Below are 72,089 nucleotides of genomic sequence, written 5' to 3'. Positions count from 1 at the left end.
AACTGAATCCTATGTAACCAACATACTTCGAAATATGTGTGATAAGTAAAGAATGCTTAAAACTGAATCCCATATAACCAACATACTTCGAAATATGTGTGATGAGTAAAGAATGCTTAAAACTGAATCCCATATAACCAACATACTTCGAAATATGTGTGATGAGTAAAGAATGCTCAAAACTGAATCCCATAAAACCTACATATTTTGAAATATGTGTGATGAGTAAAGAATGCTCAAAACTGAATCCCATAAAACCTGCATATTTTGAAATATGTGTGATGAGTAAAGAATGCTCAAAACTGAATCCCATATAACCAACATACTTCGAAATATGTGTGATGAGTAAAGAATGCTTAAAACTGAATCCCATATAACCTACATATTTCGAAATATGTCTGATGAGTAAAGAATGCTCAAAACTGAATCCCATATAACAAACATACTTCGAAATATGTGTGATGAGTAAAGAATGCTCAAAACTGAATCCCATATAACCAACATATTTCGAAATATGTGTGATGAGTAAAGAATGCTCAAAACTGAATCTCATATAACCAACATATTTCGAAATATGTGTGATGAGTAAAGAATGCTCAACACTGAAACTCATGTAACCAACATATTTCGATATATGTCTGATGAGTAAAGAATGCTCAAAACTGAATCCCATATTATCAACATATTTCGAATTATGTGTGATGAGTAAAGAATGCTCAAAACTGAATCCCATATAACCTACATATTTCGAAATATGTGTGATAAGTAAAGAATGCTCAAAACTGAATCCCATATAACCAACGTATTTCGAAATATGTGTGATAAGTAAAGAATGCTCAAAACTGAATCCCATATAACCAACATATTTCGAAATATGTGTGATAAGTAAAGAATGCTTTAAACTGAATCCCATATAACCAACATACTTCGAAATATGTGTGATGAGTAAAGAATACTTAAAACTGAATCCCATATAACCAACATACTTCGAAATATGTGTGATGAGTAAAGAATGCTTAAAACTGAATCCCATATAACCAACACTTTTTGAAATATGTCTGATAAGTAAAGAATGCTCAAAACTGAATCCCATATAACCAACATACTTCGAAATATGTGTGATAAGTAAAGAATGCTTAAAACTGAATCCCATGTAACCAACATACTTCGAAATATGTTTGATGAGTAAAGAATGCTTAAAACTGAATCCTATGTAACCAACATACTTCGAAATATGTGTGATGAGTAAAGATTGCTTAAAACTGAATCCCATATAACCAACATACTTCGAAATATGTGTGATGAGTAAAGAATGCTTATATTAAACTTAATCCCATATAACCAACATACTTCGAAATATGTGTGATGAGTAAAGAATGCTCAAAACTGAATCCCATAAAACCTACATATTTTGAAATATGTGTGATGAGTAAAGAATGCTCAAAACTGAATCCCATAAAACCTGCATATTTTGAAATATGTGTGATGAGTAAAGAATGCTTAAAACTGAATCCCATAAAACCAACATACTTCGAAATATGTCTGATGAGTAAAGAATGCTTAAAACTGAATCCTATGTAACCAACATACTTCGAAATATGTGTGATGAGTAAAGAATGCTCAAAACTGAATCCTATGTAACCAACATATTTTGAAATATGTTTGATGAGTAAAGATTACTCAAAACTGAATCTCATATAACCAACATATTTCGAAATGTGTCTGATAAGTAAAGAATGCTCGAAACTGAATCTCATATAACGTACATATTTCGAAATATGTCAGATGAGTAAAGAATGCTTAAAACTGAATCCCATATAACCAACATATTTTGAAATATGTGTGATGAGTAAAGAATGCTCAAAACTGAATCCCATTTAACCAACATATTAAAAAATATGCTTAGTATATGAATGCTCATGAAGACTGAATCCCACATAACCTACATATTGAAAAATATGCCGATTATATGGTTGCTCATGAAAACTGGATCCCATATAAACAACGTATTTAGAAATATGTGTGATGAGTAAAGAATGCTCAAAACTGAATCCCATATACCTACATATTTAGAATGATAGCTTATAAACACTGGATCCCAAATAACAAACGAATTCAGAAATATGTCTATATTGAGTTAAGAATGCTCAAATTGATCCCATTCTACCAGGAACGTATATTTGATGAAAAAGAAAAGAAACGCACATTACCCTCATTGTTTGTTTTATTTTATATAGTTTTTGATTTGGTGGGGGGATTGTTTATCAACCATAACCTAAACCATGTGCTTTCTTTTAAACAATAGTCTCAATCATGAGAATTAACATCAAGTTGATGTTTGTTTTCAATTTAACCATTCAAAACACCCGCCATACACAATACGAGAACAATTTACGGTAATTAGAACGATTTACGGTTTTCCAAAATAAACTCCTCTAAATACTCGATTTTGTTTCCCATATAACTCTTGCCGAAAGGAGACACCTTCACTTACCTGTAGTTTAGTTGTGTTAACGAAACGTTTGGATATGCTTCACTGAATATTCGCATAACCCGTATAGCTTTCGCGAGTAAACAAGTTATGTCTCGTAAACCTAGAAGTTTTATAAAGCCGGCATAAAGCCATAATTGATACTTCGCCCACTCAATATTCATATCGTTCAGGTACGGGGTGTATGTTACCATTTATAAATATAATGAATACAGGAAAATAAATTTAACATCAAAATAAAGAGACAGACCAGGATTATTTTATAAGACGTTTATTCACAGACCGCAAGAGAGATTAATTCGCAAGTGTCCTCGAGTATGAAATACTTCCTGATCTTTATTTGACAGCTTAGGCGACAGAGCAATCTTGGTTTTGATATAAATATCCTATTGTAGCTTATGTGGTATTTTAAAGGTACAGAAGAATCAAACCTTTCAGGAACCAAAGATGTTGGATTTATAAACAATATATAGGGAACCTATCCATGCACCAAGAACACACCCTGAATCGACTTCAGCATCGAATTATATTGGCTCTATTTATACGTACGCCCTCTTTGGCTCCTACTACTATTCAGGGTTTATATGGCCTAGAAATAAGAAAAAAATATAGTTCAGATTAAATTTATTTCAGAGTACAAGTCGTATGCTGGCTACAATTTGGTCAAATAATAAACACATTATTGTTTTCTATTTGTTTTTAAATCATGAACTTCACTACAATTTGAAATTTATAAAAACATATCATAGCCACGGACAGTTTCCCATGCTTTGTCAGTGAAAGTAATGATATATCGTATGATACATACAACAATACATCTATCAGTTTGTACATGACATGAAAACCAAAATATGAGTTTAAAGAACTTTGAATATGAAACGTTTGAGTTATTGTTCTTTTCTGTTTCTATTCTCTGAAAAAAGTCATAGACACGTGTGATGTTCTCGTCTGTGCTCCATTTAAGCGGGTTTAATGATGACCATATCCAATCCAAACGTGGACAAAGTAAAAACACTCAATCCAAATGTCGACAAAGTAAAAACAGAGTTTATGCCCAAACATTCTAAAGCCGTAAGAAACATTTCAAAGAAACTGATTTTAGATTTCCAAAACAATTCAATGATGATAAAAAGGTTCGTTCAACCCTCCTTGTTTTTATTCTTCTTGCAAACCTTTAAGTTTGAATGCGACATAAAGGACACCAGCGACAGCGTTTTGTCGCTCCATATTTCCGGTGGACACGGACAGGTTTCCCAGGCGTGGATCCTGCTCCACATAGGCGAAATAGTGGATGAGCTGCTGTTCAAGGGCGAGAATATAGTGCTGCTGGTGGTAGAGCTCGCATTCAACTTCATCATCGCTGTCGTCTGTTTCCTGGAGGGACGCAGATGCAGACAAAGCGAGACGCAACTGAGGCTTGTTAATGGGATCAGCCTTTGGGAGGAGGTCCTTTGTTATCGCACAAAGAACGATCAAACCGTCGTATCCTTCCTTTTCGTAGGAAGTCTTCCATCGTCCGTTGACGCCATCAGCAAGTCGCCATGTGTTAAATTTGAACGGATCAAACGGAACCTTTTTCAGTTTTCTGGCGTGTGTTTTACCAATTACAAACTTTTCAACGGGTCCCCTCTTTTCAGAAAGCTGTTGAAGAATATTTTTCACATGTAGGACGAGTGCCTTAACCGATCTTTTAAAAGTAAATGGTACTTTTTCCCGGTAGCGTTTATCCTTTTCCTTAAAAAGTTTTCTTTTAGACGGTTCACCAGTTTCGTTATGTTTATGTTTCAAAGTTGTCGTGTGTTCTTCAATATCGTCGCCCTCATCGTATAATCGTGCCAAATTTGAAGCATATCCTATTTCCGGATTCCGTTTGTCCAAGAGCTTTTCAAACTCAACTTTAGGCATTGTCGTAAGTTGAAGACTGTCAATATACACACTCTTTTTCGTCTTCCTCTCTGTGCCTTACTTTATTACTTTGAAAACTTCTGTGCTCAAATGTTTCGACCTCTGACCAAAAGTCTGCTTTCCTCTTAAGAAAAATAATTCCTTTCCTTAAGGAAAATGCGCTGAAAAAGTAAATGATATCGCAATGATATGCATGTATTTAAAAGTTTTCCCATAAAAAGACATGGAATCCTGATAACAGCATCATAAATGAAAACATGCTTGAACATGTCAAAGCGGTGGATACGTAATTCAAAAAACTCAATTACTTAGTTTGTAATGACGCACAATGTAACTTTAAGTAAGTTTATAAATATATTCCTTTTTAACACAGTAAATTCTGTATTTCATGCTTTAAACGCACAAACTCATGTGGCGGTTTTGCTTTACGCCATGAAATTGTAAGATCAAAATGCATGTACTCCGTGCGGAAACACAGTAAACATTATTTTCAATGTATTTCTTGAACGTACTCATGCGGCCATTTTGCTATTTCGCTATCAAATTGTAAATAATACAATGCATGTTTATACTGAAACTCAATGCGGAAGATAATAACAGTGAATCAATACACAGGGTAAACAAGGTTAACCTTGAAACGCTGATAAACACTCGTCTTGAATTTTGTGAAAATTTGAGTAACCCACTTGTACTTGTATATTCAGCTAAATACAGTTTATTTTAAGCATATGAAGTAAATTAATTATTAAAATTTATATTTGGATTTAAATTCAGGTAAATACAGTTTATTTTGTGCAAATGAAGTAAATTGATTATCAAAATGTATATTTGGATTTAAATTGAAAACAAATTACCACTATTTATTTTTATAACTTGAATGAATTACTAAATAAGTTAAAGCTTCAGAAAAAAGGGGAAGTTTCTCATTTTGTTTGGGTCGAATTATTTATATGTATATGTACCGTTCTTCGGGTGACTTGCGGTACTTATCAAGCTCATGGAACCAGTGGTGGTGCCCTATCGTTTCTTTATATATCTATTTACTGCATGTTTGTGTTAACAACTTATTCTTTATCATCTTTTCTTAAAGACCGGTGTGATACAAACTTAATTCGTCGTTTGCAGTTTGTTTAAATACAAGGTTAATTAAGAGTAAGATCTAGCTGCTCTAGGGTTGGACGAACCGGAGGAGGAACAATGATATGAGTTTTTTGGAGGCAAGGGGATGGTGTGGGGTGGTAGGTGATGATGAAAGACAAAATCGAAACATTGAGTTTTGGTCCTTTTTCTAGAATTTATTATAATAGGACACATTCAACCACGCATATCTAAATATACCATAAAGGGAAATGACTTAAATAAGCGGCTGAAAATTGATGTGTCTGAAAACTGTTTAAAACATTGTGAGAGGGTAAAAAATGCTACAGGTAAAATTTTAGTATTTACCTGTCGCATTTTATCACATTTGCCTTGAAATTTTTTAATGTAAAACACTAAGTTAATGATTGAAAAAGAATAACTGAGTGAGTGAGGTGGGGTAAGGTGAAGTGAGGAATTAAATTTTGGCTAGGTGTCCAGTCATCATCTCCCGGCCTGTACAAAAAATAACAAAGTAACAGTATGGAGGTGAATAAATAAAGGTGCGGAAGCCGTATGATGGTGATATAGACGGGTCCTAAATGTTACTCTTCATACACACTTAAATGTTCATAAGCATGTATACAGTAGTGTGTGCCAGGGAAGTGGGGCGGCTTTGGTTCATACTTTACTTTGTTGGAGTGTTATAGTACACTTAACGAGTTAGGCCCACTTTCCTCGTTCACTCCGTGGATAGAAAGTCGATGGACGCGGGTTTTCTCCGAGGACAAAACTGTTTTCCTCGTTGAAAACCCGCCAGGTTTTGCCGGGATGCTCGTTAACTGCAGAGTTTGATATAAATGGTAAGGTCTGGATTCGCCCGATTGTATGACCCTGCGGCGGAACTCCGCGTCTGAGGAGATAAGCAAGAAATTATTTTTTTCAGTTCAGAAGTTAATCGTTTTTATCCTTATGTACATTTGGTATTTCGTATAACATGGATGAAATAAAAAAAATATAAAAGAATAGCTACCAAAGGCAACATGTCCGTTTGTCAAAACGGGTGTCCTAAGTGACACTCCACATAAGTGGCTTTGAAAATCAATGACATAAGCTCAATAACAGCGCATGTTCCATGATTTAACTGTAGTGATGTAGATACAAACATAATCCCAAATGCTAAACGTGTTTGCAAATAATCACTTAAACTTGTACTTATTTTATTGTGATATTTCTACTAAACCATTAACATTCATTTACTTCGTTACAAAAGTGGTCGGGTAGGCAAGGTATGATATAAAAATTATAAATACATGATTTAAGAGCAAACTTTCAAAAAAATGTTTAAAGCAATGTGTTTTGCAAAAATCAGTGACATTCGGTTTATGGAAAGGAAACGCTCTTCAAATTATTAATAAGAAGGCTTAAAAACATTATCTGGAATGACTTTAACGAATCAGAGTGATCGGAAACTGGACATATTTTGGCATTTTTACCATTAATTATAGAAATTTATAACATTTTTGAAACGTGTTGTATGGGATCGACGGTATATCCTGTGTATATGACAAATTAAATATGCTCCCATAACCTGAATTGCACGTGCTGCCATTCTTCACAGCTCTGGTATCGGATCCCATGCTGAGCACGACGCACGTTTTTCCTTATGCAATGCACGGGAAATTCGACATTGTCGCGCACAAATTTACACATTCAGCAATATAATTTTCACCAAAAACAATACTTTGTATTTACAATATACTACTTCTGTTTTAGATTAAATATGTATTCAGGAATAAAGGTTCATCAATTACGTTGGCTCTTTGAACTAATGATACTTTCTTAATAAATGAAATGAAATACAAAAAAAAAGAAGAAGAAAATGTTTGTTATATAAAAAAAAACATATCTTTTTATGCCAAATGTCTTAATAAGTTGCGTTTTAGAACAAACATTCTTATTGCAATAACACATTAGGAGATATGCCAAAAATGTATTTGTATTTCAATCATAAATACATATAATAAAAAAGCTGCGGTTTGACTCTTGTTTGGGAACGTTTTGACTAAATTCTTGACGTTTTCACCATATAACGTTTCATCCTGGGACATTTTGAACTGCTACCATCGGCATCACACCAAAATTTATTTCAACTACAGATCAAGTAATTATTCCAAACAAATGAAGCAATTCGATTCTTAACCGTTTAACATTGTGATATCATTATTAAACGATCAATATATTGAATAATGTTGTGTATTTTAAAAAGTCTGTGAATGAAGAGTTTTAATGCCATGACCAAATTCTGACGTTTCGTAACTTGTAACGAGTTATTTGATTGGCTTATCAACGGCCAATCTCAGATGAACCCGAACGGAATGTCCTCATATTCCCACAGCGTGATGTCACGTAGCGTTAATTGAGAATCTGAACTTAATGAGATTGTGATATATGGTATGGTATGTAACTTATTATGTAAGCTCATTATGATTAAGATGGGCTAGACGAGCGCAACGAGTCCTTTTATTATATCCCTATTAATATAATTCTCATATTCTATGAAAAACAAATCATGCTAACGCCGTTTTCAGATCAAAGTACCGTGTGTTGAGGTCTACCTTTTATACATAGCATTTTATCTAAATTTAAATGATTTTTACTGTCAATTGGATTTTTTCGGAAACATTCTAATATATTTTCTAAATGGCCGTCGAATATTTTTCTAAAATTAAAAAAGGATGTTTTCTGGTGCCATTGTTAAGATCATTTTTAAAATGATAACTCCCAAAACCTAAAATCGCATAGGGCATGAAATAATTTCAATATAAAAAAACACACAAGTAAAGTATTTTTTGCAAATAAAACTTATTAAAGTACAGTCAGATTTAAGTTAAACATCCTTTTAACTATATGAGATTGTTTGGCAATTGTTTTACCTTTTAATTGGTATCTCGATCTTACTGAAATAACCTTACTTTGAGATCTTTAGAGATTCGCGCTCCAAGCAATGCAATAAAATGGCTTCTCAAAATGTTAAACGTAAAGGATGAAAGATATATTGAGCTGACATTCACTGATGCTATTATTTTAAGGTGTCTATGGTTGGTCTATTTTCAATCAAAGGGAAATTACCAATTAAGTAATTTGATTTAAATTTGACTCGTTTTGGCAACACGAAAGGCATTTCAGATAAACGGATGAATAAGAAACTATTTCACGTTTCAAGTATTTCAGGAAATGAACGAACATCCTTTTTTGTACGGAAGGCATCAGCACATAGTACAGCAATTTCATTTTTGAAACTTGGTAATATACAAACATCTAAAATATGCACAAATAACATGTTCGTACAAGTTGTATGAATATTTATACGAAAAACTACAGAAACAAGCTCAGTAGCAAAATGTTTAAACCAGGGTTGATGGCACTGAGTAAACGCCAAAGACATGGAACATAAAAGCAAAATATCACAAACAAGAAACATGGAAGAACAACTCCACAATCAGCACATTGCATAAATACTATATATATAAGAACTAGTTATGCTTACTAAGGATTGTTAGGTTCCGCCTTGGAACGGTCAGCTAAACTCTTATACAAAACAGGACTATACAAAAATGTGATTTGTTTATGACGTCATTTCAGGAATGGAAATTCCTACAAATGTCGAGTAAAAGAAGAACAAAATTCTTACTCCTACCTAACCTCCGTCGCCATCGTTAGTTGAACTGTGTCTTAACTTAAATTGCCGTCATTGTTACTTTTAGTACGATAACATTTCCTTTGTTCGTATTTCTTCTCTTTTTTTCAACCCTTTGTTATTTTACTTTTGGTGTGCTGCAGATATTAACATTGTGGAATTGGAATTTTTGATTAATGATAACGATTTTCTTCAGGTCATGTCTGATTCAAACAACACAGCGTTCAAAACAGCCATTAGGAGAGCGTGCAGTAATGTTCTTCCGATGAAACAGCTAAAGGTGTTTGGTGTTGTTTGTTTGGAAAAGGACAAGGAAAAAGAACAGACGCTGAAAATTGACATCAACATAAATAACAACGAAGAGGTCGGCGCAGGTCAATCTCAGCAGAGTGTCGAAAAAAATCACAGGTATGCGACTTATTTGATAAAAGAAAAAACTAAAACCCAATTTACCTGCAAGCAGACCTGTCAGCACCCCAACACGATGTATATACAAGGGAAACCAATGATAAAAAATAAGATAATGCGAAATTTGAAAAGTGGCCGTATCTCCACCAACGCTTAGTAGATTGGAACCAAAGTATTTTATCGTGTGAAACACGCGTACGCATAATTATCTAAATCCACTATACCTCTCATAAGTTATCGCCCATACACCGAGTTTTGCTTTAAATCTGCACTCTCACAGATATACCATTTTTACAACTGTTTCATTTATTGTCTTGGGAAGAGCAAATTTTTGCGTAAATATCTGCAAGCCATTGATATAAAACTGCTGACAAAATTCAGATCGTAGATTTTCATATTTCAGTTCGAAATGTTTCATGGCTTAACCCGTTACTAACGGTTTAGGAAAAACGCATAAAACATCCATTTTTCAACTTAAATATAAAAATCTGCGATCTAAATTTTTGTCAGCAGTCTTATATGACTGGTTTCCATGGATGTTTGCAAAAATTTGCTCGTTCCAAGACAAAAAATAAAAAAAAGTTGTCAAAACCTTCAATTGTGAGAGTGCAACTTTAAACTTTCTTAGCTGAAAAGAGGACATAACTTATTAAGAGTTTGCAATTTATAACGTCAAACTAAATCTGTATTTTAATGTGCGAAACATGTGTACTAAACAATACGTCAACCCTTTCATGCGTGATCGCCCGAACATCGTCCTCTGCCCCCCGTCGACTCAGATTTTTTTGTGGGGATATGACACTCATTTATTCATTTCACTCATTTCATTTGCAAAGGTCTTTTTTAAAGCTAAGCCGTCAATTAACCATGTCTGCTTCGTAAAGTTTCGTTGATGTACGAGTATGTGATTTATTTAATTATATGGTTTGGTTTAGGCTTATTTCGTCTTTTTTTAGTTCACCAGAGCACAAAGTGCTCAAGGTGAGCTATTGTGATCGGTCTTTGTCCGGCGTCCGTCCGTCAGTCAGTCCGTCCGTCAACAATTGCTTAAAAAACTTCTCCTCTGAAACTACCTGGCCAAATTAAATGAAACATCAGTAACAACGTTGAACAAAATGGCTGACTTCCTTGTTTTGCTTTAAAAAATATCTTCTCTGAAACTACCTGTCCAAATTCAATGAAACTTTACAGGAGGTTTCCTTGGGTGACCCTCTACAAAAGTACAACAAGGGGTCACGATTGATCAACAACAACAACGACAACAAAATGGCCAACTTCCTATTTTGCTTTAAAAAAACATTTCCTCTAAAACTACCACTCCAAATTCAATTAAGCTTTACAGAAAGATTCATTGTGTGACCCTCTACAAAAATACACCAACGGTCAAGATTGATCAACAACAACAACAACAACAAAAAAACAACAACAACAAAATGGCCAAAATGTTAAAATCTGATAGTTATGTAAGGTTAGCTCTTGAAACAAGGGCATTAAGTCTTGCTATATCGTCTCCCTTTTAGTTGGAGATTCCACTTTTATTTTAAGTAATAAGGGAATAGATTTTTCCGATATTTGATTATAAGAGCTTAAGGCAGTTTTTTTTATTTTATTGGATGGTGCACTGATTGTTGTTTGTGTAACTATACTAGAAGTTCTTTCAGTGTGCAAGCAATTAAACATAGTTCTTTCAGTGTGCAGGCAATTGAATGAAGTCCTATTTGTGTGCAGGCAATTAAATAAAGTCCTGTCAGTGTGCAGGCAACTGGAAAAAATCTTATCAGTGTGCAGGTATCTGTGCCAAGTGCTGTCAGTGTGCATTCAGTTATCAAGTCCTGTTAGTGTGCAGGCAACTGAATGAAATCCTTTCAGTGTGATGGCAACTGTGACAAGTCCTGTCATTGATTATCCTGGAAACATGTTTGATCAGTATGTTTTTCAATACAACAAATACCAAGCTTTTTTATTACAAAGGTTAAACTCTTTAACTCAGGTGAGCGATTTAGGGCTAATATGGCCCTCTTGTTCCTTTTAACTCTTTTCGTTGCGAATGATCCTTTCGTATGTTGTCACTTAAAACCTCTAGTTATAATGATTCAATTCAGAATTTAAATATAAATATTGTTATCACTTTAGATTAAATAAGATATAACTTTGCCTTGGTTACATAATGGTATTTGCATTTTCAGAGTTAGTGCGGATACTACTGAACTGTCGACGAAAATTTGGATGTTCGCTAAAAGGTTAATCAGTTATACAAATCAGTTGAAAGTGTTTGGTATTATCTACATATCGCATAGAACAACCGAGTATTATATCACTCTTAATCACAGTGTAGGTGATAAGCCTGTCACAACTGGGAGCGTAAAACGCAGTGTCGGTCAAACAATTAAAGAAATCAAAACCGTAACTGAAGACGTTATCCCTCCAAAAGGCAAGAAGCTAACAATGAATGAAGACAAAGAAATGCAAGATAAGTCTCTTTGCACTGGGAGCGTAAAGCGCAATGTCAGTCAAAAAACAGAAGCAGGCAAACAACAACCTGTAACTAAAGACGTTTACCCAACACATATCAAGAAGCCAACACAGAAAGAGTACAAGGGAACACAAGATAAACCTTTCCGCACTGAGAGCGAACAAACAGTGAACAAGCAAGAGAAAAACTGTAACATGGGAAACAGAACATTTATCTCACCTAAGTTTAAAGAGCCAAACAAGAAATTTCGACTTCAGACAGAGCATGGTATAATAGAGGGGTCGGAAGATACTATGCAGTTTGTGCATGTGCATGACGAATCCAAAACTGCTGAGACAGTAAGAAATGAATATGGTGATTATAGCACTACAATCACAACACCGAGTAGACCCGTAGCAGCAACAAATGTAAACATGAAAAGAAAAAGTACGAGCCAGGTTGAACAAGTTGGAGCAACAATCGGTAAAAAAATAAAGCAAGAAAGATCTGGAGAAATGAATAAGGTTAAACTTACGTGTCGGAAGTGCAAAAAGAAGATATTGTACAGCAAGAAATGTATGATAAAACATATTAAAGTATGCGCCAATGTATGTGACCTGGATGCACTAGGATATATCATTAAAGGATAAATAACTGGGCCTTTTTCTTGACAATTTCTGAAAAAAATAATCACACATGCTGAAGAACCTGCATGCATCTTCAGTGGTTTTCTATTGAATTACTAATATTTAAAGTTGCTCACAGTACGTAAACTACTTTTCGTTATTCATGGTAAAAGAGATAAGTTTGCAACACAGCGGTCAAAATGTGCCCAAAACGCCTTTTAGTGTCACCTGCCTTGCCTCTTTGGATTAGCTTGAAACCTTCCTGTTTAAGATCTTCATATACATAAAGCTTTGACGTGTAAATAACCAGACATATATGTACTATTTTATTGTAACGTTTTATGATAAATCTATCTTACTTTTTTGACTGTGACAGTTTCCCAAACCAGTTTCAAGATGTGACAATTATTAAGTATTTCTAGCTTATGTTAAGCTGAGACTAAATGATAACTTTATTCAAAACTTGAATGAAAAACAACAAAAGCATTGTTTTAGAATAATAGTGCTTGACTTAAAACTTATGCAATATTAAAAAAAATAGAATGATATAAGATCCTATATCTTTTGATCAGAGGAATGTAATATTTGTCAAGTCTTATAAGAAGAATATCATTTTGTTCTAGTCTGAAGTCTTTATTCTGCTAATAGACGTTAATATATACCCCTATTTTTTAAAGGCGTAGATAAAATATGCAAAGGTTTATTAAATAAGTTACATCTGATAAAGAGGATCTCAGTTTATACGTTCACAATACAGTTTTAGCTAGTTGACACATTAATGTATAAGTATGATAAGTCGATTCATTTTTATCATGTTACGTTTTTTATATTGTATTTTTAGTGAATAACATACATGTGTGAGAGACATACTAGTTAACTTTTATATAGACTTCATACTTTTGAGCTTTAAGAATATAGTTAAACTAATCTGTTAGTTATAATTCCATTTTTTAGTATATACGGTTGCTAAAGTATATTTATATGTATTAAAAATATCTATTCATTTCAACAATTACTTTGTGTCTGTGTTGTGACTATATATTTATTGTTCTCTAAAATAGTTTGCCAAAACTGTTCTTAATCTAATCTCATTTAATTTCATTAAGGTGACAATAATATATTTAAAGATTATGACATTTTATTCTTAGTATGGTAATGTGTGGAACTAACACACTCGCGATGTGCCCATTGTTTAACGGCCAGTTGTCCTCGTCATTTGTTTCTGAATACTCAGCATATTGACATTTAACTATGCCTGTTCGGCATACTGGACAATTGTTATTTGCAGATGCTGTCATGAGTGCATATAGTAATATTTCCACAGGAAAGGTAAATTACATCCGCAACGCGTTCAAGACAAATCTTGCAATTTCGTCTTTAGATATTTTTATTTATTCTTGGAATGTCTGAATCTCATCAACATTTTCGTTGCGTTTTTTTCATTCACGCTATGATTCATCGCCATACTTTAGTTTTTTCCATCTCCATCAAAATGGATTACAGGTCACTCGCGCGAAATTGAGCGATTTGACATTTCCTCTCCGTCTGTGTATATTAGCTGAAATGCCTTTCCAACCCATATGGTTACCAAACGGCGCTGCTTTCATCGCCGCTTTCTGGCGAATTGATTCGTGTTCATATAAGTTAGAAATGGTTTTTACTTTTTTTTCAAAGTAAAGTCACAAAATACCAAAATAACAAAGCTTGTCTTTTCCTGGTATTTCTGTTACGACATTGCTTGTTGTTTACCCATTTCTTTTTTGTCAACGTACGTTTTGCCTTTACAAATGATCATACGCTGGCATGTCAGATACAATCTGCATGGTCATACATTGGATCGTCACAATTTCAAAGTTATTTAGCCCGCCACCTCAGTGGTAGCAACGAAGTGAATCGCCCACACCTGCAATACATATGAAAATTAAATGAACATTTTGACAATGAAAACGATGTAAAATAAAACGCAACCAAAAGAAACAGACCAATTCCCGAGTACAGTGGCCCGGCGAAACCAAATCCCTGACCTTAACGGGAGTATTGACTGGCGATGATGTTGAATATTATGTGAATGGCTCGTCCTGTAGGTATTGTATACCAAGCAAACGTTGGTTCTATTGAGCATATGCCTAACGAAATTGGTGTTGACTTATTTGACATTTTATTGTGAGTTTTTTTTTCGGAATAAAACTTGAAAAATAATTTCCATTTGATCGGTATTGATTATGCATTTTTTTGTTTGTCCGAGTTAGTACATAAATGGCTAATGTGTCTCTGAAAGTACAAATATCTGTTTGCGATTATTCCATCATTCATTATATCGTTACCGAGAAAATATGCCTTATTTGTTCGAACGGAATGTCAAGGGCATGTTTCTTGACAGCTGCGGTATAACAAAAACTCTTTGAGTCACAGAGTAAAACTGGTGGCAAACAGCTAGTAGTGAAACAAGGGTGATGGTGGAGTAAGCGATTTCATTTTCCACTTATGATGACGGATTCTCGTTACATTTTATCAAAACGAGTACGAGGTATTCCGCGCATAGTTGACTTTTAAATTGATCGAAAACAACCATGAAGAGTCGGCGAAGTACTATGCTGTGTTCAAACGAATGCCAACGGATCTATTCACATACATGAACAGGTTTTTTCCACAAGGGGCCAGTTGCTCAAAACCTCAGTTAAATTTAATAGTACGTTACCTTAGTCATCCGTTAAATCCATAACACACCTTAACGGTCAGTTAAATTTATGTTTTTATAAAAAGTTATTATTTAGACATTTGAGAAACATCGTTTTAAAGTGATACTCTTATTCAAAATCAATACATACACATGTATAACACACATTAATATTTACTGATAAACCTGTAACTTCTCACTAAGTAAAACATTAATCGAAAATATTAGTTACTGATAACAAGATCGTCATCCGTGTATTTAATAGAAGAAAGCGCAACCATATCAAATGATTGGTGATTACTAAAAGATTTGCTGTCTCATTTCTTTTAAATTTAACTTGGTATCTATCAGAAAAACCATTTGTTTCGACATTTATTCATCCTTTTTGAAATATTGAAACAACATTATTAATTGTGGTAAATTTTATCTAGGAGAATGAGTTCATCTTTAAGTTTATGGATCCAGAATGTTTCCTTACATAGGCGGTCTTGATTATTATGAACAACATCTATGGGAAGAAAATAAAAATCTGACAATGAGCAGTCGTTGTCGTGTGATCCAAAATGGATAGCGACAATTGATGGAAGGTTGATTAAACAAATTTTGATATCAAATCTATGTGAATTCATTCTGCGAGACACAAATAGATTAGTTTTGAACATATTGAATATAACATTTTTACATGTTACAAGATATATTAGATCGCTAGAAAAAAACAATTAAATTCAAATGTAAATTATATGTTAAACCTGTGAGGCTACTATGAAATTGTAAACTAACATTGATAGTGTTACAATGTGTACATTTACGTCTTAAACATTTATTGGAGGAACACGGTTTAGTATCGAGAGTACTATTTTTGAGAAAATCCTGCGTATTTTAAGGGCGTCTAGAAGCCATTTCATGTAGAGATTTATTTATCAGAAAAATTCAAAATGTTCCAATATTTATGTTTAATATCACCAATATTTGTTGATGATGTATTAAAACATATTGTAAATGGTATGTCTGATTAAGCATTTGTTTTTTTTGTACAGAATAACGCATCATCCTGTGACATATTTCCATTTGCAATGTATACATTGATGTAGAAAATGCACCTAGATGCATGTAGAATGATAAATGAGAAAGGTTTGACATATTAACATATGCATAGATTCTGCATACCATATATTTATAAAAACGGTACCGTCGTCTGATTAATGATTTAAGATTAACGTATCCATCGAGCGCTACGTACTTTTTAGCCGTATAGACACATCAATATCATAGATTACATGGTGAATAAATTTACTGTCGTATAACCATTTAACCGTGCGTGTTTTGGCTAATTTGACCAAATAATTATTAACGACCTCCAATTTGTGTTTGCAAATCCTAGATTTCGCAAACTCAAGTACCCTTTAAATACGCTGTAATCGAATACTGACCTATAATTTAGTTAGAAGGCTTCATTAAGGTGTGATTTTGGTGTTTTTTGTTTGCGAAATGTTTTTGGAAGTTTGTCTAATTGACCCACCAACTTCGGGCCCCAGCGGGGTTTTTGCATAAAAACACGGGGGTTTTCACACTCCCGCGGGATTTTTCTCCCGTTTTTCAAGAGCTGGGGGAAAATCCCGCGGGGTTTCAATAATACACGATTCAAATTATTTTAGCTCAAAACAACATCTTATATCAAAAGAAACATTATGCTTCGACACCGGAAGTGAAATAACGCGAAACAAAAAAAACCGCTTTTTAGTACGGGGTTTTTCTCCTGCGGGATAAAATTCCTACATTTTAGCAAAAAAATAAATCAATTCAAGCTTTATGTTTTTGAGATTTTATACATTACTTTAATGTAAATACTAATTTGAATGACTATTCTAGAGTCATTTCTTTCATTTGAGAAATCTATTAATTTAATGCATATTTTACGGGAGAAAAACCCAGCAAAAATCAGGAATGCTATTTAACGAAAAAAAAAACACCGACAAAAGCCATTTCAATTTCCAGCGGTTGGATGTTGTTAAGGAAGTGAAGTTGTTTTACATATTTATATTGAATCAATAATATTAAGTTAACATGTGTTTTTAATAAAAAAAAAAACAATCAGATTTTAATAATTAGTTGTTTGTACCGTCGGCATCGTCGATAAACAGCCGTTATAGCCATCAGTGATCTTCCAGTTTATTTATTGTCTACATGATCACTTTCATTTAAGACTTTAAAATTTCATTTAAGAACTACCAAGTGATATATAATTTCGTTTAAATAATGGATAACTAACCCCAAACCCCACTCCCCTTCACTGCCACTTAACATTTTAAAGCTGCACTCTCACAGTTTTAACAGATTTTTTATTTTTTGTCTTCGAATTACCCATTATTGGTATCTTGAAACCAGTGGTTAAAGACTGCTGTCAAAATATATGATAGCAGATTTTTAAATTTCAGTCAGAAAACTTATCTTTTATCTCTATAAACCGTTTCTTACGGTTCAAGAAAAATGCATGAAACATAAAATTTTAACTTATAAAGAAAAAATCTGTGACTATTTTTTTGTCAGCAGTCTTGAATGCACTTTCAGGTTCCATGACAAAAATTAAAGAAGTTGTCAAAACGTTCAATGTGTGAGAGTGCAGCTTTAATAATTATCTATAATTATTTTATTGTCTAGGAAAAATACCATTAATGACTACAATTTTTTTTTTGCTTAACAAAAATCTTTCCCCCATAGACACACACACAAGTGACACAACCCATTTAATACTAATGTAATACTTTTGTAATCTATACCCTATGTCCACAATGTTTTATACTGAATGTTAAAGGGTTGGTAAAACAGTATGGATAAGGGACTGTTCAATATGGGGATTAAACCCATGATAGACAATGCACTAGCATTGTCGCCTACTCAGCCCCGGTGGCTCAGCCCCGGTGGCTGACCCCGGTGGCTGATTCCCACCCAGACATACATTAAAGGGACTTGGACACCAGATGATCCAAAAACAAGATATTCAATATTACCTCAAAACAAGCCTAGCCGAATCAATACCAATTATTATGAGACTGATATTACATCATTTAATGTGTTTAAAAGATTTCATCACTGTCTCTCTCTCTGAGACAAGTAATCTTTAAAAAATAGCACATAATGATTTTCCCGTTTATTAGTATTATCATATCTACTTTAAGCATGTAAAGGTCACATAAACATATATACAGATAAATACATGATTGCTATTTCTAAATTTACTTCGATTTACATGGTAGACAAAGTGAGTTAATTTCGACTTATATGATTACATAAGTAAGATTCAGTGCACTGTACACTGTTGAAACATAACAGCTTGATGATAAATTTTGACAATTTTCACTTTTTCTTGCAATGTAGAATCTTGAGTCCGGTCCCTCTATTATCAGATTCTGTGAAATAATTGCATTCAAACAATTGGAAGAGCTGCATGGTGTACTGAATACAGTAGTTTAATGAATTCCATCCACTAGCTGAATAAAGGATGAACACACATTTTAAAACCACATATCAGAAGTTTTCGGAGAGCATTATGTCAGCAAATTTAAATGCAAAACAGCGTTGGAAAATAAACAAGATTTTTTTTTTACATGTTTTATCAATGATACATGGCGATCATCAACTTATTATAAAAATCAGAATTAAAAAACAACAACATTTAACCATTTATTAAAGCTGCACTCTCACAAATAGAACGTTTGACATTTTTTTTATTTTTTGTCTTGGAGCCATAGTTTTCGAAATTCCATAGAAAACAGTTAAATAAGACTGCTGAAAAATTAGATTGTAGATCTTTATATTTCAGTTCAAAAATTGATGTCTTATGCAATAAAACATTAATTTTCAAACATAAATATGAAAGTCCGCAATTTGATATTTTGGCAGCAATCTTTTATCACTGGTTTACAGATATTTACGCAAAAATGTGCTTTTTCCAAGACAAAAATATAAGAGTTGTAAAAATTGTATATCTGTGAGTGTACAGCTTTAACTGTCCATTTAAAATTGGCCAGTACAAATTTACTTTGATATTAGTAGTATACTGTTATATATTTATAAATCAATATAAAAACAATATTCTAAGATCTAAATTGATAATAACTTTAAAAATGAAAAAAAACGAATGAAGAAACATAAGTTCAAAATATGCAAATAAGCTGCACACTCACAGATTTACGGTTTTGACAGCTGTTCTATTTTTTTGTCTTAAATGAGCAAATTTCTACATTCTTTTTTGCAAATCAGACTGCTGACAAAAGATCAGATCGCAGATTTGTAGATTTCTGTTTGAAAATTAATGTAATGGCATTCAACATCACTTCTTGAACTTAAATAAGAAAGTATGCAGTCTTATGACACTATTGTTCATGCATTTTCGCATAAATTGGCTCTTTCCAAGCCAAAAAATAAAGAAGTTCACTTCAATCTGTGAGAGTGCAGCTTTAAGTCAATCTTAATCTTAGGGTCATACATCATTGACTAAATTCACTCTATTGGTCAGTAATCCGATTAGCTGTACATATTATTCTCTGATTCAATTAGTCTGACCAATATTAACAGCCTAGTTTCAGTCTATCAAATAAATTCAACACAAGTTGTTTAATTCTTCTGAGACTGACAAAGAATTAAAAACCCACATTCATGAAAAATATTTTCGATATATGAAAAAAAACACACAAAAAATAGATTCAAGAATAAAAGAAATATGCATCCTTTAATATATATTGCATATAAACAATTAATTATCTATTATAAAGTTAACCTGAGTTACAATGTTTTATCTATAATTGTTGCCATTTATATTTAATAGTTATATAATTATCATGTCTATCAAACAAACCAAAAAAATGTCATTAAATATTTGAGATAAGCACAGGCTGACACAAGAACTAAATATCTAAGTCACAGTTGACAAGGCAAACAGTTCCTACCATGATATATATATATTTATACACATGTATGTCAATAATTCTCGAAAATTGTTCCACCGCCCCCCCCCCCCTCCCTCCCCCATCGTGAATCTGCAACGCGTTCAGTAAAGATGAAAGATGTTTGCGGCGAACGTTTGCTGTTTGGTTTCCCGCTTAACGTATATGCGCTGCGTTGCAACAGAGATACAAAACAAAACGTTTGCGAGCGTTTTGTAAACGCTCGCCTGACTGAACGCACTGCTGATATCCTGGCCTCAAAACACTCTTTACATATCCCTCTTCCTCCTCTCTTTAAAATGATTGTCTTTTTGCCATTACTCTGTCCTCTCCATTGAAGTTAGCCTGCAATTTTAGAAAGGAAAATTTTAATTTCACACAAAAATGGCACTTGTTTATACCAGCACATTTGGCATATGACAAGAGCACCACCTGCGGGTTCTGAACGCACGTCTGATTATATCCTTTTATTGTAAATTTATTTCATATTGTACATTTGAAAGTGAATATTCCAATGTTTAAAAGTGATAGCTCTGATAGTTTGCTTGTAAGCCGCCTTCTAAGCACATTATTTTATTAAACTTAAAATAATTAGACTATAGTCCACAAATACTAAAATATCCCCCATCCTCCCCATTCCCTTCTAAATGAGTTTGATATATTGAAGGCATAATCCTTTCATTTTCTATGAAGAAGCTTAGTGTCCATTTCTCAAAATCAACCAAAATTCACATTTTTTACCCTAAAAACAGGTGAGACTCAATATCTTTAGGGTATAATGTGAAGAAGGGTATAAGATGTACAAGTTCCCCAAGTTTCAAAGTGACAACTTTGATAGTTTTCATGTAACTGACCTGAACGCAAAACTTAACCCCAAGGCAAGGATAACAATCAAGTGATGACAATTACTGCTTGTCATTTTTTTCAATAATGTATGAATTTAACAGTGTTTATTAAAGGGACTAGACACCAGATGATACAATTACAAAAAAATAGATAACTGTCAAAAACTTACATACAATTGATATACTTGTGTATAACTTTTAATCTTACTTTAATAGCTATATAACATTGCTTAAGACACATAATTTCACAGCTTTTGCACATATTGTCGATATGAAACTTTCTGGGGTGTGTTTACCACATATAATATCCCAGTAAGTTTAAAAAAAGCATCAGTATATTTATCTGTATTCATAAATGGATATAATATAAACTTGGAAAACTTAATTCACTATTTTTACACAATTAAACCCAAATGAGATAGTCAAATGATTGCTCTGTTTATTTTAATCATGTAAAATTATTTATTATATACCCATCATTTATCCACACGTAATACATATCACAAAATACAGTAGTCTGTATTCCACTCTAGTGCACTATATACAGCCGTTTTCAACTCTTGTGACGTCAAGTCATAACAACTTTACAAGTGTCATTGCGTGATGTTAAAATGATGTCATAAAACAAAATAATGTGTCCTTAAAGGGACTGTGTCACAGATTTGCACAAAAAAGTTTTTTCTGTAACGAATCTCAGGACAATTATCTAATAGAATGTGTTACGCTTTGATGTCATAATTGTAAAAAAAGTACCAAAATGTAAAAAAAAAGATTGTGTCGGAGAACGGGTCAAACCCGCGTCGCAAAAATTGAAGTCCAACTTCACGTGATAACACCTTCTAGCCAATCACGCATGATTGAATGAATTCTACCTTGAACACATACCAAGTAATCTTTTTTAATGGAAAAATACTAAGTAACTGCTAATAACTTAAATAAATTGTAAACTATGTGGTACTTCAATTAGTACGTTTCAATGCATTGTACACATCGATGCCAAGTTTATGTCATTTTTCGACAATTTGTTTTTTTCGCTATTTCATCATCTGCGAGACAGACCCTTTAAAATGACATTTATTATGAAAACATGTGGCTTTTAAGTGATGTAACAAGTAAATTAGTAATGTATATATAATAAAAGGGTTATTAGTATGGCGTTTTGATCCGGGAGGCTTGTGCCTTGTGAAATCCGAATCTGCAAAAATCCGCTCAAGTTAAATACAACCTCCCGGATCAAAACACAGTACTAATAACCCTTTTGTATTATCAGCCTTCTAAATGATCACATCGACAGTTCTAGGCTTATTTTGAAGAAATACTGTACTTGCCAACCTGGTGTCTAGTCCCTTTAAGTTTATGGCTACATTGCACACAAATAAAGTAGGTTATGTTGCATGAACATAATCTTCAATAAAAAAAGCCTATTCAAAATATATTGTTGAATACTTCAATAATGTTTTTTGAGACATTAACAAAATAAAAAGACAATAAAAAAAAGTCATACGCTCATTGACTTAAAGAATCCATGATAGCAAATTGATTGTTTAGTTTTATTCAATTACATAATTTAATCAATGACGTTCTAATGAGTAGGTCATATTTATGGAATAAGACAAATAACTATATCTTATACATGTGTATGTCAAAACTTTGCATTCATATATACATACCATTCAACTTTGTCTTTGGTGTTTGTTGCATTTGCAAGTCTAGAAGAAGATGATGATGCTGGTGTTCTTAAAGAGTGTGTTGCTGGTGTTCTTGTAGTTTGAGTAGTTTTATTCGGGTAGCTGTTGTTGCTGATGTTTGTGTTTAGGATGAATTTGTTCTTGAAGCCGATGTTTTTGTAGTTGTCCCTGCAGGAAGTGTTGATGTTCTGGAGTTGAAGTTGTTGTTCTTGAAGATGGGGTTGGTGTTCATGTTCTAGTAATCAGAGTTGTTCATAAATCTGGAGTTGCTTTTGTTTGTTTTTGTCAGAAGTATTGTAGTTCTTATACGCAGGGTTGTTCTTGTAAATTAAGTTGTTGTGTCAGAGGTTGTTTCAGGATCCCACTCAAATATTTAATAATTGTGTTAAGCGTCCGAAAGAAAAGATGGAAATACTGAAAACAAAATCAGAAAACTCAAAATGTCAAACATTTGATGTCACCCACAGCCTTTATGTTGATGCTATGAAAGCCTTTCCTATTAACGAAGGCTGGTTCGTCTTCGCGTGGCGCCTGGATTCGGATACGTGTTATGTCCACACATCGAACAACATTTGGGAATCCAGCTTTCTTAAATAATTCGGTCATATTCCATGCTCGAGCATTGGCATCAGGCCACACCACAAATCGATGTACATGCCCACCAATTGCTTCTGTCACTTGGGCTACAACACGTGACACAGTGCATTTGGGGTAGCCGATGCTAACACCAATGACGTTGAAAAATGCTCCCGTAGCGAAGAAACGCAACGTGATCATGCTCATCTGTCTCGCGGTTAGTTCACTGTTTCTTCTTGTAGTCCTTTTCAACGATTTCATCAGCAAAGCCTCTAGAAATCTTATTCCACAATTTGTAAATCTATACCTTGCATACATCTAATTGTCTTCCAAATCCTGTTTGTGTGGAGTGTGCCGAAATTCTTTCACTATCCTAACATTTACAAAAAGAGCAGCCATCTTGGAAACCCTTCCGCTAATTGTTTAAATGAATGTCTGGTTTTCCGTTAAATTATACGACTTGTTCAACCGTTAAACCTGCCGTTAGATTCTAACTTTCCTTTGAGCAACCACTTTTAGTAAAATAAAACAGAACTTTGCAACTATAAGCAGCCATTAAATGTAACTGAGGTTTTGAGCAACCGGCCCTAGAACTATGCGATTTGAAATTTTCACTTCAACTGAGACAGAGCAAACCTTTTGGACAATAATTCAATGGGGACTCATGAATTCGATGCTCCGTAAAGAATTCAACATGAATTTACCTCGTATATGGCCAGTGTGGTTCGTTGGTATCATGGCTTACGAACTGTGGCAGGGAAGTATTCCGTGATAATAATCATATGAATTTTTAAAAAGAGCAAGGCTTCAGTTTAAAAGTTAGGAGTCTGGCTGTTATTTATTATGCTTTTACATAGATGTGAGATAGTAAGTGTTGAATAATTTTTGTTGGTATTGCAAAAATTGTCATTTTTCTTGACGCCGTTTATTAGTTTGCTACTTCCTCCGTAGAAAATACAACCTCGTAACAGATTTTTTTCATTTATTTCAAGTGTTTTTTTTTTCCATTGGTGATGTATTTACTTCAAACAGCAGCTAGGGTTTGAGGTAAAGGAGCTTTCGGCAGCGTAAGTGTGAGTCTGGTTCATAAGAAAATAAAAGTAGCATGTGCTACTTCGCTCGAATAAGATAAGTTGGCTTCATTTTGTTTAAACATGTGTCACTTTTGGACGCAGATAAGGTTTTTAGAACAGGTGTTAAACTTCAAATTGAGATGCTTCGTTACCCGTTGGATGTGTACAAATATGTACATATGCTTATATTTTCACTTGTTGACAAACTTAAAACTGGAAAGATAGATTGGTTCTGCGTTGCAGTATATGAATGAACGGCGTATATTGAATGGCGATGTGAAATCCGGAAATACATGGATATAATCTGGCAAGAACTTCTTAACAGATTTCAATTTGTCGATATAAAAGAAATGATAACAGACAGAAACCAAATGTACACAAGCCCTTATCGCCCACTAATTTTGTTCTACAACGACAGTGTTGGAGATGGACTCATGGAGAGGCATGATTTTGAATTTTTTGCATTATTTAAGACGATGTGTTACGTTCGATTTTATTTTCAAACCGCGCGTGGAAATTGCAAGGACCCAACGTATATATAAAAAAACTTATTGGTTTTAACGATGAGTTGTATAGGAATACTTATTTCAAAGATTTTGAGATGTTTTTTTTTTAATTACAAACAATAAGATCACATAAATCTGTTCTGCGGGTCTCTTTTTTACATCGGAAAGAGCAAACTTTGCATAGGGAGGTTGTTAAATGTACAGTTGTGGTTGATACACATTTCCTTTCCCATTGTCATTTGCCACCAATGTATGGAAATAGTGAATGGACTTCTGTACATTCTGCCTGTCATCGGTGTTTCTTAAAGTACAAAGATGTCTGCCCACATTGTTGGATAAACCTTCCGGTACAAATAATGCATAGAAGAAACTGGAAACATTACTACAAAAGATTGGACAATATAAACAATAGTAACTCAGAAGTTGAAGTTGATTTTTTATCCTGCCCACTCATTACTCAAGACTGGTTTTCCAATAGTCCTTTGTCAGCTAACAGCTAAGTTTTACTTAAATGTTTCAAGAACTAGGTCTCGAACATTGCTGTGTTTAAGAAAAAGGTAATATTTTACGTAAATCGGCGTATAATTTCGGTGTGTTGGAACTGTTATTTACGCCTTGAGAAGAGCCCATTGTACAGAAAACCCTTTGGCGTTATACAGCTGACGAGAACTACAAAACAAAACAGACTGTTATGGGACTTCAACATTTCTACGCCAGTAATGCTGACTTTTAGTTTAGCAACTGATTTAAATCGACACTTATGGAGCTAAAGGAAACTGGAACTACAACTGGAAATTGGACGGAAGTTCAACAATCTCCCAAAAATAAACAAAAAATACTTTTTTTCACAAAAATAATTATCAAAAGTAACAATGAAGTGAAAATGAATCATCTATTAACAAGTCAACTCGTACAATTGTGTATAAATGCATTCTTGATATCTTTAAAATTTTCAGATAATGTAACATCGAATTTATTTTGCTCTGTAGAATATCCTCATAAGTTACTTCATATTGATTTGATATGATATATTATGTGTTTTGTTTACTTCGCCATAATTTATATCCGTTACATACTGAAACTATTATATTCCTTATAAGATCCATCCTATGTGCTATTACCTTATGTCTTATAATTTGATTTGTTTAAATGTATGTATATGTCACAAGAATCTATGCAGTTTACGTGAATAGAAATATTTCTGTTTTGTTTTTCATAATATCACATAAATGATCAATTGTAAAAATACAGAGCAATGTTGAAAGGAAGACCCAGCTGGAGAAAAAAAACAGAAATGAGGCAGACTGGAAACAGCTTTAAGACTATCAACCTTGATGCGTGGGAAGAAATGGTAATTATGCTCATCAGTCACATACAAACATAACCTGTTAACAATTTAATCGATCCGATCCAATAGTGCTTGCTCTTAAAATATATAGATTCATTTCAAATTTATTGAAAGTGTATTGCTAAAGCGAATTAATGCTTACCTTATGTTTTCTAATGATTTGTACAGATTTATCAGCGATATAAAAAATCTATTTTTTGATTTGTTTAAAAAACTGAGAAATTACTGTTTGATATTTTCTTTGCTTCAATATTTATCCCGCTCTCACTTCCATATCTAACAGAGTTGAGAATCATCTCAATGATGTATTTTCTTGTATGCTGCTACGTTTGCAGCCAATTAAAGCTGCACTCTCACAGATATACCAACTTGTTTTTATTGTTTGTCTTGGAAAGAGCAAATTTGGGGTAACCTCAATGATTGAACGGAAAAAAGGAAGTGCTCAGTAGAACAGTTACCATTGTACTAAAGCATTACATTCATATCAGAAACTGCTGTTGTTGAGTAAAGTATAAAATATAATTCTTTAAACCTTAAAATCTATATTTGATTTATGACATTGTTTTAGTGTAAGTAAAGTGTAAAGTAAAGTGTTTGCTTATTATAGTGTGACCCCTCTTAGTTAAGGGCCAGCCCGTTGGGCTTATGAGACACCTACATTCGTGAACATCTTTACCCCATTCCTATCCCAAATGTCAGGCGCCTGAAAGGAAGGCAATCGGAACCCCTCGATTTAACTAGCTGCTGGGTCGGCAACCGGCCATGTCAGAACAAGCCCCGTGTGAGACTCGAACCTTCGATCTCCCGCTCCGTAGGCGGATGCCTTAACCACTAGGCCACGGAGACGGTGTAATTCAGCCATATTTGAGCGTAAATGGAATGCTGTTATATTAAACTTAATTTAATGTAGGAACCCAATTAGTTTAAAGTGACACTCAAAATCAATAAATTCATAAGAACCATAGTAATTGACATTTATTCATCCATTTTGGGATATTTAAACAATTGTATTAATTGTGGAGTAAGAGTGCATCTATAATAATGATTTTATTGCAATAAATCAAATAAATATATATTGTATAATTAACAAAAATAGTATTCATATTATGTTAAAACGATTGCCAATACCCATTTTTCTTAAAGCTTGAGTAACGCTTTTAGACATAAAAGATTCATTTTGGACCCTAATGATGACTGCTATCTCATATTCAATCTGTGAGGGTGGAGCTTTAAAGTACTGTATTGATTTATTTTTTGTAGATCTACTTTGTTTTCACTAGCCGCGTCAATGTTTGTTTCCCAGCATTTAGTTCTTACAAAGTTTCCACTCGCCAAGCCAAGGCAATTTTACTTTTAAGAAATAGAGATTTTAAGAAAGTAACATGTCAAATAAGATTCTAAAGTAAAACTTACCGTTTTTGTGTTTTGTTTTCTTTGTTTAAACCCCCTCCAAAGATTAATTTTGTAAATCGTGTCATAACCAATATTTATGCGACAAACTACAAAAAACAAGCTCAGTAGCAAACAGTTTAAATATAAACCCGGTTTAATGGCACTGGGTAAACGCCAAAGACATAGAACATAAAAACAAAATATTAGGGATGCAAACGAATGACAAAACAAATATTCGAATATTCGATTAACAAAATACATCTTTTAGAAGTTGTAGCAAAATATTATTATTATTATTATTATTATTATTCGCTAAAGAAATAGCCGGGGAATTTTAACACTTCTTTGTCGTAGCTAGTACGCGCAGCGGACCCCGATTTTCCATAAATGAGCCTATAAAATTCACAACTTTAGAAAAAAGGCAAAAGATTATGAACAAACTAACAAAATCAAATTATTTCAATTTCACTGCGTTCATTTTTGTAAAAATGTGCAATTTGATGGATTGGTGGACAAATGGCGTTATGCGCCAGCGAAGGTCTTTCCGTAGGTCGAGCAGCCACGTTCTGGAATAGACCTCTGCTAAATATAACTATGAAAAAGCCATTCGTTCGCGATTTAAGCAATTTTGCACAAAAGACAACACATTGGTGTGAAGGCCGATTCCTTAAATTCTTGATAAGCAAAGGGATATCAATTTAGCAAAAATGATTGAAATCTTTGATGTCACTTGTCTCTTAGCCAAATATTGGAAAAAAATCCAATGGGTTTTCTATAGTACCCGATGGCTTTGTCCCTAGATGTCAGATGACTTGTGTTTTAGTGTATTGTCATCAGTGTAAATACAACAACAGACTTGTGGTCAAAATACGTATTATTCTATTTATTCAACAACAAAAACGAATATTCGAACACCTATTTTGACATTCGAATACCAAACATTTGATCGAATATTCGAATATTCGTTAGTATCCTTAACAAGAAACATGGAAGTACAGCACAAAACTCCATAAACAACACAGTGCAAATTTCCTTTAAGCTCAGTGAGCACCGATATTATTGTGGTATTTCACTTCTTCCTGATGTCATATTACATACCACAATGTTTTAATGTCTCACTCATTCAATAAGGTCATATTAAGTTAATGATTCTGTTTGATATTATAATTTCAGCTTCTTGTGTTACAACAGAGGATGCGAAGAATAATCTTCAGCTACGAATAGGGATGGCCCTGGAACAGCAAAATCCCTATTCTTTCTTCCATAGACTCAACATGAAAGAAAATGCTGGAACATCAAAAAGAAAAATCGGTTGACCTTTAACATTTTGAATATTAATTAAAAAAGATATTCAAACAGATATTCAAAACCTGTATTGGATTCACTGACCAGAACGTTTTTAAACAGTATCATTAAAAACTGTGTTCAGCTGTATCATTCAACAGTATAAGATCCAATTTAATGATATGTAAACTGCACTGTGGTGTGATATTGTTCAAGTAACTTACTGCCTTCTCATCCAAGATTTTAACTTAGGTCCCTGTAGAGAAAATTCCCATATATATATATATATATATATATATATATATATATATATATATATATATATATATATATATATATATATATATATATATATATATATATATCAAAAGAAAGTTTTTGAATGTCGTCACGAGTTTTTGAACATATTGACATGACATGCATGGTGGAAGTGATTACTGTGCGGCAAAGAGTAGTTACAGAGCTGTGTGGACTTTACATTATAAATTATATAGCCGATATCAGTGTAAATTATGGCCAATTGAAATCAAACCTTGAACATCAACCTTAAGCAAAATGCAATAAGGTATATTTTACTTTTTAAACCAAAATGATCTCATTAATAATGCGAATGTTGAACGGAACGTGACTTAATTTAGTTGGCTCAAAGTAGAGTGTTCCGCTGTGCTAACAAATTACCTGAGCGCATTTTGAACGAATCGGAAATAAAAGACGAAGCATACGAATTTTTTAAGATAAACATGAACATAAGTGCATTCCCCTTTTTAATTTTTTTTATATTGTTCAATACATATTAACCAATACGATAACGAAATAGTTCGATTCCGAATGTTGCCTATATAAAAATTCCGTTTATTGTTGCCTACACAATCATTAAGCTTTATATACTTCCTGCTCTGTTAATACATTAACGACCAATTAAATTAGTAACCTCATCAGAGAATATTATTTGACTAAAATTTAATTTATTAGTAAGTGTAAATTGCCTAAATTCCTATCTTGTTGCTTTTATTGACTACCACTAATCGATTCGACGGCAACTATAGTTTGCATACAGCTTTCTTACAGCTGCGGATTACAACCATCCATTTGTGTTTAAGTCGACGTATTTAATGGCTACGACGACGGTGAAGGCGGTACGTCATCGACTATAGTCGGGGTAGAGGTCCACTACAGCTACGACAATTGCCTGGCTGACATCAACACGACGTACGTACCTCTGCAGAACGCACGGATATAGTGTCTCCGGGTCGTCCTCTGGCAGTATAAGAATGATCTGTTTAGCGACGACTTTTCGGAGGACTTTGAAGACGCAGAGCTACTTAAGGTTTACATTTAAATAAATTATATGAAAGCTGCACTCTCACAAATCGACATTTTTTTTTTATTTTTATTTTTTTTGTTGTCTCAGAGTCATCTCATTTTGGCATAAGTGCCTTCAAATCAGTCATAAAAGATAACACGCAATAGAACAGACCTCAATTATTTTCTAAATTGCTGAAGATTTCATTTTCCTTAAAGCGTTGGTAACGCTTTCTGCCATAAAACGTCAATTTTCAAACGTTAATATGAAAAAAACGATCTGCTCGTGTCAGCAGTCTTCACTTGTTTCCAGACATTTACGCAAATATGGGCTCATTCAAAGACAAATGTTGTCAAAACAATCAATCTGTGATAGTGCAGCTTTAAATATTCCCTCCCCAAAATACCTGCTATCAAAAAGTTATCAAATTGTTAATCTTCGCTGACTATTTATTATAAGGTATTATATTTTTTTAATTTTTTTTATAGAAATTGATCCACTGAAATCACTTGTACTTATTTAATATTTTCTAGCTAAGTTAGAATGTTTAACTTCGTACAAAATATATGTGTAAATGACTCTTTTATTATTAAATATCTTACGTCAATAGCATAAAGATCCAACCTTATTTTGGGCACATATCATGGGATAAGATTGATAAGTCGCTTACTTTGTCGGACTTTATCTGAAAATGAAGCGTTCACTACACAGGTGATTGTCACCTAGCTTGGTCATTATAATTTCTTGAAATGTCATTTTATCAATTTTAATTATTTTTTTTGTTAATTTTTAAATAATAACAATGGACTGAAGGGCCACATTATTTTCATTTATTTTTAAACAACATCAAAGGACTGTAAAAACCATATTTTAGTGACCAAGCTATGTGACGATCACCTGTGGTTCAGTATCCTTTACAGGAATCTGAAGAAGATGACGACAATATCGTTGCCAGGCAACAGCGCAGCATTTGGCAAATAAGACGAATTGCACCGCGCAATATCACGTCCCCTCGCACTGGTTTCCGAACGCGATGGGAGTACCGCACGCTCTCTGTAGATGAAAGGGCACGGTTCCATAACGCCTTAAACCAGCTGTATCAAGTAAATTAACTATTAAATTTCCCAAAATATACTAATTATGACTTCTAAGGCGCAAAAAAGGTTGATGCAAACATTTTTGTTTTAAATTTTAATGCATTATCATGATTTACTCATTTGAATTTAATGTAAAAACAAGGTAAAACATTCGATTAAGGTACAGATAAAAATATTAGCGATATTTTGGCGCTTTTGTAACTTTGTGGCCACGTTAAAAACATTTATAAACGTGTATATGTTTTATCTGTACCTAAATTATACAGTTTTTTTTGCTTCAACCTATATTGTTTGCATTTAATAACAAGAACATGGTAAAAAACATATATTCCCTGAATCGCCTTTTCTATAGGGCCACTTAGAAATGAAAAACAACAGTACCTGCCTTTTAATACAGCATTTTTTTAAAGTTAATTATTAAAAGGTCGTCCTACACTTCCTCTGCAGTTTAATGAACGACAAGCGAAAATGTCCGCTTAATCTGGTTTAAGGGAGAGTGTTGCACCTACCTTTGCTGACAAAAAGGTGTCTAGTTGACATATATTTGGTTCATTTTGTGCCTTCATTGGACCTCTCTCCCTCTCTCTCTCTCTTCTCTCTGGGATGTATTTAGACTTAGTTTTGCAAGATGATAGCGTTGATTTTACGTTTCAGGATCAGACAATGCTCTGCTTTGCCTTGGTACATCGAATGGCAATGAAAAGAGGGGGTGCACATGGAGGAAACGCATTCCTTCCCTGGCACCGAGCATTTCTTGCGCTGTAAGTATTGCAACAGTTTCTGTGCAATCTGTGATATACAATTTTTTTAACTCTGATAGGGTTAACCAGAACTGCCGTTTATACTACAGACAAATGATAAATATGGATAGACAATGTGAAATTAAAAATGTATTCTTCTTTTAGTTTTGAGGAGGCAATACGACGTGTAGATGACCGAGTGTTCCTACCCTATTGGGATTGTTCATTGGATGACAACATGCCTGCTGGTCCTGGATTCTCAATTATGTGGGACGACGATCATTTGGGTTAGATTAACAATCACTGGCATCATCGGTCTAGTTATTCTTGGACATAAAATACCGCTTAAAATGGTTATGCTAGCAAAGCGTTGACAGTTTTCAATATTGCTGTCATTAATATTTTCTCCTATTCAGACTTCTGTATTCTTACTTTTCACGTTTCTTCATGCTTTTAGAAGATGTAAAATGAATGTCAAATGGAAATATTTCCATGTGTCTTTTGGTAACGTTAATTCAAAAAATGACATTTTGTCATAAAAATCAAAATACCCAAATACAATCAAATCAAAGTGAAATGCCACAGGAAATATGATCAAACGGCTAAATTCCTGATATGCCGTTGCTGTTTGCGTATGTACTATGGACTAAATACACACCAGAAAAGATATTTGAACGTTAATGATAATTGTCAGATTATATAAGCATCTTCCTGGTTGGTACTATGTTTTTGTTTTCACGGACTGGGTCAGGCGTAGTCGACAGCGAACCATTTGCTGGCTGGGAAGCTCGGGAAACCCCACTGAGGCGAGATATAGCCTGAGGCGTTGGTTCTCTTATCCGCCAATCCAGAATTGACTATCTCATGGGATTTTGTCGACTAGCGGTATGGGTTTACAAAATTTAAATATAAAGGATTGTTTTTGTACATATATATCGTATCTTAGATGCTCGCCAAAGCTGACTGAGGCGAGGCATAGCCCTTGGAGGAGAATCTCATTTCCAACACTCAATTAGCGATTTCTCATAGAATTTGGTTTTCTATAGGTAATTGTGTTCAACAATGCAGTCACTTCTACTGTGAATATTGTAGTTTAGTTTCTCGGAATATTAATTGATGCGAGCCCGTTGCATGAGTTCTCTAATCCGCCTTCATGGAAAGGGTTTATTTTCACATTATGACGACTTCCGGTAGGTGTTTACCAACTAGTGTAGTCCCTTAGCATTAGTACGGATATATATTGTCATGGATATTAAAAATAAGACGCAAAAAGTGTTAGTCTTAATTGTACTGCCAAATTCGTAATAATTGAGTGTAAAAATTGATGTATATCCTATTAATAATAGGTTTCGCTATAAGGTACAAATCCTTTCACCCAAAGAAATGAAATGATATATTATTGTTAGATTTAAATACTCTATTTTCTGAGTCGATTTAAAGCTAAAGCCAATGGTGCATGTCCTCGAAAAGACATGGACATCTCAAACGAAATAAACGTTCGTTCTCTTATCGGGCAGTCCCGATTTCGAACTACTGCCAAGTATTAGTAGAGGGTGTTGTTGGCAGAACCTGAAGCTCGGAAAAGCATCTGGAGTTATTTCATATACAATGTAAAGTTATCAATAACGATTAGCACTCTATCACTCTCAACCTTTAGGACTTCAACGGACGGTGGGAGGGCTCTCACAATAGCGTACACAGATGGATAGGTGGCACTATGGCCCGTAGCATGGCAGCTTCCGACCCTATTTTCTATATGCACCATGCCTTCATTGACTACCAATAGGAAATATTTAGGCAGCGGCAGAGGGATATTTGCGGAATAGATCCAGCGTCTGATTACCCGCCAGATAACGATAATAAGCCGGAGCATAACAAGGAAGAGTGATGATAGGAATGCGTTTTCTTGATAATATTGATGGAGTCAAGGACTTTTGGGCGGACAGTTGGTTCGATTATGAGGATTCACCGAGTTGCTCTAACAATTGCGGCGGAAGTCGTGATCTATTCTGTGATGAATATATCAATATGTGCGTGTCGGAAATGAGGTTTGACATCGGGAAAGACTTAGGGGAAAGTGGAAGGCGTAAAAAACGGGAAATCAGTCATGACGATATGCTTGCAGACGGGGTTATTCCTTATTCTGGCGAATGTACGCAAAATCCATACGGAGTTACGAAAAGTACAAACTTCCGGAATCGATAAAGAAGGTCGACAAAGTCGTGCAAGAGAATCTACAATATGCCAACGCTCTGCCTGTTGAGAGCGAACAGGTTATATTCCATGCAAATCAGGAAGAGAGTAACGATTGTCGAAACCTTGAGAAGTGCACATATGACTTATTGACGGCCGTCGTAAAGGGTCGCAAGATTACTAATAGATACGGGAATCACCAATCAGCTTTGACAACGACTCGTCGCCCTCGTCCTGTGACAACCACTCGTCGTCCGAGGCCGCAAACAAAAAACCCATACGGTTAAGATAAAGTAGACATTTCAGTTGCATTGTCTTTAGACATTTGATTATCAACTCTATACTATTATAGGTTATTTCAAATCTAATTTTATTTGTTATTAGTCGTTCAGATAAATACTATTATAAAAGACGATATAAGCGCTACATCGAATTGAAAACATTGTTACACTTATTACGATGTTGGAATAAAAAGGCAAATGCATGTGGATTTACGAAAACGTAATAAAATGGTTAATGAGGAGTTTTTCAATGGTTACATTGACTTTGCCAAACAAAAAAAAGTCAAGAATGTGTGAAAACTGATGTCATTAAATATGTTTATTAAAGTTGTTTTAGTAAACAAGCACAATACGTAAATGAAAGAACGCTGGTCTAAAAAGTAAACAATATGCCAACACCGACTCTATGGTAAATATTCATCATTGGTCTTAATTTGATTTTAGAACGACGCAGCTGATCGGATTGGGTTGTATAAATAATGGACTTATACAGTGAACAGTGAAATGCTGAAAACTGTCCATCATATCAGAAAAAAGACAGTCCGCGGCACGATATGCTGCCATTGTTTGTTTTCTGACGTTTACTAAACACACGTAAAAACAGCTTTAGGTTCGTGTATGCCATGGCCCCTTTGCTAGCTTATTGAATACTGACCGAAAGAAAACATGGCTAACAAAATATCATTGTATTGTTAAAAGGTCAAGTTATACAAAAATGTTTTACCGATGTCAGCAATAATTGCTATCACAATAAAAATGTAAACGGACTCTTTAGTTAGATTGCGTATGATTTAAAACATTATGAATTGGAGTATCGGTCTGTTGCATTAACAAATAAATCAATTTGAAAACGCATTTAAAGATATGACGCAAATATAACATATGTATACAGTATGTTCAAATTATTTCATCATCAATAATTTGATAATGTATTAACAGTTAAATCAAATTATCATTTTTATTTTTATTCTTATTATGATTATTATTATTATTAACATGAAGGAAATGTCCTTAAAGAGTGTGTTTTGGCCTTTCTTTTCATACTGAAAAAGTTTTTATATAATTGTAATAAATGGGTAACTGATTTCACAATAAAGCAAATGCTTATTTAGTTGGTAACTCATTATGGATTATGATTATGGATTACAACTGTTGGTGCAAAATTTGGAATACCAACATTTTACGTCGTTATTTTTACCCTGTTAAAATGAACAAATAATAGTCACGCGTAACAACTAAATGAATCTGGATCTAATGTGTAGTATTATAAAATAGTGTTTAATATAACAATGAAAGAGAGAGTATAATTGTTCATGTTATGTTTAACCTTACATGTGCTCTATAGCAATGTACCTATATTGTTTTCATTCCTGTTTCATGTACCAAAAAGAAAACAGCTTGATGAACGCTACAATTCACCATATACGAGCAGAATATTTCAAAAAAAGATATTCCCATATAACCCAAGCGTTGGGCTAAATAAAGCTACATATACAGTTGTGGTTGGTGTTGATTTCAAATACACAAAATTGTTTAAACATCATGTTTAATTCTTCGAAACCGGCGCACTTGTTTATCATCAATTGTAATTTACAATTGGTAGGCATGTTTCATCAAAACTAAACTCTAAATAATGCCTCTGCAACCTATTCGTTTCGTATCACGATATTTAAAACATACCAGTAACACCATCCATTGTTTCGTTTTTACTCTTTGTATATTGTCGTATTGTGTAACGTTGATTCAGCTGATTGTCAAGTATTTAAAATAATGGACTGTAGATAAATTAAAATACGTTACACCGTCCAATAATCTATCTATGAAACCACAAACATGTTTTAAAATAGATTATTGAATACCAACCCAAGAGCATCATTTGAGCGAAAAAAAGAGGAACATTAGTCAAATCTCACGCTAGATATGTGTGGTCAATATTACCTGAGTAAGTGAACAATTTATGATTTTTTCTCATAGGCGGGACTAACCCTGAGTCCAGATGCAAATTATGAATGAACATTGTTGAGGCCATCTAGTCGGTGTTTCACCCGTAATTTATACGGCTTTGGACATCTAGTTATAGAAGGAACATGCTTGTTAGAACTGAGTCTGCGTTCACAGTATGTCAGTTTATAAACAGTTATATACTGAAATCAATAAGGAATGACTGCTGATTAACCGAAGTTATTATACTGGGAATTCAAACGATCATATCCCATTTCGTCTCGAACATTAAATATGGTTTGTCTGTCGGTTTATTTTGTTTATTTTGTGTGTATCCCTCGTTTAAGTGTGTGTTGTGCCTAAGCCTTGCCTTAAAATGAGGTATTCCTGAACGTTTGGCTACACCTGCAGTTTACATTGTATTATTTTAAACGCTCACTGATCAAAATTAGTATTCTGCGAACATCAAAGAAATTAATGTCATCGTCAGAAATAGTGATACAATTTCGTGTCATTTATACAGAGGCGTACCCTACAACGCTTATTTTGAAAGATAGGATGGGGCTTTATATGAAGTATTATCCAACCGTTATGGGTCGATCAGCAGGCAACATATATCTGTGCTCGGTTTTATCTTCATTTAATATGACATAAAAAATAATCTACATGATGATTTAAAACACGGGAAACAACTTTTATTTACCACATAATGACAACATTGACGTGTGCATGTATTGTACTTTATTATTTAAATTGTACCTAATTATCTAAGAACATAAAGAATTAGCTAACTAGCCCAAGTAGTTGCCATCTTCTTGTGAACATATGCAAAGGGTTATGCCAAAACCTCACAGTATGATCATGCCTTTCGCTTACTACCGCATGCTATATCTTAAGGCAATTAACTCACTTTACATGCATTATGTTATATCATATCTTCTACGTTTTCGAATTATTATTTTCATAAATTTTGGCTGTTATCGTAATCAATTTGCCTGCCCGTTTTCAAAAGTATTCCAAAAACATACTCCCGTCTTAGCTTGTTTTCTCCTTCTACTCTTTGTTTTGATAAAAACGAGTGTACATATATATTGCTGGTTAGCTACGTCAAGGGCCATATGGGCTCTTGTCTTGCAAGCCTTCGCAATTATAATGGTACTTGTGCTGGTAATACGTAACATTTCTGTAACGATAAACATTTGATTTTACTTATGGTTGAATATCGAAATTCAACTAAACGGCCCTTTTCAAACACAAATACTCTCTCTCTCTCTCTCTCTCTCTCTCTCTCTCTCTCTCTCTCTCTCTCTAAATGCTACCATTAGTTGAACATTTTCATGTTATAAGAGTACCTCTCGTTATCAAAATGGTACTTGCTGTGGCACATTAAAATAAAATAAGATAAGTATCTCACACTCTTGAAGTGTAACATGCGGTAGTATCTCCTGCCCGCAAAGAGTATATCTTGGAGTGGATTTCCATGTTACAAACCCCTGCAAATAATGTTATTTTAGCCTCAGCAACCGTGGAGTCACTGTTATAAGCGTTGTTTTTTCGATCGTCTGGTGGTTGCGAAAAATGGGGAATAATTGGAGGCTGATAACTGCAATTCTACTCACACGCGCTATATGTGTACACATCTTACCCGCTTTACTTACACTACTTATGCAAGTTGGTGAGTTCAATGTTAGCTTAATTGGCATTTGAACACATTTGCTATCCTTATGTGCAAAGCATAATCAAACTGAGAAAAAATCCACATCTACCACATCTACTCAAATTTTATATTGCATTATAAATAAGCACATCGATATGTTATTTGTTTATCATGCTCTAATCAATTTCCAACCTCGTCGATAAATGGCATATATTAAAATGCAGTTAATAGTACATCGGATGGCTTTAAGGTTACAATTGTAGCCTTTTTACGAATCATAACTATCGTGGGATGTTTTAACTCGATTTTTTATCATTCGATCATATTTCTTGGTCTTTTTTGGTTTAGATTAGTTATTTTGAAGTTTTACAATTGAAAATTGGTTATTTCACACCATTATCACTTAAATTATCATTGTTTTAGCCTGAGATGGTTTAGGTGGTGGTACATATGCGATGTTTGTGTAAAACCGCATTTTAATGATAATGTTGAATAAAATAGAAGTAATAACCTCCTGGAGGGCTGGTACATATGGTGACTAGTGGGCTATTTCGTATGAATGGCCATTCACTTATGTGCCTCATACTTAAGCTAGTATTAATATTATGATACATGTATACGCCCTTTCCATGGAAGTTTAAGTATGTTTGTCTATCAGTCAGTTGGTCGGGTGGTGGACGAATCTTGTCCAGAACGATTTGACCTAGGACGTATCTGTTAAGTTGATCTTGAATAGTGCAAGGCCCGCTCTTAATACTAGGCATACAGGCACTGTCATATTGCAACCGTTCGTGAATCAGAAATGTTTGAAGACATATTATCTTTGAATTGTTCTTTATTTGAATATTAAAATCACAAGTTAAATGACTTTCAGCAAAACACTACTATTAAACAGACGTGCATTATTCTAAATAAAGAATAGTATTAAATATATGCATGCACAATCTAGGACCATCAAAGGATAGAAATCTCCCATCTGGTTATAACCAAAATTGAAGTTTCAATTTTCAGTGTCATGGTATTGTATTCAATATAATTAGTATCCTTATCCTTAAACACGCCTTAGTGATTACATTCAATACATTTGCCATTTATGTTGACAGTTCAAACAAAAGACTGAGCGATGAGAATAGCATTAAGTTATTGTAGTGCAAGCACTGTATGGATACAGTGACCAGGATGACGACTAGATTTCAAATCTGTTGTGTTGCATCCTGTGGTTCTTACAAATTTCACAACTGTTACAGTGGATGCTGAACAATTATCGGAGAGTCCAAATCATAGATTGGTTCACAATGTAATGAAAAACATTGCGTTCTTATGTGATAAAACAGTTTTCACCTGTAAAACAATAAAGCGTATAGAACTCTCGATGCGCACCAGAACCAACAACGTGATTGTCTACTGTACAATAGATAGTGTTTGACAGTAAATGGGCACACTCTTTTGCTTTGAAATAGAATGTTATGTTTAATTTAAGTTTAAGACGTCCTGACTCAAACTATTTGTAAAACTTACATTTTGGATACTTAATTTTCAATTTAAAGTGCAATATTTACGCTAGAATACAAAACTACAGTTGTATTGGTGCTATATGCAGGTCGATATAGGTGCCGTTTGTATTAGGATATGTAGCCCACTTCGTAGACAGCTATCAAAGATATCATTCATTGGATTAGTCAATTTATTTTACAGTTTTATCAATCATTAATGTGTATATTAAATTATTAACATGCTAGAGTTTGTATTGGGTAATTAAAATATATTGACCTATACGCTTATTGGAATCTCTGATGCGCGTCTGACTGAAAAGTGAGTATTATTGTGTTACTGTGGTTTGTAAGATTGTGAAATAAACCTACCCGTTCCCAACTATGCGTAACGAACATCAAAGGTCTTCCCCTGGATGAGTTTTCGGCCAGCAGATATTTTGTCCCATGGGAGTCCGTTTAGGTTGATCTCTCCGGCCATTCCTGTAAGTAATGTAACTAAAAGTCAACATCAAAACAATTGAAAGCGATTACCAAAAGTTTTTTTGTAACATGGATACTCATCTAACAATTTCCAATTTGTTACTTTGAACTTCTTCATTGTTCAAGCCCAGCTGTATTTCAACTATTGGTTAATTGTTTTATTTCAATAGTTATATTCAGAGTGCAAATTTGACAGTCCCACTTTGGGCCTACAACCGTAATGCGACATATTTATTATTGATCTTTCATCAAGTAGTTTCCATATTGCTATAACTATAACTGACCCTCTCTGTTGTCCCGTATTTGGAGGTCAAAGAAGCCGAAGTCACAGCCCCCCGTTGGCCGCGGGAGTGATGCAGATGAACCACCAGAAGCAGCGGCTCAAATCCTGACTGTAAAAACGCTCCACGCGGGGACCGTCAACTGGGTACCGGAAGTGGATTGGAGACGTCTCATCATCATCATAATCACATCATTATCATCATCATTATCATCATCATCATCAGCAGCAGCAGCAGCAGCAGCAACAGCAGCACAACCACCACTACCACCACCACAAGCACCACCACAAGCACCACTACAACCACCACCATCATCATCATCATCATCATCATCATCATCATCATCTTCATCTCTACCCAGATTAAAAAGCTCGGGAGTTTTTATACAAAACAAGAAAAAATAAATCAATATAAACTGGCCTTGAATTACTGTTTACCCATATCAAGTTTATCAAGGAAACATGTCGAATTGTTGTTAATGAAACAAATTCATTCCAGCGTTTACCTTGTCGTAGCTCCGCCATTCCACACGAGGTAGTGACCAGATTATAGTCAAATGTCAACGTTTCACATGCCATGGACATCTGATTGCTGTACAAGTGAAGAGGTTATGCATTTAAAGGCGTATCAATACTGTGAAAGTACAAGAGAGTTCTAGCATTGGTCAAGAGCTAGGATGTTAACTTGAAATTGTTTTAAAGCAAACGGATCAAACTGTGTTTATGTACTATGAAACGGGAGCCAGCCGTATGTGTATATTTTTCGTATATAATACACAGTGAAAAACAACGCATAAGTAGGACAATACATAAGGAACACGCAAATTTCTCATACAAACTGCGGGTCTTCCGACGCCACGTTCCTCCTTGACTGGACCATCTGTTGGTGGATTTTCCAAAAGGTGTGGTTTGACCTATCTCAGTGGTGTATATACCCAACCACTCTCCAGTTGCAATCCAGAAAATCGTGAAATGATAGATGTTATGTTTAAGGCATATCCAGGTGGATTGAACAAGGTGCTGAGCACATACAACTGTCTGGTATAGTATCTCGGAGCCAATGATTGGCTTTTGCCGGTGAAAGCATTTCCAATAGTAGACTGAGATTGTATACTGGTGCGATATACTCTTATTCTGTATCAGAAAACGATAGGGCAGTTTTTTGTCTTCTATCTATTTCGTATAAGTATGCGTCTATCCTTGTTTTCCCCTTGGGTTGGGGCTGATTGGGATGCACCTAGTTGATGTTGGCAAACAGTTTTTTGTCTAGATCCCGACTAGGTCTGGACTAGGGAGATTTGTCTAAATATTTTGGATCGGAGGTCCTACAGACATCTTAAATCAGTAGAAAACAATCCAGCTAAAGTATATTTCACAAACGGTTTCATCTCAAGTCTGTCGATAAGCTTCCGTTTTCATAAGTTGACGGTAGGAAAACCATCGATAGTTGCGTGATTTGCCATTGCATTGGCATAATTATAATTAAAGCAACGCGTAAATGCTATACATGTATTTATTTTAGATTCGAACTACTTTTGCAGATCAAATGAGAATGTGGAAGAGGTAAGTATGACACTGTACAGTAATAAAGGGCATATTTACGTTGACATTAATTTTGACTAAGCGTCATTGTAGCTATTGGAATTGACTCATTGGAGACGGACAAAACAGAATTTAGCTATCGTAATTGATTCAGTGTGTGACGGACAAAACAGCATTGTAGCCATCGGAATTGGCTCTGTGGGTGACGGACAAAACAGCATTGTAGCCATTGTAATTGGCTCTGTGGGTGACAGACAAAACAACATTGTAGCTTTCAGAATTGAATCTGTGTGTGCCGAACAAAAGGGCAATGCACCGTTCAGAATTGACTCTGTGTGTGACGGACAAAACATATTTGTTTCCATCAGAGCTGACTGTATGAGAGACGGAAAAACAGCATTGTAATTATCTGAATAAACTGTGGGAGACGAATTAAAAACTCAAGCTATGATGTTTGTTGCATTGGGTCATTTTGGTTTGTTGTTTTCGTCTGTCCCACTGGCGAAAATAAAACAAAAAAGGCATTTAATACATTAATATGAAAAATACAACTTTCACTGTATTGTTGCATTGTCACTTCTAAATATTTTTGCAACCCATCTTTATCAGAGTAACAATGCATTGGCATGTGTTTGCTTATATCTAAATGTATTGTGTACCAAGTGACATAAAAGCATACACTCAACAAGGAAGGAAGAGACACTATTACCGCAGATGTTAATTCGTAACAACGGCAGCTATTCTAGAAATGTAGATAGTAATTAGATTTTAGGACATAACATCTACATCTACACCAATGAAATAGGTTGGTAGAACCATGAGCATTTAAGTTATTTCACCTTTGAAAGGCATTTGTCATTGAAATTCATTTGGAGGCATACATCTACAAGTATACATGTACAGGTTTAATAATAGTAATGAAATTAATGGTCACCATTTTTATCTTATGACTGAAATGATACAATAGTTGATATTGATGAAAGATGTAAGTATTAATGAAAGTTCAAGCTATATCTATAGATGTAACTGTAGAGTATAGCCATATAAACAATATCACTGAAGCTGTTCTATTGACGCATACATTAACATTATAATTTCAACAGTTTTATGGCTGTCGTTACACATCGATATATAACATTTATGATTTTTAGCTTAAACTGCAAACAGCAATATCAAAATCAATGATTAAGTGGTAAAATAAAGCCTCCGGCCTAAAGTATAACGTTCGAAATACAAACACATCAAGGTATATGAGTCTTACTTTCACTCATACGTATTATAATAGTTAAAACAGATATGCTTACTGTTTCCCGAAACTCCTTCGGACAAACTCTAGGCGTGATGAAATCGAAGAGTCGACAGTTTCTCTTTCCAAGCTGAGGACACGAGGAAGAGCTATGGTTTCCGGAAGTTGCTATGATGCATGCAAAAAGCACGATAAGAGTCTTCATGCTGATATGATGGCAAGCTTTTACCGAGTGAAGAGTAAAGCTGTAACAATCAATACCCCAAAACGTGTTTGAGAAGGCGGCAAATAAACACTAACGGCCATTGCAAACGTAGTCATGGCGACATATTGAAATGAAACTCAAATATCAAAAAGGTCAAATATTGTGTTATATTAAGATACTTGTATTATTGATATCGTATAGTAAGGAACAACGAGGCATGGTAAAATTTAGCCAGAATAATGTGGAAACACAACGGTTAAATGGGCAACGGCTTATGTATCATCAACTCATGTACATTAAACACATGTATACATATCAGCTAACAGTTTAAGTTGCACGGGCTCTCACGTTTTCTTTTGTTGGTAAACAACTTATTATTGATGTAAGGTCAAACTACTACACCTTTCGAATTCACGTTAGGTCAAACTACTTCACCTATCAGACTTACGGGTGCTATCAAAGCCAACCGAGTTATCCGACATCAAAAGTTAAGCTGCTGATCCAGTGGTGTGAAAACTTATATATACTCGCACACGGGCCTTGCCTATTCGGCAGGTGTTAGTCATTTTAGGTTTTTTCGAGCATAGTGCACACTGCACAGACAAAATGTAATCCTGGTCAATGTTACCCAGCGGTTCTCTATCGTGCATCAGTGTATAGAACTGTCACACTGAACCCCCATTTAACGTCCCTCCCGGAATACGATTTGTGTTTGTTTAGTTTTGCGACGGTGGATCGAACCTGCGACCCTTGGCTTAACAGGTGTTTTATAACTATTCTTTTTTCAAAACTTAGATCTTATTTGACACGTTTTGGAATGTTTATTTGATTATTCTACAAAAACAGTTAAATTAATTTAGTAACCAGAACATACAATTAAATGAAAATCCTGAATCTACGATATGGTGTCGTACGATCGTTGGTTCATCGGCCCCCTTAGTCTTAATATAAAATTATCTTAGTGTCATGTTTTCTTTATACATACGATATAAAGAACCATAGAACAATGAATATGTATTATCTATGATATTACTATAGATTTTAGTTTTTGAAGTTACGACTAAAATTCTTTCTTAAACGGGCCCTATTTTTTTCTTTTGAAAAAAACAAATATGCACAAAAAGTAAAATTTTGTCATTTAGATATATAATATAGTTAACGCTATGCTCATTATATACTCACAGAGTTTACGTATTGCAAATAATAGATAATCGTCAGTTATAATTATTGAAGGAGTTTTGACAGAATATCGTTCACATCGCCCAGGAATTTCCTTAGTAATTTCAACGTCATCGTATATTATTTAGTTTCATCGTACAAAAGTGGCAATATCAAAAATTGCCAAAGGGTAACACGAGTGCAACTGGTTAATTTTATACCTTAGGCATGTCCTGAATCACGATCAAGTTTATCTATAGGTCTCAACAAATCTGTTATCAAAAACATCGATCGTAATTGATTAAATATTTAGAAAACTGAACTGCAATATATATGTATAATTACACCTCAGTTTTCATTCCTTTAATGAACGGGAATTGAAATTATCATCATGAACGCAGTGAGTTTTGATATGCTCGGATCGTGATTGATCAAGTATAAATAGACATGAACATTGAAAATTGTATATCTTTAAGTTGTTATTGTTTTTTATCGTGTAGCAGGCAACGGAACTTTTAATCAACACAATAAAAAGTGTTAATTTATGATAGGTTTAATATACTCTTGCCATTAAGATTTCAATTATACAATAAAAATCAACAATAAAATTGTTGATATTTTCCAGCGTTGTTAAGACGATATACATCAAACAGTTTCCGATTAAGGTCAGATCGTTCTATTCACAGAATTGGAGAGAAATAAATACTGAATTTTTTTCTTAAATAAAATTAAGTATTTTTTAACAACTTTGGAAATAAATTCGGACTCAACACACTTTTACCAGCCCAACTGCGTTCATACCCTGATAAAGACATCAATCACGCAATTCATTTCTTAAATAATTATTTTAATTGAAAATTTTAATTCTTCCTCATTAAATATGTACGACTAAAAAAGAGCCCATGTGTATGTTGTTGTTGGTATTGTTGGTGGTGTTGTTGTTGTTGGTGGTGGTATTATTATTAATAGTATTATTATCATTATTCGGTTGTGCCTATTCACATTATGATCGGTCAATAAAGTCCGGAGTCCTTTTGATGTAAATACCATCAGTCTGTAGCACTCTTACTCCAAAATGAGATTGACCACAATTAATAATATTGTTTTTATAAATCCAAAGAGCATTGTTAAATGTGAGAAACAATGGCTATTATGACGGATACCCTGTTTAATTTGAAAGAAATGAGCATAAAACACGGTATTTCTAGCTTACGAAACTATAATAGACCAAAGTAAATATTTTAGCATTCACCAATCAATTAATATTGTATGCTTCCCGCTATAATTATATTCAAGGTTACAATCTTGTTATCAGCAGATAATATTTGCCATATATATGCATTATTTGGTAAGTAGTTATAGTTTTATCAGTCAAAATTGAATTTACTTCCTTATTGGTTTTAAGATCAACAAAATAAAGGTAAATATTATTTGTATTTCTTTATTGAGAATTGTTTGATATGACAGACATTAAAAGCAAGAGTGTGCGAGGGAAAAATAAAAAATAGCACATTTGAACGATCTCTAATGCTATTCTAAATTAGAACATCGATCACTACTTTCGTTTTGAAAATGATTCGTATAGACAGGACATTTTATGTTTGTCTAAGGTCAGGTTTTTTTACCTTGATCGTACTGAATCTGTACGTTTTCATTTGAATGAAACAGTTAGCTTATGAAAAAGATTCATATAGTTTGTTTACATAGATGGAGGTACCCGGGAAGAAGCGTGACCCTGACCTTGACAAGGGTTCCGCTGACGCCACGGTCTATTGCCAGCCCTGTGAAGAGGGCGGTAAACACGTTGTGGCCGAAGGCTTCTGTCAGACATGCGAGGAGTACATGTGTGTTTCCTGTATCGAGTACCATAAGAGATTGAAGATATCCAGGAACCACGTTCTGCTGTCTAAAGATAAGATGCCATCCTTCTACCCGTTCACCAAGCAGTCAGCTATCGCCGACACGGATTATTGTAACAACCATCCGAAGGAGATGATCAAGTTTTATTGCCCGACCCACGGAGAACTTGGCTGTGGTGAATGTGTCGTACTCGACCATCGCAGCTGTAAAGTTGACTACATCGCTGATGTGGCTAAAGAATTTGTCACTGGAAATGAATTCAAAGAGCTAGAACCATCGATTAAACGAGCTGAAGATATTTTATCCGGGTCCATTAGTAACGTCAATGATCTTTTTGGTGATGTTAAAGACCAGTCTAAGGTTCAGATGGATAAACTGAGGAAGTTCCGTGCAGAAATAAATGCATACCTGGACCGACGCGAGAAGGAGTTGCTCGACAATATCGAGAAAGTCAAGACCGAGGATGAGAACTTGCTGACTGCACTTAAGACCGATTGTGAGCTGATGAAAACCGGACTTGAGGCCATTTGGACGGAAATGACTTCCGGTGTCGTCTCAACGAACCAGCAGTACGTGGCGGCAAGGCGAGGCCAGAAGGAGCTACGGGGGATTTATGACGAGATGGAGAAGATAACTGGTAGAATGAAGGCCCGGAAGTACCGGTTTACTAAGGACGCGGACACGGAGGGGCTGCTGAGATCGAAAATGGGCCTTGGAACACTGTACGTTGCGGGAGAGTTTCGAAATAAGAGTATGTAATAGTTAATTTTACCTTAAGAAAAAAATGTTTATCGGTGAGTAAAACTGTATGTGATATCCCTTAATGTCTTTTATTGAGTTCTTGTTCATAATAGCCGTACAAAGCTATTTATGCTTAAATTATGACACGGTGACCGTAGTTTAATAGTAAAACGTTTAATACAATATTTCTTATCATTATTAGTTTTGGCTGCATTTAATTGGGTAAGTGAGCTTGGTTGCAAGTACACTGTATATAAACATAAGTTGGCTTCGGAGCGAATGCCATCCCGAGGGGCAATTTTGTAGATCCCCATGATTTTATGACAACAAGTTTATCATCTATTCAACATTTTTACCACCGTTTATTAAAAGAAAAAGTCTAGACGACTGTTTTAATTCAATAATATATAACGTGATTAAACACACCAAATAATTTCAGCTAAACATGGAGATGGTTCATGGCTCACAATTCTGAAATTTACGTTACTTCAAAACTTGCAATATTTAATGATGAAAAATAAGCATCAATATAATCTGCATCGATTTGTTGAGAAAAGTTTAATTAGACATTAAACTTCAGACAGTACGGATGAAAAAGACATAATGCCAAGAATTGTACATGTTTCACTTGACTTTCACATGTATATTAGGTTACATCCTAAGAAAAGTATGTTGCCTGTTTATACATATTAAGCAAATAATGCCTACAGAGAGCGTTTGACGTCATTTTGCAATCCTATCTATACAAAGATCGTTGTTCATGACACAAAAGCAAACTACAAGCATTATAGAGAAAACCAGTCACATATTCTGATGAATAATCATGTAGAATACGTTATTTTGTAAAATAAATACGTTACAAACACCTTTAAAGTAAACATGACTTGTTTAAATGACAAAAATTTAAGATATATTGCATAAATACGAATCTGGATATAAAATAAGTTTCTTCAAATTTCAATAACATTGACTTGACAGATTGCGTAGATAATACAACACTCCTAAATGCTGAACGTTAATGGACTAGAAAAATACATGATATTCTAAAACGGATATAATAGTGCATATATATATTGTTGTTTACGTGACCACTGTTAACAAGAATATTATTAAACATGCAACATTATTCTCAAATTTTAATTGAACAATTTATGTTAAAAACACGGAGTAGAAATGTGCTGTACACCCTCAAATACATGTTTCTTTACATGTAGTTATCTTCCATTTCATTCAAAGTTATATTATTTCCGTATCTCAAACAACCATACAAAAGTATAGGTTTAATCATTTTATTGAATAGATCTATGCCCATATCAATCGGAAGAGCTAAATGTTTGCATTTGCTTGAACGGCAGTAAAAGCTTAAAGTGCTCGTTTTAATATTTCAACTTTTGCTTTATAGAAAGTGCCACTATTACTAAATACTAATACTAGATACTTAAAACTATCACCTATTTCCAGTGGAGTGCATTTATAGGAAAATTGGTAATTACAACTTCTGCCTTTTTGCATTACTAACATATTTGTATTAGTAGTATTGACAGTGAATTTCCATTGGTCACAATATTGTTCGCAAAGATAAAAAGCGTGTTGTAGGTCATCGGCTGTTCAGATAAAATGACATTGTCATCAGCATACAAAAGTATAAATTATTTCAGATAAGCGACCAAATTATTAGCTAATAGTTGACTATTAAAAACTAACGCCACGCAAAATAGTGTTATTTTGGAAATATTGATACACATCATTTAAATAGTAAAAAAACAATAATGTTGATACATTTTCGCTTTGACGAACACCAATGGAACTAGAAAAGTACTTAGAATTTTATATACCAGGGCTTTCACAACACCCCGACCTTTTTCATGAAATACAACAAAAATAACTTTAAACTTTATATTTTTTTCTGTTCAACATACTATCTTTAAGATCATATTTACTGTTTAAAGGTGATCAGCTGACTCTAAGTAGCGGTTAAGACCAATATAGTGCTGTGTTTTATATGACCAACATACACCCGGGGGAAAATATATGCACGATACGCAAATTTGCACTTGTGGTATGTTTTGGACGCATTTATATTGCAATTGAGAAAAGTAAATATTTTTAATAAAAAAAACATATAAATAATTTGCCTGCAAAATTGGAGAGGCGTTATTTTTTTTAAATCAATCGCGTTACTTTGATTGTTTTATGTCAAACATTCACTCTGAAAAACCTAAAGCAGAAACATCCGCTCGGACATGAAGCAAATTTGCCACCTGTAAGAAAAAAATGCATGTTTGCGTTTATGTGCACACCTTTCCCCCTGGGGTCAATCTCGTCACCCAAACTGGGCTTAAATGTCAAACTGACAGAAAAACACGTGTTATTATGTGTTCTTTAGATATACAGGGATAAACGTTCAGTGAATATTTGTGCAGGCGTACTTAAGACAGGAACATTGACCGATTTTTAATGCAACTCGTGAAATATAGCTTTTGGTGCTCACCCTGTGAATTTTATTGCATATAACACTGAAACAAAAATATCCTCTTTATCATTTCTATTTATTACCGGGTGTCCCTGTTTGTTTAATCTACATTTTCTCATTGAAAAAAAAAATTAAAGCTCTAATATTTTTAAAAACAAGTTTAAACTATTGTCTCAATAAAGTTTATAAGACGAAAGTGAAAATAATATAGTCCTTTATTGTGTTCTCTTCCAGCTTCCTCCACTGTCACATGGAAGAATGAAGCAGACATCCACGTCAGAGCGCCACATGATAAAGCAACCTGCTTTATTTCCGGCCTCGCCCTGCTCTCTCCTGGTCTCTTCCTCCTGTCTGACTTTCATAACAATTGTGTCAAACTGGTGGACGTCACCATCCGCAACGTCACATCCCGCCTCGAACTGCCATGCTGGCCCTGGGACGTATGTGCGCTCCCTGATGACCAGGCCGCCGTCACCCTTTCGGAAAATAACATAGTTCAGTTGCTGTCTACGAACAGAGGACAGTTGTCGCGTGGAAGGGAAATAAAAGTATCATATGAGTGTCGTGGTATTGCGTATTACAACAACAGATTATTTGTGTCTTGCATATCTAACCCGCGTATTGAAGTGATGACATTGGATGGTCATATTATCAGAACATTCCAAACAGTTGCTGGAAGACAGCTTTTCGAACACCCATACTACCTGACAGTGTCAGCTTCCACACCACCGACCCTGTACGTGTCTGACTACAGTGCTCCCACCGTCCTCCAGTTGTCTCTAGACGGGAATGTCCTACAAGAGTACAGTGACAAGAAGCTCCAATATCCCCAGTCGGTGGAAGAGGTAGGTCCGGGTCAGTTGATCGTGTGTGAGAATATTAGCCACAACCTAATGCTGCTGACGGAGAGGAATGGCAAGATGGCGGAAATACTTGGACATAAGGACGGATTGGCCAATCCCTTCTCTGTGTCTTTCTGTCCCCACACACGTACACTACTTGTCGGGATGTACGGGAATGACATATTGAAGGTGTTTAGTGCAAACTGACAGTGTTTCTTCCTTAGTCGTGATTTTTGTTTCTAAGGAAGAAATTACGATGCATTAAATAATGTTTTAACAACTGAAAAGAAAATGCAATAACATTTGTTTACAATTTAAGCTTGCGGTTGTGATTTGTTGTAACCTTGCTATATCAAACTGAAAAGACATTGATGTTAGATGTCATAAACATGTATCGAATAAGTGTTGTTAAGTGTGTCTTGCAGATATGTTGCGCAATGATAAATTAGTGTAAATATTTTTTATAATATTATAACATGTTTCAAGTGACTATAAAGGATATTTCCAATGGAAATTTTCAAGTGTAAATCCAGCTTCTATTTGAATAGAAACATTTAAACAAAATATCTTATAACTTCAAATGTAAGGTGACAAATAAAATGTATTCACATTTTTTATGATATATCTTGAGACGTTTGAAGTCATGTTGCCTTTTCTTTTTAAATGTGTGTAATTTGTCTTCATTTAAACGTGGCATGAAAATAATAGAAAAATTCACTTAAAAAATCTAAATTAAAAATTGTTGTAAACAAGTTTTGAATTTAAATTTGAATATATGTTAGCTGATTAGGCTGATTAGGCTCTGTTATTTTGTGAAAATATCGCAATGTGTTCTTAATGCTTCGATGTACTTATGTATATGTCTATTATTTATATTAAGCGATAAACAATATAGAAACACAATGGCCTGTCGTCAGTATAAATTCATTTCTGTTAAGGTCAACAGATAATCTATCTGATAAGTGGTTTAAATTCCATAGCGATTATTTTCATCAGAGATTCATTATGGTTACTAGTAGGTGTCAAAAGGATATTCTGAGAATAGCTAGAAGGGTCGCAGGATGACTCGAAAACTTGAATAATAATTATAGTGTTTGTCTTGCCCTTTCTGTAATTTCATAATGAATTCGGAGCTCCTCGGCTGTTTTTATCGAATACAACCTCGGATGTATCCGTTTACAATATCAGAAATCGGTACACTATTACAACGCTGCAACAAGATTGCGTAGTAATTTCAATTTAGCAGTTACAGTTAATGACTTAACTCTTGGAAATCTTAATTATGTTTTCAATAATACACTTCTCTGGCAATCAATTTAAACTTAGATATACAAATACAAGCTAAAACACCACGTTTAATTAATAATAAAATTCAATATTTTACGAACTACTTCTACTGATGTATCGGCAAACATCCGAGGTTGTTGTCGATAAAAATGACCGAGGAATTCCGAATGAAATACCATCGCACATAAAAAGCCTCGACCCAGATCATCAGCTTATGCCTGAATTAACAACTGTCCAGAAAAAAGAAAAATGATCTTGTTTACTAACATTCTGTCAAAAGGGGTCGGCATAGCTAAAATAAACGTCACTAAACATGGCGATAGCCAGTTACATTTTTACATTTTTATCATGTGATGTTGAATGTACCACATGATTTCATTGAACAATTAATAGGAATTGAGAAAGGCTTTCTGAATGGTCAACTGTAATTTGAGTTCAATTTGGAAGTATAAAACGATTATCTTGAGCTTTTTCATCAGTTTGCACCGCCCCGATAGTTCAGTGGTGAAGTGTTCGCTTCGGCTAGGAAATTCCGGAGTTCAAATCCGTCCGCGATTAACAGGAAGACCTTTAAATATGGTACCAGAAGCTCCCTTGCCAAGCGATCTGCATAAAACGGTTAGTTTGTATTTGGAAAAGGGTATTGGTTCAACCATTAAAAAATGACCCCGTGTTTCGAAGATGTCTCTTCGCAAGTAGCTATGGCTCAAACCCGGGTCTCCTGTATCTCACATGGTTTCTTCAGTCTTGTAATCTCTGGATTTGAGTGCGAACTGTAGTAATAATAATAATAATAATAATAATAATAATAATAACTTTATTTAAAGAAGGTAACACATTAAGACATAGACATCATATTATAAAACAAACATAACACACGACTTATTTACAATGTGGCCTTCTGAAAGAACATACACACGCACACACACATAAATGCTTAGAATGAAAACGCAAGCATAAATTTATGTTATTTCAAAAGGGTACGTATTAAAATGTTATACGAAAACATAAAGAAACATGAATATAATACATTAATTATAAGATCAATGCCGAACAATACATCAATTTGTACCTAAAGGTTAACAAATCGTATCATTAAAATTTATAAACTGAGTAAGTAGGACAGTCACACATGTATTTAACACCTTAATCGAGATATATTTAATGTAAAAACAATAGTCATGGAATTATGCGTACAATTCTTACAACGGTTTTTGCAATTGATGATGTAAAAAGAACTTCTTGTAGCAGGCTTTAAATGTATTTTCGGTGTTCGATTTACGTATTCGTTCTGGTAAAGAGTTCCAAACTGTCCCGCTGTAGCATGCAAATGAGTGTTTCTTGTATTGAGTTTTATGTCGAATGTGGGCAATGTCTTGTCGGGTAGAAGATCGTAATCCATATCTTGTATTGTTTGATAACTTTATAATGTCTCTTATATAACTCGGTGTAAGATTGTTAATAGATTTATATACCATAACAGCCGTTTGATATTTGCAACGGTATTCAAATTGAAGCCATTCTAATTGTTTAAATAATTCATGCGATGGCGTTCTAATAGGCTTAAAGAGAATAATTTTAGCAGCTCTTTTTTGAAGCATGGTTATTCGTTTCGTATGCGTTTGCTTGCTTTTCCCCCAAACACTACAACAATAGTCAAACATAGGAAGTATATACGATTTATAAAACAAATGTCTCATTTGATCCGTTAAAAAGTAATTAAGTCTTTTTAAAAGAGCTATTTTTGCAGTTACTTTCTTGCAGACAAAGTCAACTTGCAGGTTCCATGACAATGATGAATCAATAACAATTCCAAGCAATTTCTTCGAAGTTACATTTTCAATAAGTACATTGTCTACGAATAATTTGAGTGCACATGCATTTCTTAACTTTGCATTTGAACCCAGCAACATGCAATTCGTTTTCAATGGATGTATTGCCATGTTGTTTATTTTGCACCACTCCGATATTATATCTAAATTTATTTGCAATGTACGTTCAATTTCCTGCGTATTTGAACTTTTTGCATATAGTGTAGTATCATCAGCATATAAGTCAATCAAGGAATTTTCTATTTCAAAGGTAATGTCATTAATATATATAAGAAAAAGAATAGGTCCAAGAATGGATCCTTGAGGAACTCCAGACCTTATACATCTTCGTGAAGATTGGAAACCCCCAAACTTTACAATTTGGTTTCTATCTTTCAAATACGAAGTTATCAGTTGAACGGTATTATCACTGAAATTGTATAATTTCAATTTATGTAAAAGTATTTGGTGATCTACTAGATCAAAAGCCTTTCGTAAATCAAGGAAGAGAGCACCTACATAGTTTCCATTGTCAATTCCATCAATCCAATCATCAGTTATTCTTATCAACGCTGTGTGACAAGAATGATTTTCTCGAAACCCAGATTGAAATTCATGTATGATATTCGTATTTTTTTAAAATGTTTTGATTTGATCTGCCATGTGCCGTTCAAACACCTTTGATAGTGTTGGAAGGATAGAAATTTGTCTATAATTATTTGGATCATTGCGACCAGAAGATTTATATATAGGCAAAACCTTAGCCTCTTTAAATGAGTCTGGGAATATTCCTAGCCGTATGCTATTATTTATAATGGACGTTAGTGGTATAACAATACAATCACCACATTGTTTTAGGATATTAGGCCCTATTCCATCTAATCCTGTAGCTTTCGCCGTATTAAGCTTATCAATATACATTTTTACCTCTAATGGGGTGATGTAAGATATATCAAAGTACTGACCCTTTAGCAAACTATTTAATTTAGTATCAAGTTTTGAAAAATGTGTTTCATCGAACATTGACTTACTGATACAATCGGATATGTCAGTAAAATGCTTATTGAACACGTCTAATATTTGTGCATCGCCAACAACATTTATTCCGTTTGAATGAAGGTATTGTGGTAATATTATACTATTATTGTTTGTAGTGTCATTATTATTATCATTCAACTCTCTGAGGTTCTTCCATAACACCCTAGAATCTTTACAGTTTTTAACAGCTTTATTGTAATAATCTTTCTTGGTTTGCCGTACTAATCGAGTAACTTTATTTCTTGAAAGTCTATATTCCGACCGATGTTGACGTTTTTTCAATCGATTTCTTTCTTTTATAGCCAACCTTATTTCGTCAGTAAACCAGGTTGGTTGTGTTTCAAATTTTATTCGTTTTTCGTTCAGTGGCGCATGGTGCGACAACACCTCATTCAGTCGCTTATATACAAATTCCATGGCTTCATTAGGGTCTTGAATTTGTTCAACCTCATTAATATTTACCTTGTTAAGATCAATGCAGAAGGAAATATCATTAAAGTTTCTGAACGACCTATATTTTAATGTATGATGTCGATGCGTGTTTTCTGAAATCTTTTGTAAACGGGCAGCTCTAGTGAAACATTTGAGAAACAATTCGGGATGACGTCGCAGCGGGGTTAAGACATAATGCACCCAATAGGTGCAGAAAGACATTGATAAACCGCAATGACAAACAAATGAACATCAGTTTTGGATCATTATTTGCAAAGTGGTTAAAATCCAGAAAATGTAATCGGGATGCAATTTGAGGATCTGCGGGCCAATTGTGAGGCAGTCTGATTCTGGTTAGGATCTGGTCGTCCGCTTTGCACTCGTTTGAGAACACTAAAACCTCAGACTTATAAATACATATTTTGCAACAAAAAATGAACGTCATTGTTAGTTGTTTTTTTTTACTTTAACAAGGCAGTCCAAAGGACGGCTATATCCCCCGCCGTTGTTTTTTTGTATATTTTGTTTTTCTCGCAACCTGACTGGTACATTGAATCTGACCAAAATTGTACGCAACCACTGGTCAAGAGTGGGAATATAGGAAATACAAGTTGTTTGATCGGTAACCTAAATATTCTTGGATATATGAACATATTATTAAAGGATATTTGTTAAAGTTATTCATATTGTGTCACATTTGTCTGTAGTGTAGGTAAGTTCAATGTCAAGGTTATTTTGGCTAAAAAGGAAGAAAAATGAGTCCTTGATTTATAACATCGATGTAATAGCAAGCTTTAAGTATTTTCGATAAAGTGATACATATATATATATATATTGTGGTGATGTCATATCATTGTTTTACTGCTTTTGAAGAGAAAACACATATATAGATATATTATCACATTTGTGTCCACTGTTTTTTTTAAATATTAAACTTGTTGCACATAATAATAATGCTTGGTAGAGTGCGCTTAGTATCAATCTGTGTAACTTCTTAAACACTTTCAATTAACATTTATATCTTATCCTCTATTTAGCATTGTCATAATATGGACCCGAAACTTAATGATGGATAACTGGCACAAATTGCAACTGGTTCGAGTTCCTGGATCAAATTCAGTTATTGTTGCTAAAAGTACACAATGTATAAGGTCAATAAATCCAGTAAGAATTGACATGTCTACACTGCTAAATTATGTTGTGATATTGCAATTAATGGAACTACTATTGACCAATTATGATAATTCATTGTGGTCTATATAAGGCAATGGAATAACTGTTGAGTTTGCCCCGAAGTGTGTATATACATGGTCGTTCATTCCTCCCTGGACGTGAGTGGACTGATTATGGTGTGCAACAAAAGTTTCCAAATAGTGGGTCACTCAATGAGGACAACATATGTACCAAGTTATATGGTAATCCATCATTGCAAAGTAAGTTATAGCGCGGACACGAGCATGTGTACTCTGACCTTTAAAGGTCTCGTGTGACCTTGACCTTTGATTTTTGGACCCGGGTCAAGGTCAATGCACATCATCTCAATGAGGACAACATTTGCACCAAGTTATATGGTAATCCGTTAATGCATAAGTAAATTAGCGCGGACATGAGCGTGTGTACTCTGACCTTTAAATGTCTTGTGTGACCTTGACCTTTGAGGTATGGACCCGGGTCAAGGACACTGCACATCGCCTCAATGAGGACAACATTTGTATCGAGTAATATGGTAATCCATCAATGCATAAGTAAGTTATAGCCCGGACACGAAATGTTACAGACAGACAGACGGACGGACGGACGGACGGACGGACGGTCGGACGGACGGACGGAAAGACAGACAGACAGGCCTCAAGACGGTAGGCAATCACGGTCAAATACCGGCGTTGCCTGTATCGACATACGAAGGCGATGCCGGTCAGTTGCAGGCGCTGCCTGTACCGATTCAGAAATTTATCGATAGCTTAAATCATCGTTTTTATTGGAAAAATATAAATGTTTGTTGTTAATTAAGACTATATTCATTAGAATAAAAATTTAATTTGAAAGAAATAATATTTAAAGATAAAAATATATAATTGCATGAACAGCTACTACCACGTCTGCCTGTCTTCAATTTGTCTATGAAATTTTACTGCGGACAATTTCGAGGGAATAATTGTTGTATTAAAAATAATTATAAAAAATGTGCGATAATGATCTTGTTTTTTTGAAATCAATAACAAAAGCTGATCATAACAGTATACAACTTGCTATGATTAAAAAGATATGCACAAAAAAATCACAACTAGTGTATATTTTAGCTGACTACCTAAATATATAAATAAGAGTTAAATTTCATATCTTTAATTGTAAAAGAAATATCAAGGAAATTATCAATATCTTTTTGCAAACAATACAAATTGAATGTTTTGCAGTAAAATAAACATATTCAATTTTAGCATTAAAAAGGAAACCAAAATTTATGATTTTCCGTTTTTACGTAAGATGGCAATGCAGTATACACCCGAGCCCCGAAATTAAACTTTGTTGAATCCGGTTAAATCAAAATACTTATACATGTTATTTCCAATTTAGTTCAACTAAAAACAAAAGGTTAATGAACATAAAGACTCCCCAAAAAATATTACTGATTCATAAGTGAATGATTTTCAATTTCATAATATGTTTTTGCAAGCAGTTGAAAAATCGACGTATACAGAATTCATGTTTTACGATCATTTTATTTCTTTATATTAAACCGATACAAGAAAATTAATATACTCTGTATAAAATTATATTTTCTATGCCAATAATATATGTAATCGCATGGATTGTGTACACATTGAGGGTGCTAACTCTATGATTCTACGAGGATAAAGCTTACTAAAGATTGAATTACCCACACTAACAACACATCATTCAAAGAAAATATACAATTGTACAATTAACTTCAATTAAATGTCCGTCATTGTCAGTATCTGTGAATAGAAAGGTGTTTAAACATAATTACATGTATGAATAATAACTTTGAAATAAAAAATTCAGTTTGTTTGTTTATTTGCGTTAAACATGTAATTTGTTCTTCAGCAATAAAATATATTGTATTGTATAACATAAAATAGATAAATGATGCACTTAATTTGTTATATACAAGTATTACAGTTTGTTGTAAAAATATCAATTATCTTTTAAAACATTAATCTTTTTAATCTTTTAATGTTTTGTTGATATCATTGTTCTGTTCATTAAAGTTAATTACAGTCGAAACTCGATAGCTCGATATTTTAGGGACCGGCCAAAATACTTCGAGCCTCGAGAATATCGAGCCAAACGGGATTGCTTACAGAATGTTATTTTTGTATTAATTACAAAAAGTATTGTTTACAGCGTTTGTTATTTGCTACGCTATATCCGTAACATGACTTATTCGATACTTAGAAAATATCATTTGATTTTGTTTTTTATTATGAAAATACATTTATTCGAAACAACAAACAAGCAATTTAAACAGTGGGTAACACAAACATAGCTTATAAGTTATATCTAAAGGCTTAGAAATTTATAAAATGGATAACAATTAGAGACAGAACTTAAAGTGATTGCATGTTTATTCAAACTGTAAAACAATATAAATTTGGTAATAACTATTATACTAGTCAAGCAATTTTAATCGATTCGCACCTTGTGCTAAATGAAGCAAAGCAAACAAACCAAGGTGTGAGATTCTTAACTGAACCCGCGAGAATGACATCAACCCAAGCAAATATTTCCCACAAAGTGTGAAATTCTTACTTGGGACCGCGAAAATGACTTCGAGCGTGGAGAAATATCGACCCTCAAGTTATCGAGCCATCCGATCGAATATTATATGAACAAAGAGTAAAAAAAAATCGGTTCTTTTAATCTGGTTCGAGCCAACGAGGATATCGAGCCATGAGATAACGAGTTTCGACTGTATTAAATAACACCTGCACAACATTGAATATTTTTTGTTTGTTTTTCTTTTATTTGCTTTAAAGTATTTCTCAAAAAGTATCATTTTTAAATTGTTATTGAACATTTTCTAAAAACATTCTGTATTACATTGTTTTGATTGAGTGTTTTGGGTATAATATTTGTGTCCAGATGTTCAAATATCCTATGTTTTTTTCAGGTGAAAATGTCAAGTAACGTTGTGTATTTCAATTACTGCATGACACTTGAGTCTCCTAAGGGTTACTCCGATTAGGAGGGGCCTCATGACCCAGGTAATTTGTAAATGTTTTCAGGTAGGTAATACTTTCCATGAGAATCCGGAAATATTGTGTATTTCCACCTAAAAGTGACATTTAAGGGACCAACAGAACCCCAAAACAACGAATGTCTATTAGTGTCAGACGTCAACACCATCTTTTAACACACACCATCCTCTCTATAAAACCTCAAGATTGATCTGGAATTTCTAGGTTAAAATTGCATTTAGCATTTCAAAGCCAAAGTCTTTCTTGTAATATTTTTACATTTCGGTTTGTGAATCGAACCCATGGCCGCATTAAAGAGAAATCACAACAAGTAAGTTTAAATAATAACGTTTTATTTTATGCTGATATAAGATATGATTTAGAATTCGTTCTGATATGTTTTATCAAATTTATTGTCTATGTGTTGACCGAAGATCTCTGCCAAAAGTTTGCAACAAGATTGGAATATATTATCAGTTTAAAACGGTTGAGTTATAATCATTGATTATCAAATATTATTAAAACGTCGTAAATTATTCATATAATGTATCTCAGACATCGTTTAATTAATTCATCCAAAATAACATTATACATAAATAGTACAAAATGTCATCATTTCGAGCTAGTGTAATATTTAGCCCAGGCCAGTGTTGGATTCGAAACTATGACTCTTCGGGAATGTTTGAAATAGACTAGAAGCTACTAAGATTTGAATTTCTGAACAAAATGATTGTTTAGCTATTTAGTAAATTGACCGCGAACCTTTGTTTTCACACGATTTTATTTATTAACTTTTTTTATTTAAACTTAATCTTTAAATTATGAAATAACATGCGTTTCTCTATAATTTTGAAAAGAAATTCAATCTGGTTTGTCTGCCTGGGACGGCAATGCCGGGTTTTGCAGACATAAGTGTCTTGAAGACATAGAAATAAAAGAATGCATGATTTATTTGAATTATGGCTAATCTTTATATTCAGAATTAACATCTTTAAACTCTGAAATAGCATACATTTCTCTATAATTTTGAAAAGAGATTTAATTTGGTTTGTCTGTCGGGGCGGCAATACTGGGTTTTGCACATTAATGTCTCTTGAAGACATTAATAAAAATCAAAGAAAATGCATGATTTGTTTGAATTTTAGCTAAATATCTTAATCTTAAGATTCTGAAATAGCATGAATATTCTTTAATCTTGTAAAGAGATTGAATTTGGTTTGTCTGCCAGGGACGGCAATGCCGGGTTTTGCAGACATAAGTGTCTTGAAGATATAAATAAAAACCAAAAGAAAATGCCTGATTTGCTTAAATTCTAGCTAAATATTAAATGTTATCTTTAATAAATTCTGAAACAGCATACATTTTTCTATAAATTTGAAAAGACATTCAATTTGGTTTGTCTGTCTGGGACGGCAATTCCGGGTTTTGCAGATATAAGTGACTTGAAGACATAAAATAAAAGAAAATGCATGATTTGTTTGAAATCTAGCTAAATATTATACCCAATCTTTACACCAACTGTGAATGATCTTTGAAGTTCTTTTAAATAGCAGTTGTGTGTAGCTAGTGTAGTACACCTTAACAGGTATGCTGCGGAACTAACGCCAACGCTCGTCTGTTTAGTCTGTCAGCCGAACCAGGGGCATAACACGCCAACTATACACTACAGAGTTGTTGGCCTTGATGTGTATTTGCATTTCATCTCGGGCAACTTGTTGACCAAGTATAATTAAATGATCTTGAACAGTTTTATTTATGGCCAAGTTTTAAAAAAAGATTGCACGACGCCGACCCCATCTACAACGACAACACGGCTATAACAATACCTCTACTGTATACTTTTAAAGAATAAGGATTTTAACAATATGCTTTCCGGTGGTTAATAGAGATTTATCAGTAAAATGAAATATAGTTTTTACTGTTTTTAAATAAAAGCCGTTCTACTATCCAAAAAAACATCAGCGCGCACAGCGCTGGGACACAAAATGAAAGACGTCATTTCCGGAATTGTGAAAACGGTTTGCGCGTTTTTCTGATAAATTAAGGCATAAATAAAAAGATGCTTCATTCAGAGTAAAATCACAAAATATTTCACCTTGTGAACAACAAAAGTCACGCCACTCCTGATAAATATAACTTTTGGTGCACACTCGGTGAAATATATTACGATATTACACTAAAACAATCACTTATCTTCTATGAACATGTAAATGGCTATACAAAACTATTTACTAATTTCGTTAGTATCATTGTCATAGCCATAATCTAGTCAATTTAATATGTTACAGTTCGATGTGATTATCATTTCAGGTCAGTGAGTTATTCGAAGATAAGGATGAATGTACAGACATGTTAGCAAATGTTACCACTGGGTCAGGAAAAGGACAGCCGGACATTGACAGTAAGAACTAGTGTATTCGGTCTTTAAATATGTGTGAGGGCACTTTGTATTTGCGTCTTAACGTTCGATACTCGTAACAAGTGCTGTGACCCAGTTTGTGTTTACCACGTGATAAATTGCGTCATAAATGATACGTCGGAAGGCAATATTTTGCTTTGAATGAAGGATTTAAACTTAGATAACTTTACTTTTTCTTCACCAATTTAGAGGAAACATAGCGCAGTCTACGCCGCTTACAGAGGCCCGCCTTCGGTCTCTTACAAGAGTTTGACTGACAGTTTAGTTTCTTAAAACACTGACAACCAAACCAAACAAAAAGAAATATGATTCAGGTTAAGATAAAGATAATATATAAGCAAGTTGTTTGGCGCTTATAAAACTGGGAATTTGTGGCCACGTAGCTTTTAATTTAAAATAAACATTTATTAAGGCTAATATTTTTTATCTAAACCAAAATCATATTATTTTTTACATATTTTTTATCATTAAGTCAAATGAGTTAAACATGATATTGCATAAGAATAACTAAAAATAATCAAAACATGTGCATCTACCTATATTGTGCCTTTTAGATTTTACCGACCGACCGTTTATGCTTACAAATTCGCAACTCTTAAGGTAAAGCTTTTGGCTTTTTGGGTATAAATAAATTATTTTTAGTATGTGCCTAACAGGATATAAAACAACATTTAATTGTAGTTTTTCAGAAAGGTGCGCAGAATTGTATATGAACGTAACGTCATTTCGGAAATGACAAAGTTGAAATAGAGTCCCAGCCCTGTACGCGCTTACTTTTGGCTTAGTATTAAAGCGGGCTAAAATTTCAAAACAGTGAAAAATATCAAAATATTACTTTAATGTTTGAAAGAGTGAAAAATAATTTGTATTTCACTAATAAATCTCTATTATTCACCGGAAAGCATATAACCAAATATTTCAAACAAAAGAAAGTTTTAACTTTTTGAATGTCGTCACGAGTTTTTGAACATATTGACATGATATGCATGGTGGAAGTGATTACTGTGTGGCAAAGAGTAGTTACAGCTGTGTGGAGTTTACATTTTAAATCATATAGCCGATATCAGTGTAAATTGCAGCCTTTTGAAATCAAACCTTGAACATTAACCTTAAGCAAAATGCAATAAGGAATATTTTACTTTTTAAAACAAAATGATCTCATGCGAATGTTGAACGGAACGTGACTAAATTTAGTTGGCTCAAAGTACAGTGTTCCGCTGTGCTAACGAATTACCTGAGCGCATTTTGAACGAAATGGAAATAAAAGACGAAGCATACGAATTGTTTAAGATAAACATAAACATAAGTGCATTCCCTTTTTTAAAAAATATATTGTTCAATACATATTAGCCAAAACGATAACGAAATAGTTCGATTCTGAATGTTGCCTATATACAAATTCCTTTTATTGTTGCCTACACCATCATTAAGCTTTATATACTTCCTGCTCTGTTAATACATTAACGACCTATTAAATTAGTAACCTCATCAGAGAATATTATTTGACTAAAATTAATTTATAAGTAAGTGTAAATTGCCTAAATTCCTATCTTGTTGCTTTTATTGACTACCACTAATCGGTTCGATGGCAACTATAGTTTGCATACAGCTTCCTTACAGCTGCGAATTACAACCATCCATTTGTGTTTAAGTCGACGTATTTAATGGCTACGACGACGGTGAAGGCGGTTCGTCATCGACTGTAGTCGGCGTAAAGGTCCACTATAGCTTCGACGATTGCCTGGCTGACATCAACACGGCGTACGTACCTCTGCAGAACGCACGGATATGGTGTCTCCGGGTCGTCCTCTGGCAGTATAAGAATGATCTGTTTAGCGACGACTTTGGGAGGACTTGGAAGAAGACGCAGAGCTACTTCAGGTTTACAATTATATAAATTATATTAAAGCTGCACTCTGACAAATCGACATTTTTGAAAAAAAGAAGATTTTTTTTGGTCTCAGAATCATCTCATTTTGGCATCAGTGCCTTCAAATCAGTCATAAAATAGAACACGCAATAGAACAGACGTCAATTGTTTTCTAAATTGCTGAAGATTTCATTTTCCTTAAAGCGTTAGTAACGCTTTCAGCCATAAAACGTCAATTTTCAAACGTTAATTTGAAAAATGCGATCTGCTCGTGTCAGCAGTCTTCACTTGTTTCCAGACATTTACACAAATATGGGCTCATTCCAAGACAAATGTTGTCAAACAATCAGTCTGTGAGAGTGCAGCTTGAAGTATTCCCTCCCCAATATAGCTATCAAATGGCTATCAAAAAGCTATCAAATTGTGAACCTTCGCTGACTATTTATAATAAGGTATTATAATTAATTAAGATTTTAAATCTTACAATAGAAATTGATCCACTGAAATCACTTGTACTTACTTAATATTTTCTAGCTAAGTTAGAATGTTTAACTTCGTACAAAATATATATGTAAATGACTCTTTTATTATTAAATATCTTACGTCAATAGAATAAAGATCTAACCTTATTTTGGGCACATATCATGGGATAAGATTGATAAGTCGCTTATTTTGTCGGACTTTATCTGAAAATAAAGCTTTCAGTACACAGATGATTGTCACCTAGCTTGGTAATTATACATATTTTGAAATGTCATTTTATCAATTTTAATATGTTTTTGTTATTTTTTTTAATAATATCAATGGAATGAAGGGTCACATTATTTTTATTTATTTTTAAACAACATTAAAGGACTAAAAAAGCCATATTTTAGTGACCAAGCTATGTGACGATCACCTGTGGTTCAGTATCCTTTACAGGAATCTGAAGAAGACAATATCGTTGCCAGGCAACAGCGCAGCATTCGGCAAATAAGACGAATTGCACCGCGCAATATCACGTCCCCTCGAACAGGTTTCCGAACGCGACGGGAGTACCGCACGCTCTCTGCAGATGAAAGGGCACGGTTCCATAACGCCTTAAACCAGCTGTATCAAGTAAATTAACTATTCAATTTCCCAAAATATACTAATTATAACTTCAAAGGCGCAAAAAAAGGTTGATGCAAACATTTTTGTTTTAAATTTTAATGCATTATCATGATTTACTCATTTTAATTTAATGTAAAAACAAAGTAAAACATTCGATTAAGGTACAGATAAAAAAATAAGCGATATTTTGGCGTTTTTGTAACTTTGTGGCCACGTAGCTATTAATAAAAAAAAACATTTATAAACGTGTATATGTTTTATCTGTGCCTAAATTATACAGGTTTTTTTGCTTCAACCTATATTGATTGCATTTAATAACAAGAGCATGGTAAAAAACATATATTCCCTGAATCGCCTTTTCTATAGAGCCACTTAGAAATGAAGAACAACAGTACCTGCCTTACTAAAACATAGCATTTCATTTTTTTAAAAAGTTAATTAAAGGTAGGACGACCTTTAATTAACGTTAATTCAAAAAATGACATTTTGTCATAAAAATCAAAATACCCAAATATAATCTAAGTCAAAGTGAAATGCCACAGGAAATATGATCAAACGGCTAAATTCCTGATATGCCGTTGCTGCTTGCGTATGTACTATGGACTAAATACACACCAGGAAAGATATTTGAACGTTAATGATAACTGTCAGATTATATAAGCATCTTCCTGGTTGGTACTATGTTTTTGTTTACAGGGACTGGGTCAGGCGTAGTCGACAGCGGACCATTTGCTGGCTGGGAAGCTCGGGAAACCCCATTGAGGCGAGATATAGCCCGAGGGGTTGGTTCTCTTATCCGCCTATCCAGAATTGACTATCTCATGGGATTCTGTCGACAAGCGGTATGAGTTTACAAAATATAAATATAAAGGATTGTTTTTGTATATATATATATATATCGTATCTTAGAGGCTCGTCAAAGCTGACTGAGGCGAGGCATAACCCTTGGAGGAGAATCTCGTTTCCAACACTCAATTAGCGAATTTCTCATAGGATTTGGTTTACTGTAGGTAAGTGTGTACAAAATGCAGTCACTTCTACCGTGAATATTGTAGTTTATTTTCTCGGAATATCAATTGATGCGAGCCCGTTGCATGAGTTCTCTAATCCGCCTTCATGGAAAGAGTTTATTATGACGACTTAAAGCTAAAGCCAATGGTGCATGTAGCCGAAAAGACATGGACATCTCGAACGAAATAAACGTTAAACAAATGATGTGTTCTCTTATCGGGCAGTCCAGATTTCGAACTACTGCCAAGTATGAGTATAGGGTGTTGTTGGCAGAACCTGAAGCTCGGAAAAGCATCTGGAGTTATTTCATACACAATGTAAAGTTATCAATAACGATTAGCACTCTATCACTCTCAACCTTCAGGACTTCAACGGACGGTGGGAGGGCTCTCACAATAGCGTACACAGATGGATAGGTGGCACTATGGCCCGTAGCATGGCAGCTTCCGACCCTATCTTCTATATGCACCATGCCTTCATTGACTACCAATGGGAAATATTTAGGCAGCGGCAGAGGGATATTTGCGGGATAGATCCAGCGTCTGATTACCCGCCAGATAACGATAATAAGCCGGAGCATAACAAGGAAGAGAGGATGATAGGAATGCGTTTTCTTGATAATATTGATGGAGTCATGGACTTTTGGACGGACAATTGGTTTGATTATGAGGATTCACCGAGTTGCTCTAACAATTGCGGCGGAAGTCCTGATCTATTCTGTGATGAAGATATCAATCTGTGCGTGTCGGAAATGAGGTTTGACATCGGAAAAGACTTAGGGGGAAGTGGAAGGCGTAAACAACGGGAAATCAGTCATGACGATATGCTTGCAGACGGGGTTATTCCTTATTCTGGCGAGTGTACGAAAAATCCATACGGAGTTACTTGCGTTAATCCTCCCCCGCCCACATCGGACGAGGAGATGATTGAAGCTTTGGCACGAGACGAAGAGTACAAACTTCCGGAATCGATAAAGAAGGTCGACAAAGTCGTGCAAGAGAATCTACAATATGCCAACGCTTTGCCTGTTGAGAGCGAACAGATAATATTCCACGCAAATCAGGAAGAGAGTAACGATTGTCGGAACCTTGAGAAGTGCACATATGACTTATTGAAGGCCGTCGTAAAGGGTCGCAAGATTACTAATAGATACGGGAATCACCAAACAGCTTTGACAACGACTCGTCGCCCTCGTCCTGTGACAACCACTCGTCGTCCGAGGCCGCAAAATAAAATTCCATACGGTTAGGATAAAGTAGACATTTCAGTTGCATTGTCTTTAGACATTTGATTATCAACTCTATACTATTATAGGTTATTTCCAATCTAATTTTATTTGTTATTAGTCGTTCAGATCAATACTGTTATAAAAGACGATTACGATATAAGCGCTACATCGAATTGAAAACATTGTAACACTTATTACGATGTTGGAATAAAAATGCAAATGCATGTGGATTTACGAAAACGTAATAAAATGGTTAAAGAGGAGGTTTTCAATGGTTACATTGACTTTGACAAAAAAAAAATCAAGAATGTGTGAATACTGATGTCATCAAATATGTTTAAAGTTGTTTTAGTTAACAAGCACAATACGTAAATAAAAGAACGCTGGTCTAAAAAGTAAACAATATGCCAACACCGACTCTATGGTAAATATTCATCATTGGTCTTAATTTGATCTAAGAATGACGCCGCTGATCGGACTGGGTTGTATTAATAATGGACTTACAAAGTACATTTCAAATAACAGTGAAATGCTGAAAACTGTCCATCATATCAGAAAAAAGACAGTCCGCGGCACGTTATGTTGCCGTTGTTTGTTTTCTGACGTTTACTAAACACACGTAAAAACAGCTTTAGGTTCGTGTATGCCATGGCCCCTTTGCTAGCTTATTGAACACTGACCGAAAGAAAACATGGCTAACAAAATATCATTGTATTATTAAAAGGTCAAGTTATACAAAAATGCTTTACCAATGTCAGCAATAATTGCTATCACAATAAAAATTTAATCGGAATCTCTAGTTAGATTGCGTCTGATTTAAAACACCATGCATTGGAGTATCTGTCTGTTGCATCAACAAATAAATCAATTTGAAAACGTATTTAAAGATATGACGCAAATATAACATATTTATACAGTATGTACAAATTATTCCATCATCAATATTTACAGTTAATTCAAATTATCATTTTTATTTTTTTTATTATTATTATAAACATGAAGGAAATTTCCTTAAAGTGTGTGTTTTGGCCTTTCTTTTCATACTGAAAAAGTTTTTGTATAATTGTAATAAATGGGTAACTGATTTCACAATAATGCAAATGCTAATTTAGTTGGTAATTTATCATTGATTATGATTATGGATTACAATTGTTGGTGCAAAATTTGGAATACCAACATTTTATGTCGTTATATTTACCCTGTTAAAATAAACAAATAATAGTCACGCGTAACAACTAAATGAATTTGGATCTAATGTGTAATATTAAAAAATAATGTTTAATATAACAAAAAAGAGAGAGTATAATTGTGCATGTTATATTTAACCTTCCATGTGCGCTAAATCAATGTACCTATATTGTTTTCATTCATTTTTCCATGTACCAAAATTAAAACAGCTTGCTGACCAGAGATGAACGCTACAATTTACCATATACGAGCAGAATAGTTCAAAAAAGGTATTCCCATATAACCCAAGCGTTGGGCTAAATAAAGCTACAAATACAGTTAAGGTGATGTTTATTTCAAATACACAAATATTGTTTAAACATCATGTTTAATTTTACGAAACGGGCGCACTTGTTTATCATCAATTGTAATTTACAATTGGTAAGCATGTTTCATCGTAACTAAACTCTAAATAATGCCTCTGCAACCCATTCGTTTCGTATCATGATATTTAAAACTTATCTGTAACACCATCCATTGTTTCGTTTTTACTCTTTGATTCAGCTGATTGTCCAGTATTTAAAATAATGGACTGTAGGTAAATGAAAATACGTTACACCGTCCAATATACATATACGTAACCACAAATATGTTTTAAAATAAATTATTGAATACCAACCCAAGAACATCATTTAAGCGAAAAAGAAGAGAGTAACATGAGTCAAAGTGTCACGCTAGATATGTATGGTCAATACTACCTGTGAATGTGAACAATTTAGGAATCGTTTTCAAAGGCGGGACAAACCCTGGGTGCGGATGCAAATTATGAATAAACTTTGTTGAAGCCAACTAGTCAGTGTTTCACCCGTAATTTCTACGGATTGTGTCATCTAGTTAAGGAACATGCTTGTTAGTACTGAGTCTACGTTCACATTATGTCATTTTATAAACAGTTATATTCTAAAATCAATAAGGAATGACTACTGATTAACCGAAGTTATTATACTGGAAATTCAAAAGATTATATCCCATTTCGTCTCGAACATTAAATATGGTTGTCTGTCGGTTTATTTTGTTCCTGAACGTTTGGCTTCACCTGCATTTTACATTGTATTATTCTAAACGCTCACTAATCAAAATTAGCATTCTGCGAACATCAAAGAAATTAATGTCAACGTCAGAAATAGTGATACAAGTACGTGTCATTTATACAGAGGCACACCCTACACCGCTTATTTTGAACGATAGGATGGGGCTTTATATGAACAATGATCCAACCGTTATGGGTCGATCAGCAGGCAACATATATCTACACTGGGTTTGATCTTCATTTCATATGACATAAATATAATCTACACGATGGTTCAAAACACATGAGACAACTTATATAGTCTTGACATGTGTGTTTGTATTGCTCTTTATTATTTAAATTGTACCTAATTATCTGAGGACATGGGTTATGCCACAACCTCACAGTAAGAACGTGCCTTTCGCTTATTATAATAATACCGCATGCTATATTAAAGGCAATTAACTTGCTATTTACATGCATTATGTTATATCTTTCTTCTACGATTTGCCTGCCCGTTTTCGAAAGCATGGAAAAACATAATTATTAGCTTTTTAGTTTGTTTTCCTCTTCTACTCTTTGTTTTGATAGAAACGAGTGTATATATGTATTGCTGGTAAGCTACGTCAAGGGCCATATGGGCTCTTGTCGGGCAAACCTTCGCAATTATAATGGTATTTGTACTGGTAATACGCAACATTTATGTAACGATAATTATAATATGTTGACATTAATTTGTTTATTCTTATGTTTGAATATCGAAATGCAACTAAACGGCCCTCTCCAAACACAGTCTCTCTCTCTCTCTCTCTCTCTCTCTCTCTCTCTCTCTCTCTCTCCACATCTACTGCAATTTTATATTGTATTATAAATAAGCAGATCGATATGCTATTTGTTTATCATGCTCTAATCAGTTTCAAACCTCGTCGATAAATTGCATATATAAAAATGCAATTAAGTGTACATCGGATAGCTTTAAGGTTACAATTGTGGCCTTGTTAGGAATCATAACTATCGTGTGATGTTTCAACTTGATTGTTTATCATTCGATCATATTGTTCGCCCTTTTTTGGTTTAGATTAGTAATTTGGACGTTTTACAATTGAAAATTGGTTATTTCACACCTTTATCACTTTATTCTCATGTTTTTAGTCTGAGATGGTTTAGGTGGTGGTACATAATTATGCGATGTTTGTGTAAAACCGCATTTTGAAGATAATAATGTTGAATAAAATGGAAGTAATGAATCTCCTCTGAAGGGCTGGTACATATGGTGGCAGGTGGGCTATTACGTATGAATGGCCATTCACTAATGAACCTCATACTTAAGCTAGTATTAACATTATGATACAGTATATCCCCTTTCCATAGTATTTTAGTATGTTTGCAAATGTTTGTTTGTCTAACAGTCGGTCGGTCGGTTGGTGGACGAATCTTGTCCAGAATGATTTGACCTAGGACCTATTCGTTAAGTTGGTCTTGAATAGAGCACGGGCTCCTCTTGAATTCTGGATCAAGTGACAAGTGATTCGGGGACGAAAAAAGTTCACCAAGTGCTTGCCCTTTAGGACAAGAAAACCGTTTAACCGTTGGCATTGACAATTTAGAGGTCATTGCATTGACTAGTAAATTGCTCGTCTTATTAGGTCTTTAAGTCAATCGAAGCTAACCATGTTTTAACATTAAGTCAGCACTATAACTTTAGAAGGGTCGGATCTAGTACTATAAAATATGTAAGATATAATTGGTATGTCATTGATGCAACGCACTGAAATCAGGGGTGTGGCTATGTCGTTTTTTAGAGGCTGGGTATCATTTCATAATCGAAATTTATTCATGCAAATTTGTAAAGACAAGACGACACAATTCAATGTTAATCATATTTCTCTTAGTAAGTTATCAATTCTAAAGTAAATGTCAAAGAAGCCAACGTCTGTTCTTTGCGAAAGCATATTGATGGAAAATCAGCATTCTGAAAAAGAGGAAATTGAAGTAATTAAAGTCGGAACTAACAATAGGCATATAGAAACTGTCAAATTGCAACCGTTCGTGCATCAGAATTGTTCTTTATTAATTTTGAAACTTTAAATCACGAGTTAAATGAGTTTCAACAAAAAAGGCTATTAAACAGACGTGCATTATTCTAAATAAAGAATAGTCTTAAATATATACTTGCACAATTTATGGCCATTAAAGATAAAATTCTCCAATCTGGTTATTCCCAAAATTGAAGTCAATTTTCAGTGTCATGGGTTCGTTTTCAATATAATTAGTATCCTTTTTTTAAACACGCGTTAGTTATTCCATTCAACACATTTGCCAGTTATGTTAACAGTCCAATCAAAATACTGAACGATGAGAATAACATTAATTAATTGTAGTGCAACCACAGTATGGTTACAGTGACCAGGATGTCGACTAGATTTCAAATCTGTTGTGTTGCATCCTGTGGTTCTTACAAATTTCACAACAATAAATGCTGAACAATTATCGGGGAGTCAAAATCATAGATTGGTTCACAATGTAATGGAAAACATGCGTTTTGTTATGATAAAACATCGTTCGCCAGTAAAAGAACAAAGCGTATAGAATCCTGGATGCGCACCAGAACCAACAACTTGATTGTCAACTGTACAATACTTAGTGTTTGACAGTAAATGGGCCAGCTCTTTTGCTTTGACACAGAAAGTTATATTTAATTTAAGCTTAAGACGTCTTGACTCGAACTATTTACGCTAGAATGAAAAACCACTGTTGTGTTTGTGCTATATGCAGGTCGATATTGGTGACGTTTGTATTAGGATATGTAGCCCACTTCGTAGACAGCCAACAAAGATATCATTCAGAGGATTAGTCAATTAATATAACAGTATTATCAATCATTCATGTTTAATGTGTATATTAAATTATTAAAATGCTAGTGTTTGTATTGGGTTTTTAATA

At 34.1% G+C, this 72,089-nt stretch overlaps 4 protein-coding genes and 1 pseudogene across 8 annotated transcripts in view; 3 read left to right on the top strand and 2 right to left on the bottom strand.

Annotated features, from left to right (window-relative positions):
• Nucleotides 1–3,098: 3,098 nt before the first annotated feature.
• On the bottom strand, nucleotides 3,099–4,996 carry LOC128242396 (uncharacterized). Of its 5 annotated transcripts, none has more exons than XM_052959537.1 (2): nucleotides 4,909–4,996; nucleotides 3,099–4,557 (listed from the first exon to the last, which is right to left on the bottom strand). In XM_052959537.1, the coding sequence occupies exon 2, from the start codon at nucleotides 4,394–4,396 to the stop codon at nucleotides 3,647–3,649; it is 750 nt and encodes a 249-aa protein (XP_052815497.1). In that variant the 5' UTR covers nucleotides 4,397–4,557; nucleotides 4,909–4,996; the 3' UTR covers nucleotides 3,099–3,646. The 5 variants fall into 5 exon arrangements, with proteins under 5 accessions (XP_052815497.1, XP_052815498.1, XP_052815494.1 ...); XM_052959538.1 differs by having other exon boundaries at nucleotides 4,800–4,939; XM_052959534.1 differs by lacking the exon at nucleotides 4,909–4,996 and adding an exon at nucleotides 4,705–4,902.
• Nucleotides 4,997–5,017: 21 nt separating this feature from the next.
• Nucleotides 5,018–14,767, top strand: LOC128242392 (uncharacterized). Its single transcript, XM_052959530.1, has 3 exons — nucleotides 5,018–5,170; nucleotides 9,370–9,581; nucleotides 11,768–14,767. The coding sequence occupies exons 2-3, from the start codon at nucleotides 9,373–9,375 to the stop codon at nucleotides 12,681–12,683; spliced, it is 1,125 nt and encodes a 374-aa protein (XP_052815490.1). The 5' UTR covers nucleotides 5,018–5,170; nucleotides 9,370–9,372; the 3' UTR covers nucleotides 12,684–14,767.
• An 11,494-nt stretch (nucleotides 14,768–26,261) lies between these two features.
• On the top strand, nucleotides 26,262–34,336 carry LOC128244303 (putative tyrosinase-like protein tyr-3; annotated as a pseudogene).
• Nucleotides 34,337–46,314: 11,978 nt separating this feature from the next.
• On the top strand, nucleotides 46,315–50,730 carry LOC128244302 (uncharacterized). The gene is made up of 2 exons (XM_052962318.1): nucleotides 46,315–47,218; nucleotides 49,916–50,730. Exons 1-2 carry the CDS (start codon nucleotides 46,315–46,317, stop codon nucleotides 50,728–50,730), a joined length of 1,719 nt encoding a protein of 572 aa, XP_052818278.1.
• A 20,301-nt stretch (nucleotides 50,731–71,031) lies between these two features.
• The window catches only part of LOC128242714 (uncharacterized), a 4,573-nt gene continuing 3,515 nt past the window's right edge, over nucleotides 71,032–72,089 (bottom strand). The window contains exon 6 of the mRNA XM_052959974.1: nucleotides 71,032–71,118. Coding sequence (XP_052815934.1) covers nucleotides 71,111–71,118 — 8 coding nt within the window. The 3' untranslated portion in view covers nucleotides 71,032–71,110. The remainder of the gene's footprint in view (nucleotides 71,119–72,089) is intronic.

Source organism: Mya arenaria, chromosome 8 (genome assembly GCF_026914265.1).
Source record: "Mya arenaria isolate MELC-2E11 chromosome 8, ASM2691426v1".
In the NCBI taxonomy this organism is placed as follows: Eukaryota; Metazoa; Mollusca; class Bivalvia; order Myida; family Myidae; genus Mya; species Mya arenaria.
The sequence above is the reverse complement of the archived record's forward strand: the minus strand, read 5'-3'. Positions and strand labels throughout refer to the sequence as shown.

Coding starts and splice junctions, on each gene's coding strand:
- LOC128242396 (XM_052959537.1), bottom strand. CDS start 4,396: ATGCCTAAAGTTGAGTTTGAAAAGCTCTTGGACAAACGGAATCCGGAA.
- LOC128244302 (XM_052962318.1), top strand. CDS start 46,315: ATGGAGGTACCCGGGAAGAAGCGTGACCCTGACCTTGACAAGGGTTCC. Junction 47,219..49,915: donor GGGAGAGTTTCGAAATAAGA/GTATGTAATAGT, acceptor GTTCTCTTCCAG/CTTCCTCCACTGTCACATGG.
- LOC128242392 (XM_052959530.1), top strand. CDS start 9,373: ATGTCTGATTCAAACAACACAGCGTTCAAAACAGCCATTAGGAGAGCG. Junction 9,582..11,767: donor AGTGTCGAAAAAAATCACAG/GTATGCGACTTA, acceptor TTGCATTTTCAG/AGTTAGTGCGGATACTACTG.